The following is a 70918-nucleotide window of genomic DNA, read 5'->3' on the forward strand; positions in this document are numbered from 1 at the left end:
CGGCGGCGGTGGGAAACGCTGGGGAAGCTATACCCTCGGTCAAACCTGGGCCTGTCACCAGCGACCAGTTCCCCCCTCTTGGCTGCCCACCTTCACTTTCCGGTAGTGGGATAATCAGCACCAATCATGAGGTGGCAGCCCGTCATTTCCCTGCTTTTTTTCTTCTCCTGTGGATTTGTTTAGTCAATGGTGGCTTCGTCGGAATGGCCGGGGCAAGAAAAAAGTGTTGTCTTCATTAGGGCACCATAAAGTAGAATGCAGTTTATGTTTATGGCGGGCCGGGGGTTGCCAGTGAAAGATGCCAGTTTAAACGCGCCTCACTCAAGGCAACACCGGCCGATGGTATTCGGGAACGTAATTAGTGAAACGGGAAGTATGCCAGCGCAGATTGCAACAGTGTAGCGCTCACAGCGTCGGGCAGGGATAACTTGAATATGCTGGTAGTAATATGAACGCATGAATGATCACTTCAACGTAATTGCACCACGGAACGAAAAAAGAGAACGACGCAACCGCTGCAATCAAAGTGTACTTTGCACAGCATAATTCGCCTTTGGAGCTTAAATTGCTTTAGAAAATGTAAAAGATCAGAAAACGCTTTACATCCGGGGAGTACAACTAATTATTTATCGTGAGGTTTGTTGGGCGATAATGGCACCAACGATGATTGTAGCGATTAAAAAGTATATTTCATCAAAATAAAACGCAAAAGAGGATCGGCCAGAGTCAACGAAATCAAAAGAGAAAGTATAACTATCATGAAAAAAAACGAAAAAGGAAATATTTCCACTGTTTAACCTTGTAAAATTCTTTCCTGCATACATAGTTTAACCTTTCTTTCAAATTTAACAACGTGTAAAAATAAGTGCAAAATAAAATGGATACAAAACCGCTAAGCTTTAATAATCTGGACAGCAGAGGAGTTTTCAAAACAAAAAGCAAACAAATTTTCAAAACAAGGAATTTAAAAAAAATTCAAGTTGGAAAAATTAAAAAAAAAGTTATTTTAAGAAATAAAATTGTTCAATGTGAAAGATTTTTAATTCTTTAAAACAGAAAGTTAATTAGAAATTAAAACATAATATACTATATTTAAGATGAAGTGAAACATATTAAGAAAGTATTAAAAAAAACGAAAAACTTTAATATTCAAAAGTAAAAACACGATGCTCCCATTAAATCCTATTTTTACTGGTTTTACGAATAAAAGTTTCTTCTAGTTTGTATTAAAAAAACACAAAAAAAGGGTGACAACTTTTTGATTAAAATGTGCTACTTGTACTCAGTTCTTCGAAAGCATAATTATAACAACAGTTAATAAACCACGACATGGCCCGACAAGCGAACAAGACAGGAGGTTCAATTAATCAACCGATCGTTTCCACTGCTTCGGTAAGTCGTTGACTTAAGCGGGTAGTTTTGCGCACTTCATAAAATATGTAAATTTTCTCGACCGTCCAACCGAAGCTACGGGTCGTGTGTTGGTCGAGTGTTTTTATTTACCGATGCGTAAATTAACGCTGATTATTTCCGCCTCGCTCCCTCGCCGCCCTTCAGAGCCGCGGGCCATGATCAAGTCGTGAGGTCACAAGATGCTTGCGAAAAAAAAGCCCGAACCAAAACGTGGCTGACGGCTGAGAAAGCGGCCCTAGGATGGCTAACGGGCGGCGAGGGCCACCAAATGGCAGAAATTACACGGTAGTGCGATTAGTAGATCGGTTTAATTGGGCAGTAAAACGCAAAACAAAGTCAGCACGGCGAGGCGAGTCCCGCTAAATCGTGAGCGCGGCCGCGGACAATGTTGCAAGCGAAAGCCGCTGCTCGAAGGGTCGAACCGTTTTGCAACCGAAATTCACAGCCTGCGAAACCCCGGATGCAAATCGTGAAGCACTTTTACCCGGGCGCAATGCATAATCTATCGGTTGGCCAAGCCAAACAGCCCGGGATGGCCGCGATTTTCCCGCCAAAGCCGGCCCGGGACGCCAAGGTGCTGACGGGTTGAGTGCAATCCTGCGCCTGGCAACCGATCATTTCTCGATCGGTGGAAAATTGCACAAATCGGCTGCCGCCGTTGCACCGGATCGGTTCGGGGCACGTTTCCACGATGCCATGCGATGAAAAATGAGCGCGCCGGGCCAGCGCACCAGAGAGATCAAGCAACAAGCGTGAACGTTTAATAATGTGATAATTGAATGGTCCGATGGTGATCGATGATCGTTTCGATCGTAACCCTCGTGCAAACGGGCGGCATCCTGGCGCTGGCCGGTGGGGAAAAATGGTTCGAATGCGGAAAACTGCGCCACCGACGGACGTGACTGGACCCTGGATGCGGTACGCCGAGGTTCAGGCCAGTGTCCTGATCCGACCAACGGAGCGCTCTTTTGCTAGCCGGGGGGATATCTTTATCATGGCTTCAAATTATGCTTGTAATAGCACGAAAAGCTATTAATCTATTACCTCGAGCCTGCATTAATGTGCATAAATAAATAAAGTAAGCACTATCTCGACTGCAAACGCCGTTCCAATCGTTCCGTGCTATCCGATACAACTGTATCCAGGGTGTGTGTGTATGTGTGTGTACCTCGAAGAAGGTTGGATAGGAAATTCTCCGTACCTCCGCTTTTCCTGCCAAACGGTTTGTTGTTTTTCTCTCTGAGCTAAGAAAAACGGTTGTAATCAGAAAATTAGAAAAAGGGGTTCAAAATGGAATCAATGCACGCTTTAAAAGAAAAAAATGTTAACCAGTATTTAAATTTGAAACCATATAAAATGTTCAAATACAAAGCTAATTTCCTAATGAAAGTGGATTGAATTATAGCTTTATTTGAATAATATAAAAAAAAACTCATAATCGACATTACATTTGGCTTCTTCCAAATGGTTGAGAAGTATAATAACTAGCTGCGTATAATAGGGCTACATTCCGTTTTTAAATATTGTGTTTTTGGAAAATATGAAAGTAACATGAACTAGGGTTATGGTCATGTATCTTTGTTAATATTGAGAACTATGCAGTTTAATGTTATTTTATCATTTGATTCGATTTGAATTTTTTTTTAATTGCATTAATTTTTGCATTGCAAGAATTGTAACATCGTTTATTGTCATTGAACATGTTAATTGCAACTGTTATTGAGGATATATTATTATTATTCTACCCCATATACTGTACTTTTTACCACTTTCCTGCTTTTTTTTAGTTGTAAAAATATTTCTAAGCTCTAATGAAAGAAAATCCAGTACTGCCTTCGGGTGCTAGGGGGATCGGAGTGCTATTGGAAATTAGCACCTAGCGCTGGGCAGGAACTACATCACGATTCACGATAATGCTCCCAAGCGGGAGGACCTCGCGGTGTAACATGTGTACGTGTCCGCGATCGCTTCACCCTGCCGCTATCATTATATCTTTCCTTCGACTTCGTCGCGCCCGACAATGCTCCGCCCCTCACTTGGAAAGGCCTTCTTCCCGCCGACACCAGAACCAGGACCTCCTACGGCAGCACGGAATCGACCGTGGCTCGATCGATGGGCCACCAGAACCCGAACGGTCCGGGCATATTTATCGGCCCATTATCACGCCGTAATCTATAGGGCTCGATCGCGGGAGTCGCCCGGTCGGGTCCGGTGGCATCGCTTCGTCCCGGAACGGAGAGCTCACGCTTTTCTCGCCCCTCCAAACGGAGACGGACGCCTGCGAAGGGGGAAACATCTCTATTTACCTATTCCGTCGCTGAACGCTTTCGTCCTCGTAGCAAACCTTTTTCCTTTCCGAAGTGCCTTGCCTCCCATCGATAGTGCTTCCTTTTGCGAAGCCGAATAATTTACACTGCCTCCAATGAGTTGCTGGGTGTTGGTGTACGAGGTACTAATTTACCCGATCTTTTTTTTTTCGCTTCAAAATCATTCCCTTCCAATCGGGACGAGCATGGACGCACGAAGGAAAAGTGCAACCCCTTTTCACCGGTATCATTTTTCAATCGCATTTGCGAATGGCTAATGGCGTGGAAAGCAGCGCCCGAGTCGTCGAGTGGGGAAACAAAACCGAAACGGAACGGATCGAACCGAGCGACGCCGCCGACAACCCCATAATTTTCAATCGAGCTCCATAATGGACGACAATAATAACAAACATATATCTCAACTCAACGCGTTTGCCCTCCCGCCACACGCCCCAGCAACCCCCACCCTCCGGGTCGGGTTTGCACCGAAAAGGAGACGGACTTTTCGGAGCGTCGGACGCGAAGTGCTCGATTTGCGCGGTTGTAACGCAAACGCGCCCAGTTAGTAATTGTATTGGAATTACTGCATCGTACGTCTTTTTTTTTTTGCATTTTCTTCAGCGCCGAGCTGATTGGCTCAGTTCTTTCGTGTTGAACCCCGCGTGACACAAACCAACACGCACCTCCCCCTTGCCCGGGGAAACGCGCGGGGATGCTGAAGAGCCGGCGGGTTCGGGGGAAGGCGGGCGCTATTGATTAAATTAAATCGTGCATAAAGTTGGAAGTTATTGATTTCTGATTTCCTTTTCGGCACCGCGACTCGACGACTCCAAGTGTTTCTGTTCGGCCCATTTTGCATTCACGTTTGGGCGCTTTGTGCGACGCTTCGCGGCAGGGTGGATGGAGGAAATTATGTTGGTGTTAAAATGTGTACTGACCAGATTGATCTGCTCCAACGTACTCCCCCGACAGACCCCCCCTCTCCAGCTCGACCATGTGGCGATTGGAAGTTTCGAAATTGTCGTTCTCTATGCCCCATTGGCTCGTTATGTGGAGCTGGGCGCACTTAGTTTCGTTAGTGCTCGATTTGGAAGTGGTGCTGCATTAATGGAGATGGCGGATTAAAAGCGAACCACCGGGAGCCCGATTCGGACGCCAGTTTGCGACCAGCGCAAGCGTGAGTTTGCCATTAGCAATTACAATAAATGGAAATTAAATGTTTCGTAATGAACACGGGCTGGATGGATGGTTTGTTTGATTTGCTGGCGGCTGCGAAACGGTATTATTTTTTCTGCACTTAACAAGGTTTCCACATCTCATTACTCCCATGGGAGCTGTCACCGAGAAGGCATTAGGTTTTTGGATAAATCACAACATACATACAATACGATTAAAGCAAGTTTCTTGTGAGTGACTTCTTTGTCAATGTTAAATACATCATTACCATACCTTACTGTTTGGACGTGCAAAATTTTAAATAATGATTATTAAAACTAGACCCGTTCCTGCTCTATAACAATTTTTTCTTTTGTTGACAATAGCCATGGTTTAATTATATTTTACAATTGGTAGAAAACGGAAAAAGCTCATTCTCATCACGAGTTCTTAGTTTTGCATTGATGTAAATGATTTTTATTTCTTTTCTATTTATTTTACCCAAACGAATATGTTCTGTTCAACTTAATGAATTTTCAAAGCATGGCCATTGAGTTTCGAGATTTCTTGTCCATGACGAACATCGTTTTAACATCTTTTTTTTTTCAGAGGGAGCATGAATCTTATATATGCGGTACGAATCATACTTTGAATAGATAACAACTAAATTATGTTCAAAGAAAGCTTGAATTCCGTCAATTTTTAAATTATAACTAGTAAATAAATTATGTCACCACATTCTGATCTTTCCAAAGTGCTCTTCTAAATTTAAGTTCCAAAATCAATAGTATTGTAAAGTTTACTTTTAAATTAATAATGCATAGTTATCTGATTAAGTTGGATGAGATATTTAAGATGGTACATTTTCTAAGCGTGCACTTGCTGAGCCATTACAACTTTGTTATTAAATACGACATTTATATCATGTCGTATTCGCAGCACGATTCTTGCTGCTTAAGAAACAGTCACTTCTTACAAAAAATATTTTTATTGTATGATGATGCTGATAGAAAAGGTTTGAAAACTCTTACACAAAGGCATCCTCGGTCAGCTTTAAGACCATACAACAAAAAACCTTTTTTTTATTCAATTCTCACCAGGTAAATTCCACACCAAATGATATAAAACAATCAAAACAGAAAAGTCCATCGAAAACATCCCTAGATCAGGGAAACAAAAAACCGAACAAAAACGTGTGTTGCGATTTAAACCGAAATGACTGCAGCATTCCAGCGAAACGGTTGACAGTCATTGGCTCGAGGACGAGCCGAAGCCGGGCCATAAACGGAACACGACGGTGAAACAAATAAATTATCTTCCCTTCGCTCAGCATGGTGCAATTTTGATGTCCCGAGGAATGCGTAACTGATTTCGTTCCGCTCCCGAACTGGACCGCCTTCGTCCTTGGACCGCGTCTCGTCCACCCTCGGCGTCCCCAGGAGGGTTCGGGGCCGGCCCCGGGTCGGTTCAATTTATTATTTAGTTTTAATTTGTTTCCATCTTCTTCCTCTCGGACGCCGAAGTCGGGGACGACGACCAGCTGTCTCCCGTGGACGACGTCCAGCTGGAATGTCCTGCGTCCGGGGTAAGCTTAGACCGGAGCGCACTCACCAGTTCGTCCAATTAAGATGTTATTTCAGGGCGGTAGATTTGCCTCGGCCACTCGTAAAACCTAGTCCATTTTCATCGTTCTTTTCGGCCAGTGGTGGTTTTGATTGTCATGCGGAGGTATCTTGCGACGAATTTTTATCTCAAAACGACGGACGAGCTTACGGCAATCAATCTGGACAACCGGGACCGATATGGAACGCATCATAAATCATCTGCAAGTGACGTTCCGAACGAAAAACTTACACTCAAAAAAGTTGCGTACAGTAAAAATGTATGTGCCGAAAACAAGTCACGCACAACCCGTAAGAGAAGCTTTCCTCGGTGGCCCCAAGTTGGTCGTGAAGTATGTGAGCTAATGGGGGAGCCAAAATGAAAATTATTACTCGCCCTCCCTACAAAACTCAAGCTGTACGACAGGATGGAAAGTGGCGAGCAATTAAAGTTTTCTAATTGATCAAATTTACCTCACCACCCAGCGAGCAAGGTAGACACATAAGGAAGCGAGCCATCAGCTCAACCTATAATCGATTTTTGACCGACCCGCCGATGGAAAAACCGAAAGCAATTTGGCCGAGGATTGGAATAATCAAAATTAAATGCAAATATACCATGCTCAAGGTGCTTGTTAATGAACAGTCCGACGGTGGCCGATGGTTACACTCATGATGATGCTGATGATGATGATGAAGATGATGAAGCTGGCGAGATGGAGGTGGCTTGTGGAGGTGGAAAATGTGGTTCGTCCGTGAAAGGGGAATCAACAAACACGACGTGTTTGCTAATGGATAATTGCAAACAATTTTGCACACTCGGCGCTCGGAAAATGAATTACAATTTCGGAAATTACATTTTGTCCATGTTTGGCGCACGCCTAAAAAAACAAGAAGCAGCAAACACCTTGCGCCCACCTCCATCGTGACGACGTGACGGCAACAATGTTGCTCAGGGACGATCAACTAATCGGCGGCAATTGGGACGATTCAATATTGACAAACCCATTTTCGGCAGGCGCAATGATAGGTGGCAAAGTGATGACGAAGATGGGAATGGTGGCGATGGTGATGATGGGCTGATAGTAATCGATGAGAATGGACCAATGGGGATGACAACGAGCTTTTAGTGCCGTTCGGCCGGGAAAGGTGGCGGTGCGCATAACCAACCCAATTAAAATCTTAATCACTGAGAAAATATTTACTCAACCCCCGGGCCCGGTGTGGAATGTGGCCAGTGTGTTTACCGAAAATGGTCCAACCCTTGCCGTGAGCACTTGGGTGCAAATGGATTTAAACTATTTGTCGATGGAACGTGAGCAAATTGGATGGTCCGGGAAAATAATCCATCGCATTCCTGCGTACGATCCGGCCGGAGGGAAAGTTTGAGGAAGCGAACGCGCGTTTCGGAATGTAATCGAAATGTGTTTACTCATCACTGGCGATGCGTTGGAAATGGGAACGCCTGTCCATGGGAAAGTATGGGATTTATTAGAGCCGGTATTGTTCGTTTTCCCAAGGAGCAAGCAATGAACATTGCATCGAGAGTGATTTTAAAATAATTACTAACGAGATTAAATGTTGTTTCTCTAGTCAAGTACTAACGGCATTGGCTCGCTAGTTTCCAATGGAACAAATAATAACATTAAAGACAACACATTCCTTTCCCAATGACTGATGGGAAACAACATCAAAAACAAAACTCACATAAACAATATTGTAACCATACTCCGCATTACGTAAAACACGCTGTCATAACGTCACGGTATGACTTATGAAGCTCCAACAAAGCAGGCAGCTTGAAAAGGCGATCACGATTCCTGCAGCGATAGGAAACAACATTATTACACTTTCTGGAAGCGATAAATCACCGGCAGCGCAACGAGCCCTCACGCTTGCACCTCACGTGCCACCGACTTGGAAAAGCTGGAAAACTTTAGCAAGCCCCAAATCGATTTCGCAGGACACGACGAGACGGACCGTTTTCGCTTCCGGGACGTGTTCAGTTGAACTCTTGCTGGAACTTTTCTCCTCCAGCATTATGTCCTTTTTGATGCTCTGAGGGAAGCTAACGGCGGCTGCTGCTTTATTTTTACGGTTCATTTCTCCGTAAGAAATGGTGCTTCCTTTCGATTGCTCCCAAGTTCAGGGAACGCTCGAATGCACCGAAACCGAACTCGGTGTGGAAGAAAATTTCTTTTCAGTAGTGACCCAACGATGGGAGATAAAAGTTTTCTTCTGCGTTCTCGCCAGCAAGGATGGTCATAAAATTAAACACCTTTTCCTGAACCTGTGCGGTGTTTTCGGGACCCGACATAGCTTCCGTTGAACCTCCGTCGTTTCATCGGTGGGCAATGAAATAATTGTTAGAACTCGGTTTTATGGCACTTTTTATCGAGCCCTTCTTATCGAGCACGTTTTGTGTGTTTTTTGGAATCGAAATTACGGGTGCTTAATTTAATGTGAAGCCACTTCAGCGTCCTTTGCTGCACTGGAGTTGCATATGATTTATGTCCGATTGTGAGGTTTACCATTTTTGAGTGAATTCAACCGTTTTTTCAGATGTCGTAGGGTTTAGTGTAAGAATTAAAATGTTGCCCCGCTTCGTAATGTGGATTCAATTTTAACATATGGAGCTAAAAACCTTAATGTGGTAGATAGCCTACGCTCTAGGTTAATTAGAAGAGCGATAATCTCTAGAAAGACGTTTCAGTTCAAACGTTCTCATAACGAGACCCCTGTTTTACCAGACATTTCCCGTTCGGGAAGAATTAGTCAGCAATCACTGTTCCGTTATCTTGGCTATTTGTTGGTCCCCACCATTGCGAGGGGTTTGAGTGTGCAACAATTTTCCCAATTTCTCGATCTCGATAGTGCCCAGATACGCCTAGATATAACGGAGAACGCCTGGAACGCCGGCGCTTTATCCCTTGAGCTCCTTGCTGCACGAAAACCAAACCACGCTCACAGACATTCACTCCTCGGGTTCTGGCTTCTGGCACCTCCACCCTCCCCACACTCCGTGGCAAACATTTTTCCCGACGGGTAATTGCCAAGTGCCCCTAACAAGATGTTAATTTATTCCGAAAAATGAAAAAGAACATAAATAACCCTAATTATTTCGTGAAACGAAAATTGCTTCCCATAACCCCCGGGTGCAGAACGAAACGGCCGGGGCCAAAAACGTTTGGCCCGTAGACGGTGGGTTTTCGCTTTGCACCAGGAGTTAAGCAATGCGCCGACGTGAGTTTTACGTGTGACGTGAAAAATCCGTGCCATGAAAATGCCGACCCTCTGCCAGGCTTTGCCTCTAGAAAGGGAAGTTTCCGCCGTGCCGCATCTTTGGCAAACGCTTTTCACGACTCCTGACTTGCTCCTGGTCGCCATTCGGTTTATGTGTGTGAGTGTGTGCGAGTGGAAATATGTATGTAAAGCGGATCCCGTGCGAGCGATTGGAGGGGACAAATTATATACCAGCCGGCACCGGGGAAATGGTTCCGCTCGAGGAAAATCCGAGTGATTCCGAGCTACCGTACGATGCCCGAGATCACGAAGTACCACTCATCCTCCCGAACCTGAAGACCATTTCTAACACGTCTCCGGTAGGAGAGAGGCAACAAGGCTTGCAAAATGTGTGCCCTCCGATTGGGGCATTCGAGAAGCTAATGTAAACGAAGCGGTGTTTCGGTTTCAAGGCGGAAGCATCAACTAACCAGCGAACGGGTAGCTCGTGGAAATGGTCCGTTAATCACATTCATCATCACGGCGGTGATTACATAGCCGGTTGGCGTAGTTGATGAATTACAACAACGGGAATTTGAAGAGGTTTCAATGGACCGTCAAGGGAAGATGAAGTGATCGGGACAATGTAAAGCACAAACTGTTGCAAACAAACTTATTTCGAGAAATTTATTGGCCATATTTCACAAAACGGTGAAAAATTCTTCTAAAAGAATTTTCTTTACTGAATGTGGTATAATGTTATGCAGTCTCAGCATTTGCGTAAAAAGTTTCCTCAAAGGAGGCGGAACGATTCATAATTTAATATCATGTTTTAAGTTCAATTAAATAAAAAAGTCACTTGAACAAATTTAAATAAATAAACAAATAAAACATTAAAAATATATTAAAAAAACAACCCCTGTCGGACGTGTCAGTTGGCGCGTTTGCGCTGGTGTTGCAAACACAACTTAACGAAGCAATAAAGGCGTGCATTAAGTAATGACAGATAAACGAACGACGTCACGACTTCGCTCCTTGTTCTCCCGCTGAACCCCAGCTTCCCCCCGGTTTGCTGACCCTTTCTAGCTCCAGATCCAATTCCGCTCTTTGGAGGCTGGTGCTATGTGCATGCTTGTGTGTGTATTGATCCATGCTCATCTATGTTTTCCACCCGACAGGGGTTTGTTGCACTTTCGGGTAAATAGAGCTGCCCGGGGATTTTATGTTTCAATTTTCATCGGGGCTCCATGTGGCAACCCCTCGTTGGTGAATGCGATAATTTTACAACTGGGTTGTGAAAGTGTTGGTAAGGTATATAATATAATCCTCTAGCTGTCGGTTTAAGAACGTGCTCGAACGTCGATCACTTCTTAGTTGCTCAGCCATGCTATGCTTCTTCTTCCATGCTATGCTTCTTTTGATGTTCGAAAAAAAGAGGGCGTGATCAACCACCGACTATGGCAACATTGGCTATGGAAGTGGTAGTTTTGCCAGCATACTTTGAACGCACACACACACATTCACACTCTTTCAACCCCAGTGTTTTTCGAACATCGGACGGCGAAGTTTTCTGCCCCTCGATGAGAGCAATTGCAAGTACATAAGCGCACCGTTTTGAACGTGCGCGATAAAATCGTGAGAATTATGTACTCGTGGTGTAAATTGTATCCCCTTTGTCAATGGCCACGCCTTCCCAGCGCCCGCCAAAGGATGCTGCCTTCGTTCCCCATTTATCCTTTTATTTCTCGATTTTATTTCGCAACCTCTGCAGGTCCGTGTTCCTGTCGCAGGGGGGTTTTGGCGTAATGCCGCATCTCACTAGCCGCTAAATGGGTATCTTGCCACTTTGGCGAACGGGCCATTAATCGGACCGCCTCGGAATTAACTGGAGTTCCGTTTATGGCCGCATTTTCGCAGCTTCTCAATTGATTTGCTTCGCCGGCAGGTTTCTGCGTTCCGTCACATTTTCCGTCCTTCCCGGACGAGAAGCGGTGCATGCGAGCGAGTGCATTCGGATCACGACCAGCTGCGTTGGAACGTTTATAAACTTGTGCCAGTGTATCGATCTGTTGCCTACCTTCTGCGAGGAAATTGAAACAAACAAAAAATAGTAGGATCAAAAAACAACGACCGAGAAGAACCCGACACTGACGGCGACAATAATCATAACGAGCGTCGGTCGGAGGCAAGCAAACATCGAGCTATAAACGGGACACCAACACGATCCCTGGCTTAGGGTTTTCCTTCTTCCCTGCTTCCCTACTCTCACGCGCTTTCTCTCCTTCTCTTCTGCAAGGTATAAAAGTTTAATTGAAAAGGATTCGACGAAGGACCCTCCGACGGTCGGTGCCACCTTCTTCCGTTCCTCCTTCTCCTCCCGGGTGATTGTTTACGATAGGTTTTATGCTCCGGCAGTCGCACTTCTTCCCGCCCCGTGGCATCCAAAGCCGATTAATGCCGCGACCTGCCGAACCCGTCCATTGTGTACGCTTCATTTAATGCGAAAATTGTCGCATTTTATTGATATCATTTATCGTTATTATCGATCCGGGCTGTGGACGCCGACATGTACTCCGCGTTAAGGCTTTGTGTGTGCGTATGTGTTTGTATGTGTGTCGGGAAATATAAACCAAGAAGAGAAAATGTGATGACTTGCGAAGGAAAAAAGGAAACATACTTTAGCGAAACACATAAGCCAAGATCGATGGGAAGCTGTTTACGTTGATGGTGATGTTCTCTGCAGCACACCGATGGCGTCAGAAGATTCAGAAAATGTCGGGCCCCGGATAGGGAGAAGCTTCGTTAAGTGAAAATCAAATTACCGGTTCATCCGCATTATTATTGCGAACGCAGTCGACAGCCTGTTTTTTGTGACTCGGTGGTTTCCAAACCACAAACCCTTGTGAATAGAGATGTGCTTATTTTCCTGCGGTTGAATAAATTTATTTATTTTCATCTGTGGTCCAAAAGCAGATGTTAAAGAAACTTAAAGGAAAGGATTATAGAATAAATTAGAATGTTTTCTTTTCTCATTCGAAACAATTCAGCTGATATATAAACATTTTTAAATAATGTTCTTAAATTGTCTTTCCTTCTGGTAAAACTAGAAACTAAAACCTTTTTTAGATATAAATAAGATGCACCTTCACAATTAGGAATCTCGTTAGATCAAAGACAACTATCTTCCATTCAAAACATGAATTAAGTGAAGAAAAGTAAAGTAACCCGGATTTGCTGGAGAAGTTTTGCTTTCAAGAGGTAAAACTAATAATATAAATTAAAACCAGCACTAAAATCTGGATGTAAAATGTTCGAAAGGAACAAAACAAAATGTTTCAACAAAATATCCAATATCTGCATAAGAAAAAGGTGAAAATGTAATCATAGCAACAATAAACATCAAATGAAAAAGAGAACAACTTTGTCGTAAGAGGGTTGATACAAATATTAGAAATATTATAAATACTAGATTTCATCGGTTACTTTTTCCCAAACAGAACAAGGAAAATATTGTTAATAAGATGCATATAAACAAATATGTTTTTCTTTGATTAGTAAGTTTGTGGAGTAGTTGAATCAAACATTGGTTCGGTTAACTTGTTCATTGAGAATCAAAGCCATAGGCACACAAAGTGGTATGTGTATTTTTAATGAAGTATTTCACATGAATCATCACCCAGCAATGTAATACTAAGGAATGTTTGTCTCAAGGAAAAGACGCAGCAAAAGAAAAAAACGCTAAACCGTTAAATTGTTTGCTGTTCTCACACGACAGAAATCAATTTCGGGAGTCATTCGGACGACACTCAAGAAAAGCCATAATGCAAAAGAGAAAGAAAGAGGCACACGTAAAATGAGTCATTGGACGTGCGGAATGGGTAAAATTTTATGTTGCTCCCTTACCGCTGACCGTAAAACCAACCAATCGATCTGCATCGGGAAGCTTCCGAAACGTGGCGTGCCCCCGTACCCGTCACTTCCATCGTCTCGCCTTTGCGGGAGACTTCATTAGTCCTACTGCGTTCTCGACCGTGCTAAATGCAGAAGTTTGCTTTACGATTTCAGGCGTAGCGATAAAAGTCCGACCGCTGCCATTTTTGCTTCCCCCCCTTTGGCCCACGTACTGGAATCTTCTCCAGCGCTAATCGATCGATGGGATCCCATTTCCTACCCACTTGCCGGACTCGTTTTCCCACATCTTTCATCTCCGTCAAACGACCTTTCGTCATCGGCCCAACATCATCATCATCGTCACCGTCCGCGGGACAGGAAGTGGCCTTCCGATGGAAGACCCCTCGGCAACTGGCCAGAAGAGTGACTTATCTGAAATTGCCTCGGAGCAATCTGTATCGGTTAATTAAGAAGCCTCCCATAAAACCCTCCCCTGCCGGATCGGAGCCTGACGCAAGAGGCAGGAAGAACGGATTTGGAACGTCATAATTGCAAACGGTTGCAAGCAGCTGACCTAAAGAAATTCTGCTTGTATGTGTTTTTCAAACCTCATGCAGACGATGGAAAAAGGATGCACCTTGGCCGGGCCAAGCAGGGGCGGTAGTTAATGATTGAGAGATTAAAGACGCCAGCAGCCCGGGGTTTGTTTTTCGTCTCTTTCCCATCATCCACCAGCATTCGCCACATTGGGGAAGGCTTTTGAAAAAGCGATAAAAGTCGTGTGTAAATTTCATCATAAACGCTGATCTGTTTACCATAAGTCCGACTTACCAACACACATTTTGAAGCGGGGAACGTGTAGGACAAGATCGGGGGGAGAAGCTTGCAACGAATTGGCACACGAATTTCGGAATCCGTATCACCGCCAGACAACGCGCACTAAAGATGTGAACAGAAGATACACTTTGTTCGACCTCCTTAAACTCTCGGCAGTAATTGGGCAAGAGTTATGGGCAAATGGGAAGGTTTGGCCGTGCGAAGCTTTTGAGAGGCTAATTCAGGTGGAATTCGGAGGGTTGAAGCGGGTGATCCAGTTTTAAATTGGATTGGAGGAGAATCAGCCAAGATACTAATGCACATGCATGCACAAACAGCGGAACAAAGAGTTGCAACAAAATGTGCATATATTCTTGAACATTTCTCAAATGCCCCGAGAGCTCTCGGAAGCTTTTGATTGGCTTATGTGTTTGTGCACGGAATACTTACACAAGCCGGCACATGCTGGCGAACGAGGATTCAATTAGAAGCGTTAAGAAATTCTACATTTTCGACCTGCCGCTTATCGAACTCCTAATTGGCTTGCGCTAAATTCACTTAACCGAAAGTGTCTGCGGTCCGTAATCAACGTGTCCGGTGTTCGTCAAGCGGCAACGGCAGCTGAAAAGTGTCACATTATTGTGCACCGATGTTCGACGTAAGCTTTGACGCTTACGCACGACAGGGCGCCTCGAGCTATAAGCTTCCATGGGTTTGCATGTCGGTCTTGGTTGGAGTTTAGCAACGAATTTTTGGCATAATAAATAACATTAAACGAACTTTGTAGAAGGAATGGGCAACCATTGGAAAGATTTATGAGATATAAACATGATTGGTTGCAGATGGATGCACCTGTTGACGAGTGTGTCTTCAAGCGTGGCGTCAGGATTGACGAGGATACCGCGTACCGTTTGAAGGTTGCAACGTAGGACCCCAGGCAGAAAACGTAATAACCCTTGTGTATTAAAATAAAAAATGGTTCATTTAGATGGACAGCAAATGTTTGATGACTTTTAAGTCAAAATAACTTAGGTAAAATAAAATAAAGTTTGGTAAATAAAATAAATATATCCAATAAGCTTAAACTAAAATAAGTCACCAACCAATTCAACACTATCCTAAGTTTATTGTTTCTAAAATCGCTTGGATTAATATTGGATCTTAGATTTTCATCTCGAAATAATGTTTATGAAGTTTAAATCACGCTATCTACGAACTGATGGCGGCTTTGCATTGAAGTACGAACAAAGTTAGAACATATTTTAAAGTAAAACATTCCTCAAAAAAATCTCCACCGAAAAAACTGCTTGCGCCTTAAACGCAAAAGTGACCCCGACACGATCGGAGTAAAAACTGTAACAAGGCGAACCGACGCAGGGTTTTCACCTTCGAGGCAGTTAGGCGTGTCATCGCCGTTGACTTCGCAATAATCACAATTGACAATCGGGTAAAACATGCGTCAGCTCCGAAGGCTGGGGAAAGGCAACCACGGAGGGGAAGGAAAGTCGAAGTGCATGATGATGCTCACCCCGAGTTGCGAACAAACAAACTGACGGAATCCACACGGACACGTCGGAACGAGCGGTGTACATCATGTCGCTGTCACATTCGCATCATTGCGACGCCAAATTGCTGCAACCGGTGCAACCGCAGCTAGGCGGAGAGTCGGTGCATCTCCCTCCCGATGACGGACACGTGTGACAGCGAGACACCGTGGGGACGACGACACACACAGGCGCACACACACGCTTGATTATGCTTGAGTCCGCTCCTTGCAGTTTCTTCGAAAGGGTTCGACGTGCAGGAGGACCCATTCTTTCGGAAACGAGCGCACCTTTCACGCTCCTGCTTTGAGGTTCCTTTCCTGAAGCGACCTCCCTTGCGAACCACCGGACAGTGAGAGAGAAGTGGAAAATTATGAACACTCTTATCACGGTATCAAAACTAATTTGATCATATTACGCGGTGGTGCGGTTTTTGGACCCGGTCCAAGTCACGGTTAGGCTGCAGACGAGAGGTTCTCGACGCTCGACGGTCAACTCGACTGACAAAAGGTACTCCCACCTGAGCATCATGAGGTTCAATCGTCGAGGAACCTTTGTGCTGGTGCGATCGTTGTCACGAGATATGCAAAGAATGGGCGGACCAGGCGATCGTTCATCGTTCCTACCGCTAGTTCGGTTTGTTTCCAGCACCCCGAAGCTCCCTGGAGTTCTCGCGGTTGCTTCCCGATGCATCAGGATCAGTTCCCTCCGCCAGCCATACTCATCATAACTAAATATGTGCCACCTCGGGCTCCTCCCTGGGAGGAGGGAACCCAAGAAGAGACAAACTTTGGAGCGCTCAAGAAAAAAAGGGCATCGCCACGCTTCTCGCCATGCAAAGCCTACGATCACGATTTCCGTACCACCGACACTGGGCTATCGGGACACATTCCCGGGAGATGTTATTAAGAGATTACCGTCCAACATATTAATTTCCACATCATTATTAAACGTCGTGTTAAATTGAGTCTATGTTTGACTTGTTCCTTTTTATCTCCGTTGTATTCCACACCTTTGCCTTCCTACTCTCCAATCTCTGCCTATGTCTAAACTCGCCGGGTCCATCGTCGTACGGTATCTTCCCTCCGACAAGGAAGGAAGAGAGGATGGGCAGAGAACCACATTCTTAAAGATCCTGGGTTGAATCTATCTTCATAAGTCGTCTCCTCGATCGCAATAGAAGAAAGCTTCGAGTTTCCCATTCATCTTTTGTATTGGTCCGGTCCATTTGCGAACATTAGGGGATGGCTGTATGTGTTGTGTATTGTGTTTAACCGGAGACCTTCGTGTCTGGGACGCTCACACAAATAATAACGAAAGAACGAACGAACAACTCGCTCGCCGGTAAAGTGTAAAATATGATGTCATGATATGACTACAATGTCATAAGCATGTTACCGAACCGAAAATCAACATCATGCAATCGGCCGATGTGAAGATGGCCAGAGCCTCCTACTAGCCATCGGCACGCCACTGGCCTTCTATTTTGGTGGTGCCTCAAACTTCTGTCTTTCTCAAAGATTACTCTCCTCTCTTGCTCACTCTCGGTACGGCCGCGTTCCTACGGTTTGTCTCCGCGAGGTGGAAACCGAACTCCAGGGGTCACCCGGGAGGTTCGTATCCTGCGGTGTGAGGTATCATTTCAACAGGGCCCTCGCTCCAGCGTTTGCGCTGTACGATAATCTGTCCGTGGTTGATCTTGCCAAACGCGCCAAAAACAGCGGGAAAGCTGCCTTTCGATGTTGTTCCGTTCGGGGTTCGGGGGCGACGAAAGCTCGCTGGAAAGCTGTGAAGAATAGAAGACCGGAGGATTGGAGTCGTGTGGAATTTCGGGAACATATTCATTTGCTTAGTTAATGTGGGGAGCTGATCTGCGAAAAGATTATCGAATATGTTTACACTAGAACCTGTATAACGTTTCAACGGGTTTTTGCTTTTCAAATTTATTTTAGTTTATTGGGTTTAGTTCGACATTTCTTTTTGTAGTTTCAGCATCAAGTACTGTCTAGGTCTTTTGAATTGTACAAAATATACAACAAGTTTCAAAAATCTTGAACTATTCTTGTAACAAAGATGCATTTTATTTTGGGTTGGAAAAGGGAATATTGTGGATATTTTTATTAACGGCATTGGATATCCAAGATCTTCTTACGACTCCATTGAGGGTGGTAGAACTAGAATTCTTTTCACCCCTCGATTTTAACCTTTAAGAACTGAAGATAAGAAAGTGTCAAAACGTGTATAACTAGCCTTACTAGCTATTAAAACGTTTCTCTAATTTAATCCATCTTTTGCTGGTTCGACTGTATTTAAAATTCTTTACCGATATCTTCTTGCCTTTCCATTGTCCTTGTTGAGTTTCTTGCCCAAGAGAGCTCTTTTAATTGCGTGATTTGATAAATAAACCGAATTTTCGAGCAACACTTCCAGCATGTAACCCCTCAAACAGATGATTCACGGCAGCTCCACGGCATGAGATGTGCATGTTCGACATTTCTTTCGGGGTGTTACTTATTGCCTCCTTGTTTTGGCTGAACCCCCGAAATCTCTGTAGGCCGCAGCCGTCGGAGGAAAAAAGCCATGTTTTACCACGCCGCCGAGCACACGCACGACGGTTGGCGTTCGCTCCGTTCCCGTAAGGCACCCCCTTCCGTGGGGAACGAGGGAGGCAGGGGGGTGGGAGGCATTCGGCCGAAAACGAGCTGGTCGAAACGATTAGAACACATTCCGGAACCTGCGGGAGACCGGGTCGAAGGTTTATACTGGAGTTTGGTTTTCTTCCGCCTTCTTCCTCCCTCACGCCGGCCGTTGGCCACACGCTGGTTTTAAGACGTCTTTATCCTTTTAATATTTCAATAAGATAGATATTAAGATAATGTCCAAATAGGCGTCTTCATAATGGGCCGAGCCTCAGTCTCCGGCGTGCGCACTCCGGGCATCCAAATCCGATCCCCAAGCGGTCCTCGGATTTTGGGCATCTTGGAGTGCGCGGGGTCGATCACCACCCCCACCACCACCATCATCCCAACGCCTCGGATCTCCCTTTTCAGAAGAACCGATTTCACACTTCGTACAAAACTCTGGGCACCAAACTGCGCTTAAGGCAATCGAAGTGGACGTTGGTCAGGCAATCGTATCTTGAACTCACCTTGGGCGGTGGGAGAGAGTGGGGTGAACAGGGGTAAAAACAAATCTCGGACGTTTCGGTAAATGATATTTTCTTTCCGTTTTGTTTGATTTTCGATTCGATTTACCATTTTCGGCGGACGGATTGCGGGCAGCAGGCAATAATTCTGTGGGTATGTGTGTGTATGTTTTTCTTCGATTCTTCCCAACTACACGCTTAACACCTTTCTCTCGATCAGCTTCGGGGCGCGCGAGGGCTCGATCGCGGATGGCTGCGGGTGAAGTGATCAATATTTTTGATTAATGATCGGCGTATCACGATCAGTCGCCGGGAACGTACGCGAACGAACGAACGGAAAGCTACGGCCTCCAACGTTTCGTTTGGGAGGAATTTTGGGGTCGCTTGTAGAAGGAAGCAAGAGCAAACCCGCCGGCGAATGTTCGCCACCCCGTAAGCAGAAACCATAACCTCACCGTCAAAGCAATAAATTGAATTCGAAAACGGTTTTCAAATGATTGCTGTTGCGTTTGATCGCGTGGTTGATCTTCGTCCTGCTTTCTGCAACGCTTGCCTGGCTGACGTTTTGTCTTCTGAGTCGTAATTTGAGCTTCCCGGCTCCACGAGTACCCATTCTGCGGTGCATGCAGTTATGCCTGCAGGCACGTGTGCGACTCCAATCGATGGCCACGTTTTCCGTCTCCTGGCTTCTTTTGCCGGTGGACAATTAAAAGGTGCCACTAGTAAGCCAAGCCTGTACAGAAACGAACAAACAATGCCCAAACCCAACACGGATGCACTTGGCTCGGATCCCGGTTGGTTCCTTTCGGGCTAGGACGCGGCCATAAACAGCCACACAATTGTTGCGTGCCATCGTGCATTTCAAGATGCTCGCTCTGGCTCCCAAAAACAAAGCTTCTCACACGCACACACTCCCCCCTCCTCCCCCTTCGCGACACAATAGGTCGTAAAGAGAGGTGAAATTTCGTTAAACACCCCTTTTGGACCGTACGGGCGTAAAGGACGCATAATTGGTGGCTCGTGCCCGAACCGATCGGTGTTGCCCTCGAGCTGGCACCTACGAGCCGGAGGTTCGATTGTTTACGCGTGCCACACATGCACACAAGCGGTTGTCGATCGCGTTGCGATGTGTCGAACAGCACAGCAACCCGTTACAGCGTTACATCGCGTTCTGGGAGCGAGAGCTATCGGAGGCCGTGAACAATCAAGCCGGATGCTCGATCCACTTGAAGTACCGGAAGAAGATTTTGGATATCCCGAAGTCTTAAGGAAGTGTTTGACATCAATAATGGTGACCGGGAAATTTGAACAAGCTTCTTTAAAACGCTTCGATGTAACGGCTTTCACCTATCGAACATTTTCTTGGAAGGTACATTATAGAATAGTTCTTCACTTACGCGATCTTCACACACTTTTCCATTTTCTCCATTAACTAAAATGGTAAGCAATCTCAAACACAGTTTCTTGAGCGTAAAACATATCTTTATCGTATTCGGCTGGTTTTACCTTCAAATTATTATTCATCATTATGGGCAATCAACCAGCATTGTAAAGCTTAATAACCATAAACTCATAAATGTCCTTCAACTTGCAAACCAAGACGCACTGAGATGGCGGGAATAATCCCTTCCTGCACTCCAATCCACTCCCACTTAGCGTTCATTTGAAGTAAACAGACTTACAATTGTCTATAGCATCATAATTAAGAATGCAAGGATACTCCGTTTATTACTCGCTCACGTGAGCGGAATACTCATGAGCCGCTACACTCGACTTCGATTGGCCATCATTTATGTTGTGCGTGTGTATTGATCGCCCATCATCGCACCGATCCATAATTGCCCGCCCCAAGGTGATGGTAAAAGTCAACACCAATAACCGGCGGGGTGCATCGCCATCAGCAGCTTTTACGGCAGCGGCCATTTCCTGCTCCGAATGGCGGCTCTATCCACCGGCTTTTCCGGTGCCCCCGGGTTTACGACACATTCATGCCGAACGCCGGGCCCCGTGTAAGGTTGTGTGCGGATCGCGCGGCCCACTTCCGTCGCCGTCGCGCGTTTTTGCTCGCGCCCAAATTGGGGAAATCCTATCTTCCTGCCATTTGCGCAAGCATCATATGCGAACAAGGTGTGAGGTGGAGGGGCAGGTGAGGAACGCCGAGCCAATGTTGGCACACTCTGGCGCACTTGGCGCGTTCCGCAAGTCTTCGGCCCAGCTTCGGCCGCGACCGGGGTATAGCTTTTCCAATGCGATTATAATCACACTCATTAATCTTCCTTTGCTGATTGTATCCGTTTCGGTTTTCCGCTCCGCCTGGCGCTCGGTTGCACTAGGATCCCCCCTCACCGTCCCCATTCCGGGGAACGGGCCGGTTATGCTACGGCAGCTCTTACGCCACTCTCACACCGCCCGAAAGGAAACGCCACTCCACTGCCGCAACGTACGATCGCTAATGATCGCTTACGTCCGCTAATACATACAGCTTAATTATTGTGTTTATGAAATATAAATATTAAATTTGAATTAGCAAACGCGGGACGCTTCGGGACGGGCGGGCGAACCGTGAACACCGTAAGCGATGACGACCGCGCTAAGAAACTGCACGATCGTTATGAGCATTTTACATTTAATTATGACGCACCACGCCCGCCGGTAGTGTGCGAATCCACGGTTTCGAGTGCAACAGACGCTTACTACCGGTTTTGTTTGCGCCGGGCAGCAATATGTTGCACCATTGCGTTGGCTCCGTACGCGTTTATGTTCGGTACTAATCAGGGTGAAAAGATGCGGCAAAGGAGCGGAATCGTTCTGGTCGTAAAGTAAATTGCTCCGAGTCGCTAGGCGAAAACAAAACGAACCACATTAGCGAAGAATTTGCTTAAGAGAGCCTGAAAGAGTTTAAATCTGACTTTCCATCAGTTGCGGCGGACACGATGAGCCAGTATGACTCGGTCAGATTGCGGCTTGCACGCTAACGAGCACGGGCTGTGGCCGGGAAATGGGTAACGAAGCGCCAGAGGTTTAGTGACTTATGCCAATTGCTACTGGGTAAAGGGAGGATCGCCAATTGCCCAGCTCGAGATGATGGAAATGTCGATAAAGAGAATGTGATTGCTCGGGGTGATAAGAACCTCTTATGGGTAACTAGTTGGTGGTCGTGTTGTACGACAATCAGCGATCGTTGCAGCAAGCAATTAGCAAAATCTCTATTACATCTGTAAACAACACTTTGTCGTAACTTATTTTCGAAAGAGTAAGAAAATCTCTGTAGATCATGTTGATACTTATGCCAAGGTACCACATATAACTATTGAGGTTTAAAAAGATTATCTTATACTATTTTACCAGATACTTTGAAAGAAACTACAGAAGATGAGTATTAGATAAATTAGTAATAGGGTTTCATTGATGTGCTTTTTGTGTCAAATAATAAATCGCAATTGGTTGGTTGCTATCTCATTAGGACATTTGATTTTTTTTCCATTTTATATATTTTCCTAAAGCTTAATATTAAAATAGAATAACAGACGAACGCTTTTGACAGTTATGCTAGGAGGAAGATAAACGTATCCACCCAAATTGATCCGTAGATCAGAACACTAAGATCAGATACAGCGGGATCGTGCGGCGGTAGCAGAACGGAATTCGCAGTAGTGGTAGAAAAGAGTAGTAGCAACGAGTAGCGGCAAAAGAGAATTCGAGCACAGCGTAGCAAAACGTAGTAGCGAAAAAAGTAGTCAAAGAGAGTGGATCGAATGCGCAAAAAAGACTAAACAATAAAAAGGCTTTAAGATAGTCCAACGATAAAAAAATGCATGTGTTTTTTGGGTGCAGAAACCATTTCGGAAAATTTTTCCAAACACTGAATATTACAACTAATTTAACAAAATAAAATAATATAATAACTAGGTTTTGCTTCATGCAATTGATTAATTAATTTAGTTGACAGATAGGCGTGTTTAAATGTTAGTAAGAAGTTTTCTGGTTGGGGCAAATTGACTTGTTAGCTATAAATGTTTTCACCCTAACAGCCGCGTTGGTTAGGATCATCATTTGAGAAACTTATAAGTATCTAAAATCAAAGAACAACCTAGAAGATTTCCTAGCAAGATCTGCTCCCATAATTTAGATGCTGTGTAGGATAATAATGGTTCAAGTCACCACAGTGAGAGCCACATTTGAATAATCTTATAGATGCAACAACTATTATCGAATTGCACACAAAGTGAAACTTTAAACATATATTATAAATTTATGCATTTTTGTTATACTCATATAACTGATGTCTGATATAAAGTCAACAACACACTAAATTCAAATTGTCAAAATTGTATGTTGAGTATTTATAAATATATTTATATAACAAACTAAATCAAAAGAACATCGATGCACGACAAACTTACATTCACGGTGGTACCCAAAATATAAATAAAATATAGGATCTTTGGCGGCTACAGTTCTCTTTCATCTGTTCGGCAGGATAGCGCCAACTACTTGTGACACTTTGTGCCAGGCACAAACGACGGCAGATACAATGCCGAACACGCCCGAATGACACACTCGCACTACGGTCTTCAAGTACCCCGGCGTCTCTCGGCCACCGAGTTCCAAAGGGCTCAGGCTGAAGAGATAAAGCCAAGGAAAACACAGACCCACCGGTCGATCCCGCCCGACGCCCCATTTGTTCTGACTGTTAACTTGTTAAAAGACACGAAATTACACACATTTGGAAGGTTATTTATGGGGCCAGCCACGATCGCGAATGCGCCAGCGCCTTCCGGTGGCGGGCCCAAATTGGCGATGTCGCCCGCCGTCCTCTGTTTGGTCGCCCGAAGGTCATAAATCGAGCGCAAACGTCGAACCGTCGCCTGCCGTCGACGGGGTTCGGCATGGGAGCGAGGGCAAGCCAAACGAAGGCTGCGCCAATCAATGGGTTCAGTAGCGCGATTCCAATTTAAGTCATAATACAATGCATAATTTGTTGCACAAATGTAATCGCTGCACTTTAATCTCTCCGCCGGCGGTGTCCTTGTCAGTGCATTTTGGGGTGTGCTCCATTTTGCGAAAAGTGGAGGAGAAAATATTAGAATAAGGCGCATGTGAAGTAGTCCTGGTTTTTGTAACCAGTTCAGTTTTTATTGTTGAACTTCAGAGCATTGGGGTGGACATAACAAGGACATTGATTTTTTTCGTTTTAATTTTTGTTTTCGTGCTTCTCAGAGATAAGTTTTGTAGAACTTGAATTTAACTTTTTGTTTTTATGTCTAAAAGATGTGTTTCACTATCTTTGTTATTTTTTTAAAATTATTATTGTTTAAAAATATAATTTATACTCCAAAACTTGTCAATTTGATGGAATGTTTCTACCCTCACTAATTTTTTTCTTCAAGCCATCGAATCGCAATCAAAATCCCAATGGCTAGGATATTTTCTTTCCGCTCTTGTTTCGTTGCAAACCTTTCTGCCGGAACTCGAACCCCCTATTCCGAACCCTTCGATCACTGGCTCCTTTCGGGCCCTCTGCTTCGATTGGAGCCGAATTTATGATTCCATTTCGTCTCTTCGCGACTTTTGCGCCACCGACTTTAACTTCCTTTGTTCCATTCAATGCGGCAACCCTCATTTATTGATATTTGTTGTTTCCTTTCTTCCCACCTTCTTCTCCCTTTCCCCCTTTTCCACCATCCCTACGGAGTTTTTGTTAACTTTTTGCCTGCCAATGCGTCCGCGATATCCAATTTGAAATGAATGGGAGTACAAATTTGATTGTGAAAATTCTAAATTGCCTCCGGGATTTAAGCCGATCGTTCCGGTCGCAGCGTTCGGAAGGGCCAGGTACCATAAGAAGGAAAAAAACGATAAGTCAAACGAAAAGCTGCCTCCAGCGCGTATTCAATGTAAACACTTGAATGCACCCGGAGGCTGAAGGGTGCAGAGAAACAAAAAGCTCCCTACATCCACACACACACACAGCATCCAATGCTACTGGCATGGTTTTCGTGAAGCGACTGTCTCCAACGCAGAAGGTTTTTCAGTTCTTGGTTTTCGACTTTTGTATTTCGAGTTTTTGCACATTCCTGGTCGCACAAATGACGTCATAAATCATGGCATAATTTATTTGATCATGGATTCATTTCGAAATGTGCCTGTTAAGCGATCACACATTAGAAACGCGATCGCACAAAACCCCTGGAACGTGGAAAGCCGACCGTGGTGAATTATTTTATGACGGGCGGCTAAGGGTTTCGGCAGGTATTGTTTTGTGTTTTGGCCCGTTGTCGATAAATATAACTCTATGGCAAATTTTGGCCGCAAAAAAGAAGGGTTGTTTAGTTAAACAGAAAACAAATCGTTCAACGCGCACAGAAACAACTCAGCAAAATCGTGTGTGGAGAAATATGGTAGAAGTTTTCTTTTTATTTCTATAAATTAGAAATTTTTAAGAAGTTAGTGCGTTCATATTTAAAAGTAAGGAGGCATCACTGAATCTTGATATATAAATAAAAACTTAACAAACAAATATTGTTTTTCTATTTGATAAAAAATATTAAACCATAAATACGCTGACTCCGACTTATAAAATGCTCAAACTTACAGTAAAACTGGCTAAAAAAAAAAGCTTCTCATCCAGTTTCCGAAAAAAATATTCCAGCCCAACTACTCCTCCCCGGTTCACTTCAATCGCGTTTGAGGCAATTTATCTTTTTATCGGTAATCTTTGCAGCTCGATGGCCACATGATGCACCGGAACTTCCCGCGAGAGCTTAGTCCGTACACTGTTTCCCTACAAAATCCGGATGGATGAGCTTAGCGCACCCCAGATCGGTCCCGCGATCATCTCGATCGTTCCACACTCGTTTATAATGAAGCATTCGTCGTTTTTCTCCATTTCTTCTGCGTGAGGAAATTCATGCAAACAAACACTCACACACATACACATGCACACACGGCCTCTTTATCACATTTCCTGCGGAAAGGAGGCGTGTACGGGTCGAAAACTAAACTTCGATAATTTCAAGCTGTTGTTAGGGTAATAAATTATTTTTCGCCACTTTTCCACCACACTCGCCTGCCATGAATATTATCGGTTTGCATGGAAGTAACGTTACCCCCGTTCCTTCGGCGCTACACGAACGAGTGTAGTTTGGCAGCCGTTTACTCTTGCCTTTTAAAAACCCACTTTGGCATAAATGGACTCACCAAGTGTGCCGAGGGCCCGGTGCCCGGAATCGGACAGTTTGAAATGAGGTTTTTCTCTTCGTTCATTATTTAGGAGGAAGGTCCGCGCGTCGCCCCGTCCTGGGATGCATCTTCAAACTTGTGCACCCTAAGGGCACCACGAAAACCCGTGAAATCGACCGCAGTTTTCAGCTCCTTATACAAGGTGCAGGAGGGCATGCGATCGAGGGAGGCCGACCGGTGGCGCAGGGATCAATTTGGGAGGTTATTTATTTTTCGCTTATTGCACAATATATATTTTGTACGTAATAAATTACGCTGGTAAATTTGTTTGAAGTTATAAATATTAAATAATTGATACGTGGCAAAAGGAGTCATATTATAATAAGTTCCTCTCGCCTCGCCATTTGCCATTTGCAATGCAGCGGTGTTTCATTTCGTTCGCAAAAGGGGGTCCCAATTGCTGGCTGCCCGAATCGAAAAGTGGTGAATTTTGCACAAAATTGCCAGCCCATCGGCGACACCGTCGTTTGCAGGGTAATTTGAGCGGATTTTTCATCCAATCTACCAGCGCCCGGAGCGTAATCGAAAATACTTTCCATCAAATGTGTGTGTGTGTCTCCTCCTACGCATCTGCGATGGGAACCGTAATCACGCCTTACCAACCCGGCAGCGATGATGCAGTAAACGAAAATCAATATATTTACTTAATTATAATTGTTAACCTCGCTAATAAATTGAAAGCGCCGTGTTGTGTAGCGTGAAGAAATGGTACTTAACATTTTGGCAAAGGCAAAATAATCTGCTTCGAAACATGAAATGCATCATCGTTTGGACGAAGATGAAGTACGATGAATAGCACATGAAAAATTAACAAGAAAAGAAGAAAACTAGGGGAAAGCAACAGAGTTGCTTTTTTCGCGGTTTCAAAATGTTCAATTAGTGTTCGAAATGAATTACCATACTTTAATTGTAACAGGTGTTTAAATGTACACATGACAATAGTGAAGCGTAGATCAAAGAGAAGAAGAAAGTCGACTGTACAAAAAGACTTGGTTAGAAATGTTTTTTTGAATTTTCAAGTCTTAAACAAATCAATTTATTTCTTTAAAATTCATTACTTTTTGATCCAAATTCACTTAAATACAAATAACATAACTTTTGATAGTCTTTAAACTAACGATGATTCAACCATGTAACACTCAAAACAGATCGATTATACTGCTGTTTTTTAAAACCAAATGTTAATGTATTTGCATCATATATTCAATACAACATACAGTGATCATTTTTCCTTGACAATAAACTTTTGATTATGATTTGAGTGTAAAGTAATCACTTCGGTTTCGCCTTCAGCTCAGAACGACTACCAGACACGCAATTTCAACGCCACCGAACGGACACGGCCAGCAATCGAACGTAGCCGATACCCGGTCTCTTTACGAGAAGGCAGCCAAAGCTTGAGGGTGAATCTTCGACCGACTACAAAATACCCAAACAAATTAATTAACGTGTAACAGGACCTCAGGTCAGCTTCAGTCCGTGGTTTCGACCGGTGCAAACCTTCGCCCAAACCCGTTGGTTAACATTCGACACCGTCACTGAAACACAATCCGCTGAATCGTGGGGGATCATCCTTGTGGGTTATAAGTAGTGATGGGTAGTGAGCAGGTGAGCCACCTGGCACTGCCTCTCACTGAACCACCAACTTGAAACAATAACTATAGTGACAGCATACTGGTTGCTCACTTACTTAGGTGGCTCACCTACTCAGGTGACTCTCAAACTCAGCTGCAATGTCAGTTCTGGTAGTGGGTCAGTAAACCAACTTTTGCTGGTGGCTCAGTAAACTCTGTAGCTTTATTCCGACCAGCATAACAAAGTTAACTGAGCCACAGAGTACAACTGAGTTAACTAAGCTGTTGTGCTGGAGACAACAAAGTTTGGTGAGCCACCTAAGAAGTAGAGCTACCTGAGTAGATGAGCTATCTGAACCGTAGGTGAGCAAAGTAGCTGGTTGTAGCTGAGTCACCTGAGTTAGTAAGCCCCCTCAGTATGTTACAGAGATACGTCGATGCAACACTTAGCTGAGCTAAGTGTCTCACTCTGCTCACCACAAATTGAGCGAAGTAGCTCAGCTCTGCGCACTTAAAAGAGCTACTTGACACAACACTGGCTAAAAGGCTCCATAGCCACGTCCAAACCAGTGTATCGCCAATCTTCCCCGCCTTAACCGATACATTGTCACATTGGTTTTGCAAGACGAATCAATTAGCATCATATTCACGCACCACCCTTCTCTTGGCGAGCCCCGAGTAGGCGGCGGGTTGTTTAATAAATTGTATGCGTTCGCGGGACCAATCGCCGCTATCAGATTTCACTCGTGAGCATCTCGTAATTGTCGCTTTATCGGATGAAGCATGCTTATTTTACGACCCTGTCATTTCACAAACACCAGCCGGACGCAGATGAAACGTAAAATACTTAACCGTTAATGAGGATTATTGAATGGACACAGTGCGGTATCAGATGTAGTTTTCAGCCGGTAACTGACTGTAGACGTTTATTTCTAAAGAAGCTGAACTACTCAGTTTGTGCACCTTATATACGGCATATAAATAATACTTATATGACGCTTGTAATCGTCACAATTCTTCTCAACAAACAAACGCCACAACAAACGCCGCCTCAAGAAAAGAAGGTATCATAAAATCAATCACATTTTCAAGACGGGCAGCACTGCAACGCTCTTCGGCCTACATTGTTTTAATGCTTTGTAAATATTTATCTATGCAAATACATCTTCACCCTCACTCTTTCTTCTCGTTCGAAATCGTCGAAACGCGTTGCTTGAGTTCGCTCGTCCATGCGGGGCCATAAATCATTGCGCCAAGCCCGGTGTGCATTTTGGAGACAATAAAATTAAACCACACTGGGTGATGAAACGTTTTGGAATAAATCATTCGCGAGCCGTAGCGCCAGAACGGAAAGCAATAGAAATTAACATTCGTCGTGCAAATGGTGCCCGAGCAGGGAATGCAAGTGGTGAGTCAAAAATGAGGGCGCCATGGAGCAAACACACTGCGACGTGAGGTTTCGCCCAAGGGAACACCATGTCACGAAAACGTCCGACACCGGGACAAGGATAATAAAGGTTTCTCCATCAGGGCGAAAGCAATGAGGCTGGGCGAAAGGGAAAATTGAGAAGCAAACAGCCTGGAAATGATCCTCCGCGTCGGGAGGGAGGGCCTCCGTGGACACTCTTGAACAGTCAATCATATTTTTCTGCACCAAAGGAAACCGAATGGCGGGCGTGACGAGTGCAACCGGTGGAGGTTGCGTGGAAAGCGCTCCAGAAAGTGCACTCGAAGTGCCTGGAATTAGGCTTAAGAGCGTCGTTTTGTTGACTTTAAATAGTTCCAGACCATCGCTCTGCCGCTGCAGCGACTTCCAGCGAGCAAACGGTAAGTGCCCGCCGGCACATTCTCGGTCCTTGTCAGCGCACTTCTGCACCTCGTTAACTGACACCGGGGTTTTCTCCTGGCCGGGAGCAATTTTCCCGCACCCAACCCCAGTTTGGCGCAAACAATCCGGCTGGGCGAAAAATAGGGGGGAAAAAACGTTCAAACCCGGGCTTGTGCACGTAAGGGACGCCAAGGAACCAATCTTGGCGACTCGGTTCGGCCGCCCCACACCTCCGGAGGCCGTGCCCGCGCGTTTATCGCGTTCGGCGAAAGATTTCGCCTTAAATCGGCCGTTAAAAATAATGGTCAAACCGATTTTCGCACCGCCTCATGGCTTCGACAAGCAATTTATATTTTAATTTATGCTAATTTAGCTCACCACTTGGCTTAGTGCCGTTTGCCCGGCCGGCCCGTTCTCTTTCGCCTCGTTCGCAGGACGACGGTGGGGCGACCAAAGGGCTCGAGCTGCCGAACCCAGCAGCAAGCGATGGTCCGAAGATTTGCTGCTTCTGTATTGCTGTGCGGACCGATCACCGGAGGCTGTTGTTTTTAGCCGTTCGCACTTGCACTTTGGGCCGCCATTGGACTTTCCTTTCGAAACTAGGATCGGACGATCGCACAGTCGCGAGGTTGGCGAGGGGTTTTTTAAATGGGCTTTATTCAGCCGCCCGTACTGTGGAACCTATTTTATCTGCTGTTTTAGGGCAGCACAAAAATCGATTGGCTTACGAAAACTCAATTTCACACTCAATTAGAACTGAGCCGGGTTTTGAAGGTGAGGTCACTCATTCCCGCCGCTACACGGGAACACTTTGCAAAAATTAAACAATTAAATAAATCCCTCTTGACTCTCTCACCCTTGAGTGGGATCGGGTGACAACCATTGCTAAAAGAAAAAGGTGTTAAACCAAACAAGCGCTTAAGAGCGGTATCGATTACGCCCGAACCCAATGATCGAGTGCGTCTGTTTGTCATGGAAATGTGGGCAAAGGATGCTGGGAAACTTTCCTGCTGCCTAATCCCCGGTCACCTCCTCTTGCGGGGCTACCTGCGGCGCTGAGGCAAGGTGTGAAAACACTTCAGCATCGATCAGCTCAGTTGGCCGTTTTGTGGCGACTCGCTAACGTTGATGAAACAGATGACTTTTCGAAAAATGGCAAACGTTCGTCAGGCGATGGGATGAGAAAAGTGTTTTTGCCAAAATCTTGGTTGATTGAAATGAGTGTCGTTGGTCGTTTTTTGGTTTTCCTCTAAAATCTGTTCATTAAAACGATGATGATCGAAATATTTCTCTCTGATTAATGACTACCACCTTTTTTAACTTTGCTGAGGAGAGTTATATTTTTCCTACAACACAGGGATAAAATTTACACTTTTTTTCTTAGTACAACTGAATGCTGCTTTCCTTTTGAAATACTAAATTTTCTAATCGTAAATAATAATGTCTATTATTTGTATTAGACATACACTCTGTACAAAGTTTAGGACCTAATAAAAATGCCTTTAAAAAGGAAGACAAGACTTTAAGACTGTGTGCTAAATACACAACATAAAAGCTTGATTAAATCGACCAACAAAGCATATCTGTGCGTCAATTGTATGCCATGGGTTGCCCTACCTGACACACCGTAATTCGAGCTCCGGGAGTTCCGTGGTCATAGCTAAAGTTCGTGCTTCGTCCCGTTCCTCCCAGACCTGACCACTAGTCAAATCGGTGGAACGAATCGACTCCAAAAATCAAAATTAATTTTCAAAAACTGATTGGAGCGTAATTTGTTATCTTTACGATTGGATCGTCCAGGACGGTCTCGGTCCTCCAGGGCGTCACGAGCGCTGACTGATTTGTGGCAGATGACTGCGATCGTCGCCCCCTTTCGAGCCCGACGTGGATTAATGGGCCAACCGGGTCTTCAGCGTTGTCCGGACCTCGGGTGTTGATTGGTGACGAAGCAGAAATCGGAATACTCTACGCTTCATTTGCCCATCAGAGGCAAACTCACCGACCCCGCGCACTACCATCACCACCGGCGTGTGAAGGGTATTTAACATTCATTCATTTAACGTGCTGCACGCTAACGATTGTCTTAGCAGATGAAGATATCTTAATGGTGTAGTCATTTAACACGATGTCCTGTTATCGGTGTCGTGGTCCGTTTGGGTTTTGGGGTTCATCAGGTCTTCGCCATCTTATGATCGGTATTCGTAGGCGTATTCCTCATTGGCCAACGAGTTGTGTTCTTCGGAGCGAGATGACGGACAAGTTATTTGATCGGTAAGGTGGTAACACTTTGGTATGCGTGTTGGGGGCGTCTTTAACACATTCTGTACCGCGTCACCCAAATATGGGTTACAGCAGTTTTAGTTCTAAAAAGTTTTTGACCCATAAATAAATGAAAATGCAACATAAAAATTATTGTAATATTTTATATAAATTTTTTGGGAAGCTAAATTTTTGCTAGGCCTTCGAAAACAACCGGTTTAACAAATATTATAAACAAATTGTAATTTAAAAAATTGTACAAAAAATTGTGCTAAAACGCTTGGTATGCAACGTGTTAACACAAGATGTTAACAAGACGTGTTAACAAGATGACTATTTACATCAAAAGACTGCAAAACGCAACATCTACCTGCAAAAATGCATTCCAATATGTCAGTTTGTATTTGCGCCTGAAGCTGTGTTGATTCTTGTTTGCCAAAAAATGTTAAATTAGAAGGTAAATGTTTTTTGAGATTTTCAAGTAATCCATGAAACAGTTCTTAAAATAAGTGTTTTCAATATCTTAAGTTGCTGAGCGTACTACTAATCAAAGTATTATTGTCAAACTCATGAGGGTGTTTCGACTCGTCTAGGTGAAACTTGAACCAGTTTATAATGTAGCACACCACAAATCTCTTCCAATGCATCAAAACAGTTCTTCCCGTCCTTATAAAACATCAGCTTGTGGGAGCTTATAAATGTGTACATTGATAACCTTGACACTTGATAACTGGACATATGGCTGTCACAGTCGGTCCTACAGCACGAGCCCCTGTATAGGAGCTCGTGTCAGAGTCGGTATGCCTCTGAGTACGAGTAAGGGAACAAACGTTCGACTTAACGTAGGAGGATATACCCCGACTCGCATAGTGAAAGAAAGAAGAAGACACTTGATAACTTTGATAACCGTACATGATCTTGATTTCTCGGTAGAGCACACAACAATTACGAAAAAATATGGGAATCCCTATAGCGCGTTAGATTGTGACTGCTTCATAGAAAACAAGAATGATTATATAAAATATCAGTATAAACACAAAAATGTCAGTATACGCATAGCCATTGAAGTGTAAGGATCGCGTGAAACAGAAGCACTGCCGAGGGCTTTTACCAGTGGTTTCTAGTAAGAAAATCGAGATTTTGATTTTCGTTTGATGTAAAAGAAAAAATACAAAAATGTGGAAGGGATTAATTCTGCTCTTAGGCTGTAGCAGTATTACAAGTTTCATTCAAGGTAAGATCTCTTTAAGTCCAAGCTAACTCTAATTTAAGAAAAAGTCGGTTAAAGCTAATGATTTAACATGAAATACTGAAAAAGTAATGCTTTGTCTTTTTATTTTCTTTATTGAAGGCCAAAAGCTTGCCGTGAAAAGTAAGTATGCATAGTTTGTTATGAAAACATTTTATGCCTACCTTGTTTTCCATTTCTTCAGAGTGCGAAGAGTACTGGGACATGACATCTACTCCAGTAGTACATATTTCGAGAAATTTAACAGTGCTTCGTAAAACGTATCAAAACTGCACAAAATACGAATTACCAAACGTTTACGATAACGTTGCACGGTTTGGTGAGTTTCCGCATCATGCATTGCTGGGTTACCTCAAAACTAATAGGAAAGCCAAATACCAGTTTAAATGTGGTGGAACACTGATCAGCGATCAGTATGTGCTAACTGCAGCCCATTGCATACACCCTACGATCCCAAAAGTGGTTCGACTTGGGGAATACGACACAAAAAAAGAAACCGGTACGGAGGTTCAGGTGGCCATCGAAGGAGTCTTGACGCATCCAGAATATTCGCACGGCAAGGTGTACCATGACATTGCAATACTGAAGCTGGCACAAAAGGTGAAATATTCGCCGTTCATCCTACCGGCATGCCTATGGGACACGGTATATCGAAACTTCTCCGGCTACATTTCCACCGGATTTGAAAGAGATGAACCGTTCGGAAAAGTTGGAACTGCTCTGAGGAAGCTACAACTAGTAGAATTATCGGTTGAAGAATGTCCCATGGCGGTTGTAGGTTCTAGATATTTCCCGGATGGTCTACACGATGGTCAACTGTGTGTCAGAACTGACTCGTGTGGTGAATTCTCCGGACAAGCTCTGATGCCGAAACCTGTACCTTATGCGTTGAAACCTTGCATCTCGTATGTAGTTGGCATAGCATCGCTAGGTACCACATGTTGTAAAGGAGGGTCAATTTACACTAAGGTATCGTACTACATCGATTGGATTGAGGCGAACGTTTGGGGCCAAAATGCGACTAACCCTGACACATACAAAGCGGTTAGCAACAGATGAATAAAAATACCTTCGTTGTGTCGTTTATGTTTCACGTGAATAAATAGGCAACCAGACCAAACAGTTGTGTTAATGAGTGTTTATTACTAAATCCACTTGTACAATTAGACTGACGATGGTAGAACACGATCAGATTAGATCTTCTATGGACTGAGAGAAATGTTACTGCAGACCAATCTTCCAACTTTGGTGCTCGTTAGTGCATTTAGTAGATTTGTTGCAAATTTATGAAGTAAGACCACTTGCACTAAATGTTAGACTCAGAGATATTGAACATAAAAATTGAAGCTGATCCTGAACTTTGGGAACTTTAAATCTGTTTATAATGAAATGTTTGAGGAACTGATGTAAGGAACAGGATTGTATAAATAAATTTGATAGTGAAGCAATTTACTTTGGCAGTTATGCACGCCATGGTGGTTCAAACCATTTACTGTTACAAAGTCATGTTAATTTTTTTAAATGATATAAGAACGGATAAGACTTTCGTATATTCATAGCTATGGCTTATTGGACATTGCGAACTTGCTAGAGCTTGATAGAGATGATATGAAAAAAATATTCTTCCGAAAACCATAGCCAAATCGATGAAGGACATGGTAACATCACAGTACAAAAGTGATAGTATTCAAAAGTAAACGGGGTGCTTTCTAATATCCGAAACATGGTCTTATTTCATGGTAAAATAATCTAAATGTTGTTGTGTTGCAATTCAAAGCTGATTGTTAGGGATAATAAATTTCTCGTTGAAACGTTGATCATTTGTACGGATTTGTGCGTGGACCAGGGCCAGCATAGCTAGAAGATACAAAGGTGGATCTTAGGGCAACCCAAGTTACGAAAATGGGCATGTTGAGCTATCATCAGAGCGCTGATCAAGGTATCTTCAGCGCCTTGATGGAACCTGCGAATAAACCGTTTTGCGTGTCCAAAACGCATTGTGTGATGTTTTGTACGCAAAACGGCATCGTGCTTCGTTTTGGGGTTCAGCAGGTCTTTGCCATCTTACGATCGGTATTCTTAGACGCATTTCTTTTACGTAAGTAATTTGATCGTCCAGTAAGGTGGGAACACGTGTTGGAATTTGCGTTGGGGGTGTCTTCCATAGATTGAGATGATTTGGATTGAGGAGATTGTGACCCAGAGAATGTTCAGCCTAATTAGAAGCTAAGACTTACGAAACGCTTGGTTCGGAATGGAATAATATCAAAGAGCTTGAGCGGTTAATGTCACCAAAAGACTCCAAAACGAAAAATCGTCCTAGAGTATGTACGTCATACATTTCCACCTGAAACTACGTTGTTTCTTGTTTGCCAAAGAATACTAAATAAGATTTTCAAGTCATCTGCTGTATAATTTCCGTGAATGAATTAACATGTTAACATTTTAATTTGCTAAGCGAATAGCTAATCATAGTACAATTATTAAAGTCAAGGTGCAACTACTCGCCTTGTTGAACCATGAACCCATTTATAATGTAGCATACTCCAAACCTCCTCCAATGCATCAACAGTTCTTCCTGGCGTTACAAAACACCTGCTTGTGGGAGCTTATAAATGTATACATTTGATTGATAACGTTTACTCTTGATAACTTTGATAACCCTACATAACCTTGATGTCTAAGCAGACCACGCACCAAATACGAAATAAGACGGGAATCCCCATAGCACGGTAGATTGTGAACGCTTCACACAATCCTAGATCGACTATATAAAATATCAGTATAAAAACAATATTGTCAGTGAACGCATAGCCATTGAAGTGTGAGGATCGCGTGAAACAGAAGCTCTGCCGAGGTCATTTACCAGTGGTTTCTAGGAAGGAAATCGACGTTTCTTGCCTTTGATGTGAAAGAAAACCATTGAAAATGTGGAAGGGTTTGATTCTGCTTTTGAGCTGCAGCAGTATTACAAGTTTTATTGAAGGTAAGTTCTATCTAAGCTAAGTTCTATTGAAGCTAATTATTCGACATCAATAAGTGAGAAAGTAATGCTTTGTTTTTTCTTTATCAAAGGTCAAAGGCTTGCCGTGCAAAGTAAGTATGCGTAGTTGGTTATGAAATCGTTTTATGCCTACCTTGTTTTCCATTCTTTCAGAGTGCGAAGAGTACCGAAAAATTACATCTTCTCCGGTTCAAAACTGCACAAAAGTCGAACGACCGGTCGATGAAGATAACGTTGTACGGAATGGCGAGATTCCGCACCATGCATTGCTGGGCTACCTCAAAGAAGATAAGGAAGACGAATACGAGTTTAAATGTGGTGGAACATTAATCAGTGATCAGCATGTTCTAACTGCAGCCCATTGCATCCAGCGCACCATCCCAGAAGTGGTTCGACTTGGGATACACGACAGCGAAAATGAATCCAATGACGAGGTTCAGGTGGCCATTGAAAGCGTATTGATGCATCCAGAATATTCGGCCCGTAAAGCATATCACGACATTGCAATACTGAAGCTAGTACAAAAGGTGCCATTATCGAGGGTCATTCGACCGGCATGTCTATGGGACACGGAATATCGAAGCTTCTCCCTCTACATTTCCACCGGATTTGAAACAGATTATTTGTCCAGAAAAGTTGGGAGTGTTCTGATGAAGCTACAACTAGAAGAATTATCGGTTGAAGAATGCACCATAGTGGATTTAAGCTCTAGATATTTCCCGGATGGTCTACACGATGGTCAACTGTGTGTCAGAACTTACTCGTGTGATGAATTCTCAGGAGAAGCTTTGATGCCGGAAAACGCAACTAAACCTTGCATCTCGTATGTAGTTGGCATAGCATCTCGAGGTACGAGTTGTTACAATGTAGTAACGTCAATCTACACTAAGGTGTCGTACTATATCGATTGGATTGAGTCGAACGTTTGGGGTCAAAATGCGACACAAACGGTACAGAACGATTAGCAATAGAAGGATTAAAATACCTTCGTTTTGTCACTTATAAGGATGTTTCACGTGAATAAATAGACAACCAGGCCATGCAACAATATATATAGAGATATTCTGTACTCTGAGAGAAACATTACTGCAGACCAATCTTCCAACTGAGCTCTTGGTTAGTGCAATCGAAATTTCCGTTTTGTTGTAAACTTACAAAGCAAGACCACTGCATAGTAATCAGCCGCTTGTCTTATGCATAGTTCACATGAAGCGCAGAAGGCTCAAAATTCACGCGTAAATATCCGTAAATAGCATGAGAGCTTAGGTTGTCGAATTTTTAAAGCACACATTTTGTAGCATAAGAAGTAATTAAAAAAATCATTAACTAAAAGTGCACTAAACTGGTAAACTTTGAACAAATGCGCATACGTTGTTTCTAACATCTCTTCATTGCTTAAAGAAAGCGAGATCGATTGTGAGACAAGTCCGAAACATCCGAAGCACACGTAAATGCAGCTTTAATACACCATGTTCGGTAAGTGCGTTGTTAACCGGATGAACCGATCGTCAGATCAAAGATTCTACAATTACACTATTGAAAATCGAACCTAACATTAGGGTAACGTGTTGTTGTAGTCGATTGAACGAAATGCACATTCGGAGAAACAACATCAATCGATCGATGCGTGAATCCGATGACGGTAACCGGAGGGGTCTGGTGCCGCCGATCATGCGATCATGTGAGTGGCGGCTGTTTTCGCGCAAAACGATCGTTAATTAACAACCTGACGCCGTAATGAACACCGGTTTGAAGGGAGATTGTTTCCCCTGCTCACCCCGCGTCTTCTCACCAATGGTGGGTGCGTCGCCATGGTTCGCAGTGGCTCCACAGGTTCTTTGTCGACCCTGTGTGGCTTTCCATTGTAGCAGCATTGTGGCCGATAATGATAGTGGTTTGCCGAACCAAAGCTTGGCAAGTGATAAGTGGCCGGACGAGTTTTGGATGGTGGACGTTCAAAAGGAAGGCAGACGTACAGAAGGCAAAGAGATCTGAGAACAATGTGAGCATACTGCTGCCCGTGCATAATTCGAGCAGGCATGGGACGAAACGAGGGCACCATAGAAGAGCACTAACATAAGAAAAAAAGGTGCATCCGTGCAACTGCAATAATAAACTCCATTATGCAAATGAAGCACCTGGGTAAAGGCGGTGGTAATTTGTTGGCGCTTGGTTCGTAAAGTAGCATAACGGCGAAGGAGGGAGACCTTCCCAGTGCCGCATCACATGTTGGCGATTCGGCGCTTAATGAACGGCGCAATGCGGCCGATTTGGAGCATGATGGATCATCGGCGTACAAAAGGTTCGGGAAATCGAAAGGGTTCCCTCAGCTGCCCGAGTCCCGTGACCCCTCGAAAGGTTCGACTGATCGCGATCACGACGCGTTTTTATTCGATTTTCAACAGCAAACTCAACAAGCCAGCGTGCGAAGGGTCAATCTTAGGTTTCGCCTCACACCCGGGTCCCGGCAGGGAGAGATAATTAAGATAAATATTAGTGTATCATAAAACTCACCCATTGCAACACGTCCCACTCCTTCCCGTCCCTCCGCTGCTTTCGAACCGCGACCTGGCACCGGCGAGTAAGTTGTCCGGATCGATGTCGGTCGGTCCATGCAGAAACATGCCGGTTTAATGCCCTATCAACCGTGTCATTAATCATACTGGTGTGTGGTTTTTCGGGGCTGCTTGCTGCCTTTCGCAGGCTTTCCGTTGTGCCATTTTGTGCCAGCTTTTCGGCAAATTAGGCACGACCGAGCAAAATTGTTGATAACGAATTAATTGCATACATCGAGCCATACGCGGTTCGTACGAAGCCCTGGAATGCTGAATGGTACGAAAACTACAGTGGATTTTCGTATCCTGATGCCCATTCGGGCGTTAGGTTAGACAGTCATGGTCTTATCGGGGTTTTCAGTGTTTTATGTTACTAGAACATGCATAAAATTTGTTTTATTAGCCAAAAAGTAACGACTAACTTTAGATTGTTTAAGTTTGTTTTATTATTTTTTTTTTGAATAATTGATATAAAATCGTACAAAACAACGAGTGCCAGCATTCTGAAGGAATAAACGAAGGAACGAATCTTTTTCAATATTTTCTTTTTATTTGATTCTAATCTAATTTACAAAACAATAATTATACACCAGGAGAGACATGAAAATCATGCGAAAAGCTTCCACCTCCAGCAGTTTTCACATCAGCACAAATTGTAGCGACATCATTGCACAATGTGTCCGATGCGCACCTGCTTCCCTGGCGAGACCGCTGGCGAAGCCGGGAGTGCCAACCGGAAAGACATCTTAACGGCAGGGTGTAATTGTTATGCAAACGCCACCCCTCACGTAGCGTTCCCCTCGGTTATCAACGGGACGATAATGACGGAAGGCGAGGAAATAACCACAAAACAGAGCAAATACACACATACACAGTCGATGTACCACTTTTTTCTGCCCCTCCTCTCTGCCCCACGAGTGGTCAGAACAATAAAATATGAATTAATTATGTGGTCATTAAAAACAGAACATGCACAAAAATGCGTATAATTAAATTTGAGGGTAAAACCAACATAACACACTTCTTCGGGAAGGGACGCTCGCTCGCACTCCCTGCAAGGGTGGTACAGTTCGTGCTAAATTAGCCGTGACCGAAGTACTTCCAACAACACGTACCTCGGGTAATGGATGATGTAAGTACAAACATGCACCGGACCCCACCGAAACCTCCCGTGGCTGGCGTCCATCCCGGGCTGAATTACGGTCGATGCGAACCGATGCGCAACATGTACCGCTCATTACGGGCTACAACAAACCGATCGGCGATCTGGTAAACAGGTTGTAAAACGGCAGAGCCCCACGCAGCCGCCCACATTCGATGAGATGCAGGGAGTTAGGGGCAAATAGGAGCGATAAAGGCACAGGGAGCAAATCATTTACTCATAAATCGGATCGAATGAGGTTTGTCAACGATTCATCCAGCTTCGACTCTAACCAGCTAGGTGTGCATTTTAGATTATTCTTAATTTAGTTCACATTCTTAAATGTTTTCAACATCAATCAGCAGTGTCCGTATTGAAACATATTCCCTTCTTGTTAAAAATCAATCAATCAAGGTAAATTCAACTGCATTCAGATCATTGTGTGGTACCATTTGAACATGTACACTGTTGTGCGCCATTGGATGCACTGAGTAACATGTTGCTCAACCATTCAACAGCCTTACGATCCCCCCGCGCTAACCACACCATCCTGCCAACCGAAATGGCCAAGTAAATGCACCCCACGGGGTGTCACCAATTGAGACATTACCCCTTGCCATCCTAGAATACGTCTCTTACATCTTTCGAGCAGTAACATGAGTCTTCATCTAAGCTCCCCGAGCGAGAGTCATCTGCCAAACCTACGCAACAACGTGGTTCCGGAGCGCGCGCGCGTTCGGTCGCGAACGGCGTGTATATAAATATCTAATCAAATTAAGTTTTTATTGCATCTAATCGACTGCGCCTTATACCTTCGTCTGCGGAATAGGAAACTGGCGAGCCACGGACGAAGACAAAACCTGGAACGGGATCCCGGACTGTAAAAGCAACGCGCCAACGGGTCGGAGGCGTAGGTTTCCTAGTCCTAGCCATTCGGAAGGAGATGAACGCGCCGTTTGTGGGTATGCATGAGACTCCGTACCGAACCCCTGCGATCGTCAGCGTTGTCCGGTTTTGGGAGCGTCATTTATAGGCCGTATACTGTTGGTTTTCGGCAAAAGACCCACACTTAAGCCGAAGGAAATGATCACCATCATCATCATCAACCCGTTTGCTTCCTCCGGTGTCCGAACCGTCGCGGATCGAAAGAGAGGATTGAGTGAAAATGGGGTGTTTCCTTTGGCCCTCCCGCCCCCGATACCATCCCACCCCACCTCGAGCAATCATGGTGGAGCGCTGGGATTTTATTGCTTTATTGATATGCTCATGACATTTTTCATCCGGTGCGACAAGATCGATTCAGTGAATAACAAATGAGTGTGGCTTTTGGTGAGTAATTTGATCCTCGTTATGCCGGTTAATTGGTGTAGGCTCTTTTGGGGCGTTGCGCGCCCGCGGAGTTCGTTTGGTGGGCCAAGTGTGGGGGATTTTTGGATTTGCTGGACTTTTTTTTCTCTTCTTTCCGTTTGTTTCGTCTTTCCGTTTCGGGCCCGTCAAGATCGTTTCCTCCGCAGAAATGATAGTTTCGGCCACTACTGGCATGAACTGGGGATGATCGAGTCAGGGAATCGGTCCGAAACACCGTCCCATCACGCGATTCGGACGAAGAAAGTGAAGCGAAACAACTACTAATGGGTTCGCACATTTAACCGGTGCCATTTAAGTACTCCCGGATTTTGTGGCGAGTGGTTACGTTTGACAATCTCCCGGTTATTACACGGCGCAATGTAGTATACGGCCGGTTTGTAACTCGATCTGATGACATTTAAGCATCCGTTGTGCCTCATTATTTTTCGTTGAATGATGTTTCCGTTTCTGTTTGTTTTCGGGTATAAACATTTACGGTGTGTAAGGATTGCCAAATTTCGTTTGTGTGTGACCTATTTCAAAACTACCACAAGTAGATCGAGACGAATATGAAAAGCATAATTTTATTATATGATAACATATTTTCGGCTTATATTGCTGTTGCCGGATCAAATTAATAACAAGTACTGCATTGCCGGTAGTTTTAATTTGAGCATATTTGTTGCATCGGCGAAACACGTTTCCTCAGAGACAATAACATCAGCCAGATCAGTTTTGGTCAATCTTTTTTAACAATTATCACCCGGCACTATCATCGGTAATTTACAGCTCGGATATGGGATTCCGAAGGAGTAGCTTGGTGCTGTCGTATCGAGCCGTAGATTCATCAAGTTGTAATTTGCAGGCCCTGGATGGGGTGTTCGTTGAAGAAAATCCTTGTGTGCCCCTCGTATCGAATAATTCGGAGGTCGATGATGTGTGACATTGCACGCTGGCATGGCGTACTTCGCTGGTCCTGGTCCAACAACATCACTTAGCTCCTTCGTTCGAGGCCTCCTGTCGACGGAAAATACGATCGTCGATAGTAGAATGCTTTTGAATATCATAAATTACAAGCATTATCCTACTTACATTGAATAACTCGGTACTTTTGGGCGAATCATATGGACAACTCCGTTGTACTGGTCTGGCCCGGGAATTTTGTCCTTGTTCGGAAGATCAATCCGCAATCCAAAGCTATACTGTGGTGCGCGTCTGCTTTTCATCGTAGGAACAAGATGGTTGTTGTGCGCTCCCGGTCCGGGTGTTTGATCTTGCTTCACTAAATCCAGTCTTTTACCCATGGTATACATCTGCTGGTGGGGTTTTCCGATTCGTGTTTGTTTTCCCAATGAATATCCGGCTGGACCAGGTCCAAAGGAGTCATCCTTTGGCTTAGAAATACCTCTCATCGTATACATTGGCTTTCGTTCTTTTCGCGGATCATGATTTTGGAATCCGATGGTCGTCGGTAATTTGTAATCAGCTGGCCCAGGAGATGGCATTTTCACTTGATTTATTAACTTTTTTAAGAACTTAAAATTTGGCTTCCGTTCTTTCCAAACACTATCTTTAAAGTGTGGTAGCTTCAGAACACAAAGCGTACTACGATAAGGTTTAAAATTTCTCTAAACTACAACCGAAAATATGTTTGAATCAGGAAGCTTGCGACTAGCACGCCCTCTGTTGTAATTTACCGGAAAGAACTGAAAATGACTAACGTCAAATGGGGTGTCAAATTAAAACGTCAAAGCGTTGAAAACAATAACAACATTTGTTTACATTTCCATTTCGTAAGAGGTATTAAATAGACCAGAATATTCCGTGATATCTCCTGCAACATTGTTGCATTCTTCTTTGTTTTAAAGGCTCTGCAAGTGAAACAAAATTCCTCCGAGCAGTTTGTTCAATGATACGCAGGGTAATGGGTGAAGTAGACGTGAAACTCGGAATACGGCAGACGCTGCAGAAAATTGAGGAAGCGTACGGCAAACGATCGGCGGTAAATACACTAGTAACAATCATTGCTACCATATCACCAACATAACAAGAGCATAGGCATTATGTGTATCAAAGTAAATTACATTTAATCCATACATTATCACGTTTAGTCCCATGGCTTCAATAGTGCAATCCCCTATTTGTTGTACAGCTCAACTCAATTTTTCGATGAAAATCGTACACTATTTGTATCATGCATGATTTGTACCATCGCCACTATTTTTACCATGGCCCATGTACTACATAGTTATACAATGTCGTAATCTTTGAACAACTTAGAGGAAAATATTTGTAAATCAGCTTCCTATACTAAGCCTGCCACAATGATCACTCATTCGGTTCATCTGTCTTCCTTATCAGATAAGCAATGTTCCGAAACCTGTGCTAGTAGCCGTCAGCAAAACCAAACCGGTGGAGCTGATATTGGATGCGTATTCCATTGGACAGCGCCATTTCGGTGAAAACTACGTTCAGGAGCTCGTAGAAAAGGCAAACGATGCGAGAATATTGGAGCATTGCCAGGACATCCGATGGCATTTCATTGGACATTTGCAAAGCAATAAAATCAACAAGGTAAATAGAATGATTGAAGATTCCTTACGGCTATAGTACAGCAATAAGTGTATTGCTCTTTTATATTTTTTCTCTTGGTAGATATTGAATCTCCCTAACTTGCACATGATCCAAACGGTCCATAGCATAAAACTGGCGGAAGGATTAAATAAAGCATGGGGAAAAATTAAGGAAGAGCATGCGGACAAATCGGCGAAGCTGAACGTCCTGGTGCAGATAAATACGAGTGGCGAAGATGGTGGGTTTCGCACGATCCAGTACCAAGGTTACACATTGAAATGATCTTATGTCTTTAAAGAAAAAAATGGAGTCCAACCAGAGGAAGCGGTTGGGCTTTACCGATATGTGCTGGAAAAATGTCCTCATCTTAAGTGCGAGGGTGTGATGACCATTGGTCGATTCGGGCACGATTACAGTACCGGGCCGAACCCGGACTTTAATACGTTGATGAAATGCCACCAGGAGATCTGCACCACTTTCGAGCGAGACCCGGCCGACGTGCAGGTGTCGATGGGAATGTCGGACGATTTTATGCAAGCGGTAGGCACACCACTGACCAACTACCAATGCTGTGCGTCGACGTGATTTATTTTTTTTTATTTTCTTCTCGTTGCCCATTCTTTGCAGATCGAAGAGGGCAGCACCATTGTGCGCGTGGGCAGTTCTATTTTCGGGGCCAGGGCGAAGAAAGTCGCCGATGCGTGAGCGCACCAAACGCAAACGAAATTCAACCCGAAAAGTTGTTTTTCGGTTCGGTTACGGTGCGGAAAACTCCGTTGGGGCACGTAAACGTAAACGACATCATCGTTGCAGGCGTATGAGTGTGGGAGGAGAGGGTGTGATTCAACGGTTTGCCGTTTTTCGTATCGAAGACGTACCAAATACCAAGATGTTTGCCGGATATACTTATAAATGCAACACAATCAATAATATAAACGCGGGATACGATATTAAGTAATATCAGAATGAGCAATAGCCTTGTCCTCAGTTATTTTGGTTTTTATAATAAGCTTGTCAAACATTGGTTATTCTGTCCACCTGGTGAATAAAAAGGAAAATCTCGATTTGAAAACAAAATGTATCAGGATGACTCATCAGCAAAACCAAGCAAACAACCCACTACACTCGCCCCATGGAACCAGTAAAATTCAACCCAACTGTTTGCATTTGCCATAGCACCCTCGCAATCGCGAACAGCCGACGGTTGGTGGCAACCGAAGGGAGTGTATGGCTGTCATGTGTAAAAATATTATTGGCAGTATTTTTAGCGCAGGAATTTCTGCCCTGGCTTGTGTGGTGTGTACCGGCTAATCCGTGGGGCATCTGTACCCTGGTAGAGAGTTCAGTCGCCGTCTACGTAATGACTTCGCGGTTGAACCGAGATGCAGTCTTAGCTAGGCCCCGTCTGTGGCTGATGGCGCGATGTCGCGGTAGCAATCTGGGCTCGTTTGCTGTCGAATTTTCGCCAATTAATTCCATTCGGCGAACGTCGATCGTTGGAAACTGTCCAGCTGACGATCAGATTTCGGAGATCGGCGATAGTTTCGTACCATTACACTCTCGTTAAACAAACGGTACGATATCGCCAAATGAGTCTCAACGGTGTCGTTTATTGTTACTGACAAGTCCACAGCTCGTGGGATGTTTTGCTCGTTGCGGTTCGAGTGAAAATAAGCAGAAACAAATTCACTTCGAAGGCCTTTTATAAATTGGGGTTTCAACCTGCTTGTAGATTTCTTTTTTTTCTAACTTTCCCCCGTCGTCAATATATCTGCTCTGCTCGGTCATATTTACAACACAACGGGAGTATCTAAAATTATCCTAAACCATTCAGAGATCGTCTTGGCTAATGGTGTTTCTTCTCGCTTCTGCTTTCACGTGCAACAGAGCCTCGCTTCTTCTAGCAAAAGACGTATGTTTATTCAGAGCCAAAGCAAGATAACCACCGAATCAGTTTAGTGTGACGATGTTGTTTATGAAGTTTGTTGAAATAAAATTCTCACCTTGGCTAATCCGTTTGATAAGTTTTTATTTTTTACCAATAATGCCAATAAATTCGTTCAAATTTACCCATATCCTATGGTTATGCCATGAACCATTTGTTATATGACCTGGTTCGATTTTACTCTTTGCGCTCTTTGGAGGCTATTTGCGTTTTAAGTTTGAAAATATATTTTTGAACGTCTTTAGCGTTGATGTACGTCATGTCAAGGACGAATTAGGTAAATGTAACAAAAAACTCGACCGAAAACAATATTCTTCTACTGGACAATGTGAAGGTGATGGCAAATCTTCTAAAATACCTGTAACCTATTTTAAATTATGCTAACGTTAAACTTTGCAACGTTCCAATTAGACGTTCCTTAAGTGATCGGTTCATCGTTTCACTGCAGTATAATATGAAACTACAGAATTGCCATGTTTTATGGTAAACAGTTCTAACATTACAACTATCGGTGCATAAAACATGACCGGTTTTTAGCGCCCACAGAGTTAAAATTTCACAAATGAAAATGCCCACAGTGCCAACTTATATTTATGGTTGCTTATGTATAAGCCAACTTATATTTATGGTTTGTTAACCCATTTAGATTGTTAATTGCATCCATGGGATTCAAATTCAGACTGTTGTAAAATTTTAAAATGGTACATTTTGGTGCTTAATTTCAAGTTCCATAGTAAACATACTGGTCCTTTTATTTCAAGACCAACTTCTTGTACAAACTCGTCGTTGTAAATTTTAAAACTAATTACTTTATCAGATTATTGGTTTGCAGGGGAAAGTGCAGAGTGTAGATGAAACATTACAATTGTTTTAAGCTACATTAAATATGCTATGCGTAGAATTCAATTATTCCCGTTGAATCTAAATTGTTGAGTTTCGAAACTACTTTTGGAAACTTCATACATCATGAATACCGTAGCAGGTTGAGTAGTAGCTATAAAATTAGGGAAATTTATCCATTTAGCTTGGTTTTTAATTTATTTATTTATCAGGACGCCGTATTGTTAGAGCTAATAGAAGCATGCTCGAATTGACTTTTTTGTTCTTAGGACATTTCTTCCCTATTATTAGGCCTTATCCTGGGCTTTCTCGGTTAAATTTTTAATTTAATTTAATTAAATGTCAGGATGTTCGGATCATATGCTTGACCAGGGGATGATGGTTTTGTTCAAATATTATTCTTCTGTCGTATACATTGTGCTACTGGTTGTCGTAGATTCGACAACATAATTTCAAAAAAGATAATTAAAACATACAAGTGAAAGTTTTAAATATCTATTGTTGTTTTCAAAAATGATAAAATTTCAAAGTGTAAAACCCAAGATGCTGAATGCAAACACTTTTGTTTGAAAGTTGTTTCCTCCCGGATAAAATCGGATAAATCAGTTAGTTAAAATATAAAAGTGAAAGTTTTAAATATGTATTATAAAACAGTAGTAAAAGGAACAAATTACTAAAACTTATTACGAATATTTAAACCAATGTTTAATATCATCGCATTCGTGAATCTGAATCTGAAATTGCATTGTCTGTGTTTTCAATTTTATTAAGTTTAAATAAAAATAGTATATTTTTACATTTAACATTTTTCTGATATATTTTGATACAGTTTTCATTCACATTTTAATTTGCCCTATCATTTTTTTCAAAAAAGATCAATATTTAAATTCTAAGCAAGTCTGAGAAGAAACATATGCAGGTGTTTGCCGAGGTATGCAAAGAAACCGCGAATTCCATCTCTCTCGATGGTTTCATCTGGATTTTTTTGCCATCAATGAACTTCCAAGGAAAACTTGCTTGTATGCTTGCTTTCCTTTGTTTTTTCATTTCTCAAGTCTTTTTCTTACTTTCTCTTTCTTCATTTTCAGCAGGGAGTTGACGGATACGGTGAAACTAGTTCATACACCACCAGGCCAGTACGTTACCAAATGGGAGTCCCAATTCTCGCCCCTACCCCATCTTTCATCGTCCGCTTCCTCACTGTTCAAAACCGTGAAAACTCTGTCCGACGAAATTGCCGAGTTGCCACGTCTTGCCCAGCGCAAAGCGGTTCGCGTTCGCTTACGCACCGACTCGTACGTAACCGTGTGGTCCGCGGAAGAAGCCGGGAAGAGCCCGTAGAAGGCCACGGGTGAAGCATCCGCCATCCGACGGGTCCGTCCACGCAACACCGGTGGTAGAAAAAAATGGTTTAAAAATAAATCTTCCGAGCCGGGCAAATGTGTGCCGGGGTAGGCTAGATCCAGCTTTCAGCCAAGCCAACACTGCTAGAGCGGTAGGAAGGGTCACACACCCATATGTCTATATCGCCACCGACAACCCGTGCATCGGGATCATACGAATAAGCAGACACATACACACAGCCCCGTCAGAGGATCCGTTTCTTTGCCGCAGGAAAATGGGTGGTTTTTCACAAACCCGTCACGTATGGGACCGCGAAAAAAGGCTGGCTTCTGTATTGTGCAACCACCAGCTCAGAATCCGTACGCACACCGGCGCACGGAGCACCACGGGCCTACCGGCCCGAGGACGGCGGCTCGGTTCTGCGCCGGCGCACCGGAATCCTGCCGGGGGAGTTTTCGCCGCACTGCGGCCTAATAATAGGGCTGCGCACTGGCCGCGCGCAGTACGAAAATATAAAAGACATTCCTACGCTCGCCGAATAAGGCGAATAAGACCCGCCGGACGCGAGGAAGCAACCGTACTTATCATCGACGGTGCTTCTTTAAAATCAGTCGCTCAGGAGCTGCAATCGAGTAGAGTCGCTCTAACCAAACCAGCTAAGCACCATGGTAAGGAACCAACCAGCACCACCTGAGACTTGCTAGCACCGTACGCCGTTTTCGTTCCGTTCTTAACTGTTCATCCACTGCTCGAGTGTTCGGAGCTGCTGCTGTAGTCCATCGAGGAACTGTGCAATAGTTTTATTTTCCCCTGATAGTTCTGTTAGTTAACGGAAAGTTTCAACTTAGTGCTAGTGAATCCTGTCCGGATTTCAGTTGAAAGTTCAATGATCGCATTCGGATACACACATGAGCGGAAACCACCACCGGAAGGCACTTTTGCGGACGTTACACGTGTGAATTTCTACGGATAGTTTGGTCCCAACCAAGCCTGAACCTGCCCTGTTTTTTGTTTGTGCTGACGGGAGGCCGAAGATAGTGCGATGAAAATCCCTAATCCGCTCGTTACGCAATCGTATGGCGCAATCGGAGCGTGCCGATCGTCGACGGTGGAGCGAATCGTCCAAGATCTTCAAGATCTATAAATAAATCCACCGACCTTCGAAGGGCCGAGTTGTGGTGGTGGAAAATTTAACGCAACCAAAACCGGTGGCAAAACTGTGTGAGCGAGCTAATAGAGGCGTTTGCATTATGGTTGATCGAGCATATCTTTATTTTGCACGAATGTTTTCCACTACGGAATTGCTTGAGACTTATGTCACCGAGTGTGGATAAACTGTGGAATAGGAATGGACGCGATCGTACAATGGTGATAGGCAAGCGGTGATAAGGATCCCGAAACAAGGCGTTTAAACTCTGATCTGATCAAACTCCATCTATTATCCATTTCCCACCTCCCATATAACAGTCTGAGAAGGAGAAGAAGGTCAAGAAGAAGAAGGCGTCGTCCAAGGACGATACCCCTGCTGACACTCCCGGAGCAGACACCCCGGCGGCACCGACTCCATCGGATTCGGCGGCCGGATCCCAGCGTGGATCGACCCGCGGCTCGTCGTCCCGCAAGGCAAAGAAGGCCCCATCCTCGGTCTTCGTGCTGTTCTCCCAGAAGCAGATCGCCGAATTCAAGGAGGTACGTTGCTGCTGCGGCCAGAGAAAAAGTTGAACCACATGCTCACTGTGTACCATTCCTTTCCTATCCTCTGCACTCCCGTTGACAGGCTTTCGCGCTAATGGACAACGACAAGGACGGTGTTATCGGCAAGAACGACCTCCGCTCCACCTTCGACGCCCTGGGCAAGCTGGTGTCCGACAAGGAGTTGGACGAGATGCTTGGTGAGGCTGCTGGACCACTCAACTTCACCCAGCTGCTGACGCTGTTCGCCAACCGCATGTCCGGCGGTGGCACCGATGACGACGATGTCGTCATCAACGCCTTCAAGGCCTTCGACTCCAACGGCAAGATCGATGGCGAGAAGTTCCGCTACGCCCTGACCCACTGGGGCCAGGACAAGTTCACCGAGGACGAGGTTGATGATGCATTCGATCAGATGGTCGTTGACGATAAGGGCTTCATCGACACTGCTGCTCTGATCTCGATGCTGACCGGTTCCGAGGAGGAGGCGGAAGAATAAATTTTATAATTAAAGCCAAAAACAAACCAAAAAACTAACAAAAAAAATCTAAAACAATGGATTCTGTTTATTTTGTATAACTATCTTTCGTTTCCAATTCGTCTTTTTTATATCCTTGTCATTCGATTGCTCTTTTGCTTGTGCCTGTTTTTTTTTTTGTAATGTTTGTTATGTATATTTATCAATTGAATACTGCGCAAACCTCTGGCACTTTCGTGAACCGAACACCAACACCGACGCCAATACCATCCTCCGCCTTGTGGTCGAGCCACGTCATGCTCACACGCGGCTCGCCCAAGTTCCAAAGTGCCAAAGGACGAACAATAATATCATCGCCATCAACAACAACAACAACAACTACAACTACAACAACATGAGTGAAAAACAAGATTATCCTTAAGATCGTGGTGTAAACTGCAAGAACAAGCAATGTTATAGTGGTTAATTATGGGAAGCAGAAAGAAGAATTATTAAAAAACAGAGGAAAAGAAGAGAAACAAGATAAAAAACCCAAATCAGAGACTCGTTTGTTTTAGTATCAAATATCTGCAAGTTGGTGATTCTATTTTTAACTTTTCGGGATCGGGCTGCCTTATGCTTGCTAGCATGCGCGATCTATTCCACTACTTTTGCTTTTGTTCCAAGTAATGATCGCACACATTCTCACTAGTTTCGTATTTTAAAAGAAGAATTTTGTTCAAAATATTAGTAGATTAATGTTTCTAAGTAGAAAGGGAAAAATTTATTTAGGCAAACCAATCGATTAATCATTTTACATCGAACGATGCAATCAAGCGATACGATTGGGTGTTCATTTAATTTTGTTTTTAAAGTAAAGTGGGTGGAAAAGTTAAAAGAAAATGGGTTATTTATGTGCGCGTGAAAATTATGCGTGAAAATGTGGCCAGACACAACAGCTTTTAATTCCGTCCAACATAGCTGAAGTCATAGGCAGTTACTAAGACGAAGCTTTTTATGGGAAAGCATACATTTAGGCTGAATTATTTTAAAGGACACGAATCGTTTCCGTTTAAACATGTTTAAAGAAAACGGTTTATTTGATTGCGAAGCTACCTTTTGAGACTCTTCTTTGTCGTTCAGAACATATAGAACGTAACGTTATTTAGTAATGATAGCAATTATTCAAAGAAACTCTTCAGGAACCACAGATGGATGGATGTCACGTTAAACGTGCATCGAACAACCGCTTAAATCATAAATGGTTTCATAAATATCAAAAATGGTAACACGATCGTCAACACTGAGCTAATCGTTTGCGACGGCTTAGCGGAACCGCTGCCAAAGAACACCTTTGCCGTCTTCTTATCATTCGGATCGCGCACACCGCAGGTCCGATAGGACAGCGTCTTACGGCGCTTACTGTTGTCGTACCCGGGAATGTAGATGCTCGGCGAGTCGAGCCGCCCGACGGCCAGCAGACGCGAAAAGTCCTGCTCGATACGGTGCGCACTGGGGCCCTTGAAGTGCACGATCATCTGAATGCAGGCATCATTGTGCAGCGATTTCGTGCTTCGCGAGTCGATCGCCAACATCCACTCGGGCAGTCCCATCACATGCCGGACGTCCTCGAGGAACTGGGCCACCACGAACCGAGGGGGTTTCTTCAAGTTGATGTACTTCACGATGTCGTGGTCCGGTTCGATGGGTGCGCAGGCGAACCGGGTGCCGGCAAAGTCTGCCCCAAAGATGACAATCGATCGGCCAAGCGCACTCACCGTGCCTTCCAGCGGAAAATTGCTGTCGGTAAACACTTGCCGCCGGCTGCCGATCGATATAGGTCCCAGCCGGGCAGAAACATCTCCCACATAGCAGCGGAGCGGATTGTCCGGGCCGCACTCTTGCCTGTACAGGTCTTGCTGAAATATATAACAGTGCTTTCGTCATACAACCAACGACTAAAGCCCTCCGAAGGTATCACTCACGTTCAAAGGGTCCGCCAGCTGGGTATAGTAGGGATTCCACACGTAACCGGCCGCGACGCAGCGTGTCTCCACCTGCTTCACGGTTGCATCCACCCCGACAGGGTTCACCCACACGTTCCAGCTATGGTTGTGGGTTACGTTCCGGTCGTGCTGTCCCGGGTAGCGCAGCTTCACCTCGATGATGGTATCGCTCTGGCTGTTATCATTCCCAATGAGCTGCGTCATCCGGATGTACCCGTACGCATACCCGGCAGGATGATGGAAGGACGCGATCGCACGAATCTCCCTCGCCTCGCTAGGGCTATAACCACGCTCCAGTGTGCTGCAAGCCCACCGCCGATTGCGCTCCTTCTTGTGCACCACTATCGATCTTCCGATGACACTCTCATAGCCAAACAGCGGTAGCCTGGTGTCGTTGTATGACTCCTCGTACATCGAGAGCTCATCGAGCGTTCCAAACTTGCCACTCAAGTCCCCCAACTCGTACTCATCCGTACTGCCCTGGGCCGGTGGAGGCGACTGCTTCGGATTGATGTTCCGTGGATTCCAGTGACCGTACACCGTCGAGTCCTCGCAGGGAAATTCCAAGTCCCCCTCAACCGGAGCCTTATTGAGGGAAGGAAAAGGTACAAGTTACGAGGAGAACGAAGGCGTTGACGAGATTAACATCACTTACTATATGCACATGGTAGCCACTGTTTTTGTCGAGTCCTTTGAAATCTACCTCGACGTTGGTCAGATCGTACTCCGACTGTTGAACCATTTCGAGCTTTCCCTTGATCGTCAGTGGATCCCCGTTCGAGTACCAATCCCTTGCGACCACCTTCCGCCTATGATAGCCTCCGATTCTGTAACATGTAAAGTGTATTGTTAAAATTTGTTTCAATTTCATGTAACATAAAACTTACAGCGAACATGCCAAACGTTCTCCACGCGCCAGTGGCCCACTGTCACCGTAAATCACCACCGATCGGCCAACAATACTGGCGTAGCCACTCAGCGGCAAGTTCTGATCGACGAACATTTTCCTACTTATCCGCGCCGACTCTTTTTTGTTGCCAGCGATCTCGAGCGTACCGAGACGGTTCGAAAGATCCCCTAGCCGGCACAGCTCCGGCGTCCCGGTGGTGCATACCTCTTCCCATCCATTCCCCGCCAGCGGGGCCGCCTTGAACGGGTTGTACACACCTCCGGTACTAACGCATCGGTTCTGCCAGTCATAAAAATCCTTCCCGGGTGGATCATCCGTTATGGCCCACCGGTGCATGTCCGTGTTGTTGACCGTCGAACCGTCCGCGTGGATAAGGTACTCGAATATGACGGCCGTATCGGTCCAGTGTTCGTCCTTCACTTGGCGGAATAGGATGCGGCCCACGATCGGGTAGCGGAAAAGTACCTGCGCCGTGACAATCGGAATCTGGTACGGACGGACTGACTCGTATAAGGCGATCGTACTGCATGCCCACGGCATTTCGGTAATGTTGGTCGGCAGTGTGCGGTTGTATCGCTGCACGGTGAAACTACGGAACACGATCGAATGGGGTCCTTGTAGGGGAAGGAACGTATCCCAGTACGCACCGGACAGCTCGGCACTCGTTCCAGGTAGGTAGAAGCTGTGCGGTTCCTTTTTGTTCCGGTTCAACAGCTTCCCGCTAAGATCACCAACCGGGTACTGATCCTGTGTACCATATCCGGGCGGAGGTTTGTCCTTTTCAGCCACTCCCGTCGGATTGTGTGTGTCTCCCGCGGTCAAACAGTAGCTTGGGTCCGGGGCCGAGTACGCTGCCAGTGGCAGTTGGGTTATCCTAAAGCTAGACACATCTTTGGCATAGGCAACGTTTGCCGCTGAATCGTTCGAGGCCGAAGCGAAGTTGGCACTGATCCAGGTGGGTTCGAATCGTGATCGCTGCGTGAATCGGATATCCCCGCGCATCCCACCACCATCGACAAGGGCGCGTGCCACCCGTGGCTTCTGGTGGCGAATCTTGGCGCACGCTAGAAACGTATCCGGATGGTTCGGATCGAACACTACGACGTACAGCTTGCGGGAAGGCCCGTACAGATCGCTGGGCAGCAGCACAAGCTGATGATCGTTGAACAGCTGCGGATACTTGTGCCGCCGCGCGTCCGTACTGATGCGCAGCGGACCAACACGACCGTCGATGTCACCGATAGCGCTTCCGGTACCGAGATTCTGCGGGTCGAACACCAGCTGTAGCTTGTTACAATTTTCCTCCGCGTTCTGCGCGTCACTCTCGAAGATGTCCGTCACGTAGATCTTCCACACGTGCTCGGTGTACGCCGGGTTGGCCATCTTGCGCGATTGGTCCCGTGTGTGGAACAGGTTGGCATGGATCAGCGTGTCCGAGTGGTTCGTCTCCTTGGCCGCCAGCCACCGGAAGTAGATGGACCCACTGATGGGGCTCGTGAAGCGGGCCTCGGCCAGATGGTCCTGTGAACCGTCGCGTGTGCCGATCGTGGCACAGATGCGCACGCCGGCGGCCGGATCGAACAGTACCAACGATTTTCCCCACAGCCCCTTCTCACCCGTAAGCGAAATGTCGTTCAACCAGGTGGTGGATTCGTTCCCGGGCAGCATCAGGTAGCCTAGGTCGTCGTCGAACGACCAAAGCTGTTCGCCCAGCCGAGCCACCTGGCACCGTTCGACCGGATCGACGATCGTATAGTCCACCGGGAGCTGGTAAACACCCCAGCTCCAGGCCTGCTCGGGGTACTGTAGGGTTGTCTCGAGCTCGGAAGCAATCTGCACCTGCCGGTCGCTGTGTTGCGAGAAGGAAATTTCCCCATGCAGACCTCGTTGCGAAATGTACGCCACCAGATTCACACCCAGCGCTAAAACAGAACACAGATAAGGATCATTTTAGATCGATGGTGTGATTTCCAAGTCCATCGCAGCGGAAGCGTCGTGGGACGTGGCAATTCAGGCGTCACGCAAGACCATTCACTTACCTTCACCAGTCAGCAGAAGAACCAGCAGCGAATACCAGCATAAGAGAACGTTTCCTGTTTGACTCATTTTCGGTCGATTTCATCACTTTGTACAAATGTACCTTTGCAGTGGACGAAATTGCGATGTGTCCTTTACGTAACCGTTACTGCGACTGCAGCGGAAACCGTAATCGCGAATGCAGTGGCGAATATTTGTTATGATTTTGGCCTTCGATCACGGGGAACTCCCACAGTCAAGTGGCGCTTTGCGCGGGCCACAACTTCTACGATCTAAGACGGACAAGCACAAACTGACTCACGCCGTAACCTAACTGTAATTCTCGCAACACAATACTGTAGGTCTTCTCGCGCGATCGCGGACCCGGCATTCCGCGATCAGACCGCTCTCTCTTGCGTGGTCATGTAACACGCACACACACACGCGCTTACTTGCCGTCTGTTTTGGGTTTTCTTTCGCGCCGATCAACGTGGTTTTCGATGCGTGCCTTTCTAAAACCGGTTTCCGCTGGTCGGCCGACGGGTTTACAGCATGGAGCCGGAAAGGAGGAGGTGTTTTTGTTTTGGTTCCACTACTTTCTCCACGATTACGCTTTGGATGACGTTTTTCCAATGTGCTGCAGCAGGAGACAACATTTCGAGCCGGTGCAAGCAACACGTGGTCGTAACGGTCAATTTGAAATGATGGCGCAAATTTAGTTCAAACACCGCACAAACTGATTTTAAATTAATATATAGGCACAATTGTTAACACCAACTACAAAAATGAGGAAATTGAGAAAACTATTATCCAAATTTTCCAAATTATGTAATGTATGACATGTAAGTTCAATGGATTCAACTTTTATTTTGAGGATGCATGTAACACATGTAATAGAAAAGTAGCAATAATTTAGGTGCTATATTTTGTATATTTTAAGTAAATTTGAATGAGCATTTTATCAACATTATGTATCAAATATCAACAACCATAATTTTAGTTCTGTAAGATACATGAAACACATAAAATATGAAAAAATATCACAGCTATCAACGTGCCATCCCACAAAAAATAATTTTAATTATTATGAAACTTTAATTTTCCCTATAAGTTTTCTAAAGTTTAAATTTTGCGATTTAAATCAGCCACCGACGGTGTTTTACAAACCCATTGCAACTTTGTTTGTAAACAGGAGCACGTGGTGCACCCGTCCCACCGTCGGCTCCCTTCGACCGACGACTATTTAACGCATGCGTTTAAAGCCCTTTTCGAAAAACCCTCTCTCCCTCTCGGGGAAGCATAAAGATATATGGAGAGTAAATTATCGACCGTTTTCTGTCGTCCCGTGTCGAGTTTTCTGTCACCAGCAGTTTCAGGCCCAAAGTGAAGCAAAGTGTCGCACAATTCGGTGCCGTTGGTTCCGATTCTATATTGGCATCAATTATTGGTTGGCCAACCGAACGGGCGAGTCGTTTGTAGTTGATTGGTGCGGTTCAAGGCTTGCTACCCTCCCTGTTCCGGTGTACGGGCGATGTTCGGCCGATTGCAACTACTGACGCTGGTGGTGGCCAGCGCTCTCGTGCAGCACTCCGGTGCGTACTACAGTGGTCCGTTTCTATTCTGGGGCTTGGATGACCTAAAGGACGTGCAAACGTCCGCCCTGGCCGGGCTGGACGATAAGGCGCTGCGGGATCTGTACGCGAATGCGGCCGCCGTCGTGGTGTTCCTGCGGAACGGCACCACGAAGCTGTCGGAGGACAATTTCCCGACGTTCAAGCGGATCGTCGAGCAGTACGCATTCGTCTACAGCCCGCAGCAAATGCTCAGCTCCAATCCACTCGACTATAATGTAAATGCTGAGGTAAGTAGGAAAAAAAGAAAACCGAAACGATTCGCGAATTTGCGACCTCCCCCCTCCCAAGGGGGTGGATGTGTGCGAGGGAGTAGGAGAGAGAAAAACGAAAGAGCAGGAAACTGACGTGCGCGACGCGTTTCCAACCACCCGCAATAGATGGCGCTGACGGTTACCTTCAATTCAAATCTCAACCGTTGATTTAACAACGATTTATTGTTCAATTCCAGATAATCAACCTCGTCGGATCGCCAACGCAGCAGGATGTGGAACTGTCCGCGCTGTTCCGCGACTCGACCGAAAACTATGGCGAACGGAAGGTGCTGGGCATTCTGGCCAACCAATGGGAGGAACCACGCGTGATGCACAAGCGTGAAGCGAAGGGTGGCGACGACTATTCGTCGACCAGCACCACACCGGGAAGCCCCACGGATGAGCCGGAAATTGCCGACTCCATCTATAACGTGCCGGGCAAGGCGATTCTGTACATTACCGCACCGCCGGTACTGAAGATGCTGAACGATTCCGACGAGGGCGAAACGATACACGTCCTCGACAAGCATACCCTTTCGACGTACGATGCCCGCGAGCGAGAAAGCAAGCTTATCGTCACCTTTAAGGGGGACGATTTCAACAAGGTGAGTGTTATAATTTTCCTAATGGGAATTGTTCGGCCTAAAGGGATCCTCGTGTTTGTGTTTTAGCTCACGCTCAAGTTCCGCTTCGACATGGATGCCGGCTACTGGTCGATGTCGAAGGTGGACGTATTCGTGATGGACACCAAGAGCAAGGACGGCTCGAAGACCCTCGATACGACCCTCGAGCTGGAGGGAAAGTACGCTCCGTACGCTCCGCTCGGTGCATCGTACTCGTGCGCCCGCCAGCTCGTTTTCCGCAACGGCTCTACCATCCTGACGCTGGAGAACATTCAGGTAAGACGGCTGGGACTGGAATCACGCAACGCGCCATGCGAATTGGGTGACGCAAAGGTGCCCGATTTCTTATCAGACAATGACGCCCGGTGGCCTATGGATAGGTTTCGGGGGGTTTCTCTCCAGGTGAATATTAACCATAGGCCACGTGTTCGGTTGCTACTTTGCTGGGAGTTTATTGAATTCACATTCATAATTGAATTATTCAAACGTACCTTTTTCGTTCCCTCCTCTTTCGGCACCTTTTTTTTCTGTTTCGATATGAATCTACGCATTTTTAAGGCCCGCGAAAGACTCACGCACGCCCCACAAAGATGCCCGAAGACCGGCTCCAAGAGGGAGGCTGTAGCTTACATAGATTATGGCGCGCATATGGTCTCGTGGGGTGGCCGCAACCACGAAAGCAAAAAGTTGTGAGAAAATAGCGGGTTGGAAAAATTGAGGATGATCACACAAACAAAAAAAAAAACGGGTGGAGAAAACTGGATCAATTGTGGCCGCAGCGGCTGGTGAAATAATCATGCACGTGCTGCAGCGGCATGCAGAAGTACACACCGTAATCACACCGATCGGCGGTGACGCGGTGCGACCGTTGTCTGTGCACAATGTAAACATTATTATTTATTAGATTTTGTGCCGTTGTTGAACACGCTTCGCTGGCATATGAATGCACACGATGGGGCAGCAGTGGGGGGTACAGGTTTTTCACGAAATCAAGTACTAACAGGAGCATTTGTTTGATGTCACGGAAGACGGGTGAATGCTGGGGGGGTGAAAAGCATGGGAAATGTGCGGTGCCACCCATTGACCTGGTCTCAGATGGATGATTTGTTGTCTGACGTAGGCCGAGAGAAAAGAGGTTCCATCCATCATTGAATTGTGATCCATTTTGCGATTAAGCAATGGACGGTTGCTGCAAGAAGATCACCAGTAAGTACGTCGATCTGTTGTTTCGGGATGCAATTGATTGTTTGTGTAAAGTGTCTAACAACTTACAACCTACGTAACCTTATGGCAATACCAATTTCTAGGTATTTCAACATTCGCATACCAACCACTTACTTACATCTTCTATCTTTAAACTTCGTGTAGAGTTTTAATTTGTCATTCAAACATTTAACAAAACCCAGTTAAAATGCTACACCCCATTTAATCTGGGTACGTCCCGTTGGTCACTTTCTCTCCCCAACGTTTAAAATCAATAAAATTGCTTTCCGTTCGCACAGCACCGTTCGCAAAACTGCTTACGGCTTTGCGTAACAAGCGCGTAAAAGACACCGCAAATAAAGCCTGCACCGACTGACGGTAAAAAGAAAACCTCCTCCAAAACGACAACAACGACGGCTTCATTAGCCCTGCCCAAAATGGCTCAAAATTTAATCTCATAGTAAAAGCGCGGAAGACGCGCGGGAAAAATCGCCAAACATGTATTACGTAAGCTTCCTTGTTTTCCGGTGGGGTAAATGCATCTGGTTGATATTTCGGTGGTTTTTTCCCCGTTTTCGCTCGTTTTCCTTTAACCTTTGCCAAGTGGATCCACTTGCGGTGTTTGTGTAGTTTGTTTAAATGCCATCTAATTCCGCTCTCCTCCCCGAAACGTTCGCAGGTCCAACCGGCACTGGAGGGCAAGACCAAGTTCGATAGCGCCTGGGACTGCGTCGGGTTCACCACGGCCCCGATTCTGTCCGGCATCTTCGTCACCAGCTTCATGCTGATCGGGCTGACGGTTGCAATCCTGGCGATACTGGACATCAAGCCGCCGAACCGGTTCGAGTCCCGCACCGGAAAGCAGCTGACATTCACGGTCCAGGAGTAGATGGCGGCTCGCATCAGTTCCAGCTTTCTTCTTGGTGGTTCAATGTGCGTGGTTAACCTCTAACATAAAGGCGCAGATGAAGTTGTTTCTCGTGCCGGTTTGAAGCAGCGTGAGGTGAGGCAACCGTTGTCGGAAAGTAGGAAAATCGGTAAGGTACACTAACGGCCGATCGATCGAGGAGAGATGGGCAGTTAGGGATTCGTAACCTCAATGGAAGAACAAGTATGTTTGTAGCCGGTGTATGTCACGCAAAAAATAGCCCGCCGGAAAAGTGGTCCTAGTTATGTTTCAACTCAACATTGCCGGACGATATTTTACCCGTTTGTTGGTTTCACAGATTTCCCCTTCCCCTTAGGAAGCAATTTACAATGCACAGATTTCTCTATATCAGTGGCGATTAACATAGATATTAGAAGCCGCTAGTATAAGGTGTATAGGGCAAAAAATACTCATATGTTCACCCGGTCGTCTCCCGAATCGAATGACATTCGCACGAAAGAAAAAAGCGGTTCGAAACGCTTTACAAGACAAAACCGAAAACCAAAAAAGGAACTGGAAATGCAACGCGGAAGACGTGCAGTGCTAAATGTTAAGCGCCCGGATAGCTTAGGCGAGCAATAAATATCTTCTCTCAAAACCCCCGAACCAAAAACGGCCCCCAAAATCGATGTCACTCTTCTGCGGCGTGTTATGCCAGGGAAAGAAAACGCTTTCTCTTTCTACGCCTGCATGGAGGCGACCGATCGAGGATGGGCATTTTCTTTCGATGGAACAGTTTTATTTCTTCTTGCCCTCGACGACCCTCGATTAATGGGCATCCCACACCACCGAGGTGATATCGAATCGCACCGATTCGATCGGTCGCCGAAGTGTGCAAATGAAAGTGAAAACTAGTCCCAGCGAACTCGCACCCTGAAGGGAAAAACCGTAACCGACTGGTGCAGTTGCAGTCCCGATGTTTGTGTGTGTACGGGATGATAAAGATCGTCTACCCACCACCTTGGCGATCCGGTCGACATCGATGGTGGTCATCAAATGGAGATTAAAACGAGTCCCTTTGCGTCTTCCAGCGGCCGACGACAGGCCGCGTCGTCGTTCAGGTTGGCAGGTTGTTGTCGCAGTGAGTATCGGTTCCCTTTGCGGCACGGCGTTTAGCGACCGATAAGGGCACTTGAACGGGAAAGGGAATCGGAAACACACGACGCCTGGGTTATGAATATGGATACTTCAGCATGTCCGGGCATCTTCTGCTTCCGACGAACCGTTTGAAAAGTGGACACCCAACCATTATCACACCGCTGCAACCCGTGGAAAAGGTTCAACGACACGAGGTAAGGTGATCTTCCGTGGTAAGTACCACTTTTGTTTTGCCGGCTTACCAAATGTGTTAGTCCTGCCTTTCGATGATTTATGGTAAGGTGGAATAAATTTAATGCATGATGACGAAACATCTTCCCCGAAAAGAGATTCCAACCGATACCCGGAGAGGCGTGGGAAAAGCGAAGGAAAAATATTTTATAATACACATAACACAAACGGTAAGATATGAACACCGGTTAATATATAAATTTAACATTTATTAACTCTGGAGGTATGACGAACTCTCCGGTTTTACGAATGGCTGTAACCAATCTATAAAATGCACTGTTGTCACAGAAACTTTCATAGGAGATAGGCCTAGTCTTAAAGATTTAACAAAACAACGCTCATTTTTCTTCATTAAAAGTAGTTGTATTTAAAAACTATCTCAAGTACAAACCGCCAGCGATCACCAAATTGATGGAAAGAAACAAATTTGCAATAAAGCTGATGGTTTTCTTCCATGTTTCTTTAAAAAACTTGTTTGGGAGACATTATGATCCTCTTTCGTGATACTAAACATTCATTTGGAAAAATACGTTTTTATTTCATGCAATTTTAATGAATTCCGCAACAAATGATGTGCAACGAATGATGTAAGCTTTAGCATACTTTAATCGATGGTTGAAGAAGAAATTATGTTACTTGTGTCTAACATATTTATTTTTAATCTTTTTTACTGTTGTTGTTTACTGTACTTTTCGATGCTTCGAAATTGAGCACGATATTCTTAACTAACAGAGCATTGAGAAATCACATACATGATCCAAATTAAATACAAAATCTGTAGATTTAAATTCTTTAAAACAAATAAAAATTAAGTCTATATTCAATTTTCTAATGGGTTTGAGGCACATCACTGGACATGGTAAAATCATGGGACATATTGTTAGTAAAATAATAAGTTTTTTAAGATAAGAAATGTATGGAAAACAGACCAATTATCCAAATTAAACATTTTTTTAAAAGAGTAGACCAAACCGAAACATTTCGTAGTATCTAAATAAATTAATGTTTTCTTGTGGTTGATTGTGTTTAAACTTCTTAGACACAAGTTAAAAAAAAATGGATCATAAAACTTCACGCTTTACAGATACATAATCAATCTTTCAAGCTGTGAAAAGGAAGGGCATGGGTTCACAGCATTTTCCCAAATGAACTGCAGAGGTGACAATAAACGTTAACATTCGCCATTAGCTAGATTATGCAAAGTGCAGCTCATTATCGCGCTCGGCGCTAGAGTTGGTTAACTCTGCGTGCCACGCTGAGTTCAACAGCCCAGACACGGTTCCTTCCGAGTTATTAACTACATTCCAGTCCACCTAGCATCAGCAATGCTGGATGCACCGATGATGACCGTCACGTGCATGATGCTCCTTTCGCTTTCTACCAGGCCGATTCTGCAATCGGTCAGCCGACGAAAAGGAAAACGGTAGCGAAAGGATACTTCTACCGGAAAAATAAAACCACCATCGAAGAGGCGAAACGGAGCAGGTCGGCTGGTGGCGTTGGTCGAACCCTCGAAAAGGTCGCTCCGAGAGACGAGCCACGGTTGCGTTTTAGCATTGGCATCGTGTGTCGTCATGTGAAAGTGATTTAATTAACGTCCACCACCCCGTTTCCCGGCTTTCCTGCGGGGATTTTCTTGCGCGTGCAGATGCACTCTGCGTGTGCTGTGCGTGTGCTGCGCGTCTTAGGCCGCATGTCGGCATGCGTCGATCGTTTGCCGCGGCTCGGACCGTTTTGTACTGCGGGTGATAAAATGCAGCCTCCGCTATCGATAAATTAAATTTACCCTCGGCGCACTTGCAAACGGAACAAGCTGTGACCGCCGGTGACCGCCGTCGTGCCTGCTTCCCTCGGTCGGCGGACGATGCAAATGACGCTCGACGGGGGCCACTGCCGTTTGGACAGTGTCTTCATTAGAAGCGTCATGTTTACAAGCGGCGCACTCGCACTCGCCGGCGGCTGGGCCTCCAGGAGTGGACCGGTTTTCCTCGTCCGCAAGCCACGGTGGCGCAAACAAGCCCATTTGCACATGCACATGCACCCCCCTGGGTTAAGTGTCGGTTCGCATGTGCGCGGATACGGACGCATGGTGCCCGACTATTAGGCCGATGGGAAGCCGATTCCTCCCCATGTGAGCTGGAGCTGAAGATGCAATTAAATTCAATCATTTCTCTTTTTAGTAGCGCTGCCCAGTTGAACCTTCCCCTTTTATGACACCAGCCCGAAGGGAAGCGGCGGAAAAGCCGGTGGAAACTGGCGGATCACCTTTGCGCCGGTGTCACCGGATGCGACCCGTACGATGGAACTCCGGATCGCGGTCTGTCCCGCCCCGATATTCCCAGCCAGATTAAGACAAGTTGCTTCCTGTGGCATTCGTCCCCACTTCGCAGGGCTAGGAAAGGGGGAAGGGGAGGCATTGAGTGGCGCGAGTTTGTGCAGACGCGACCGAATTAGGGTTAGTGGAGTTGTGAATCCGCCCCGAGGGTGCGGTCCCTGGGGAAGGTCGTAAAATTAATTTGAATCGGTGATCGGAGGTATTTTGGGTTGATTGATGTTTTGCTGATAGCAGGCGGTTGGGAGGGAAAAGGTGAGGTGTCCGGGGGTTTCGACGTCGTCATTGAAAATAGAACACCCCACCACCGGTGTTCGGGGTTAATGAGGAGCGAAAAACGAACCCAAACACGACCGACTGAGCCCCTGAGCACGGCAGGAAGGGAAAGGAAAAGCTAGCGTTAGCCCTTAATGCACTCCAGATATCGGGATAATTAAAGCACTCTTCGGCAGGAAAAGCTTTAGCTAATCGTTCCCTAATGCACACACCGATTCACCTTATTCGAACGATAGTGTAAATACATTGACCTGATTTTGGGACCGCAGACTCGGTATTCCCGGTTATCGAGGGCAATAAAGATTCACCTGTTGGGTTTATTGAAAATTTTAAACATTCAGCGTGTAGTTCATGGATAATTTAATTATATTAATTAGGAAAACGGAATACCAATGTGGAAACCCACAAGTGCCTAATACAGCTTAGAGTTGTTTTAGTTATGAGAATGCAACCGTCTTTCTTATGCTTTAAACATTCACTAGGAACCTTACAAAAATTAAACTGTAATACAAATAACCAAGTCTCACTAGAACGAAACTGTTTAATACAAAACTGAGTTATTTGGCATCCAATTAAACGTGGAGAGAAAAGTTAGAATAACTATCACGTGCTTGGGGAGTACCAAATTGAAATACAAATCTATATCTATAAAATTCTTGTGTCACGGTGTTAGTGTTCAAACTCCTCCTAAACGACTGAACTATTTAAACTCAAACTTTGCACACACGTTCCTTAGGTATGAGAATAGGTTTTTAACTATGTCTCATATCTGAAAATTTTATACTTTTTTAATTAATTACAATTTTCTATCGTCATACATTGGTTTGTTTGTTTTGTTTACATTCAGCAATGACACATAAAGTGAACTACAACAAGTATAAACGGACACAGCAACATGCCTTTTGACATACTGTGGTGGTGAGTTTAATACAAAAGTGGTGAATTTAATTCAAACAAGTCGTTTCATATAAGTGACGATAGTAAAATCTTTGTTAATTTTTGGTAATAATAACTAATGTTGTTAATTGGTGGTAGTAGAATATGTGTTCAAATTATTGTTGCTTAGAGCAGTGAGAAAACCTTCTCATTTACCAGTGTTGTGAAAACGAATTTCAGTATAGTTACTACAGCGAGGCTATGAACTCGCGAATAGGGACGAGCATGCTTATTCGTCACGTTTACATGCAATCCAACGTGGCGTAAGTTTTACTGTTACCAGGACAAAATGCGGCGCATAGTCATGATACAACAAAACGTGTGTTCAAACATTAATGTCGCTGAATTTAGTCCGACAAGCTATGATTAGTATCGAGGATCTTTGCATGGTAATTAAAAATTTACCGCTAAGTTATTGTTATGTTTTAGGTTCGCCGAATCGAAGTGCATCTAATTTGATGGACACTGAAATAAGTCGTGAACTGCAGCATAATATTGCAGTCATATTGGATATCGTTTCTCACAACGTATCAATGTTGACTGATGAACAAGCATATGTTTACGAACGCATTATCATGGCAGTATCAACGGGACAAAGTGGTATCTTTTTTTGGATGCCCCAGTCCGAACTGACAAAACATTTCTCATATCGCTCTTGCTTTCCAAAATACGAGCAAACAATGACATTGCAATTCCAGTTGCTTCATCTGGAATTGTAGTTGAAAATGGAGGTAGAACGACCCATTCATCATTTAGGCTACTTCTAAACATCAATAGGAACCTAAAAGCCGTATGAAACATCAAAAATCAATCACTCATGGCCTAGGTCATGGAACAGTGAAAAATAATTTTCTGGGAAGAATGCACCATGGCAAAGAAGCATTCTCTTGAGGCGCTGTACAGAACACTCAAAGACGTGAAGTGTAATAAAGATTGTTCCAGTAATACAGTAGGTCCCTGCAGTACGCTATACTCGATATACGCGAATTAGCAATACGCGATTTTTTACAACTGACAGCTCATAGGGTTGCTCGACTTCTGATTAGTCAATTTTACTTTGTTTTGGTAGAATGAAGTTTTTAATATGCACTGGAATAGAAAAAATGGAACATTTATTAGTGATTTGGAAGATAAGTTAAATAAGCGGTTCCCTCTCAGTGTCAACTCTTCAATATGAAGTATAAACGATATGGAAGAGGAATCCGCAATACGCGAAAATTCGATATACGCTATTGCGTTTGGTCCCAAACATTCGCGTACTGCGGGGACCAACTGTACTGTGTTTCTCCTCTCAGGTGATTTCAGGCAAACTCTTCCCGTAGTGCCACGATTCACCTATGCGGATAAGATCACCTGAACTTGCCTTACTCATCGGTGTTATGGAGCAATTTTGAAAAACTTTAGCTAAGCATAAACAGGCACGTCCAAATGCTACAGGATCCATCAGCTTCTACTTTTTCCAAACAGTTATTAGACATCGGCAATACACCTTAGCAGATTCTTAAAAAGCTCTAATAGAAACCCAATTTAGAAAACTAATATGTACGTCATACATGGCTTACCAGGCGTGCACAAAACATCGTTCATTCAATTGGTCTGCTTGATTAATAACAAAATAAGGATGATAATCATTAGCAGCCTCACTATAAGCTTATTACGACGTAAAAAGGGTAAATACAATGAAATTGTAAAATGTACTTAAGAAATATAATGTGACCGTTAAACCAATTTTTAACAACATCAAACGGGTCTGCTAGTAGAACTATAAATATCTATTATTTACTATAAAAATAAAAGACATAAAAATAAATCTTGTCTCTGAAACAATTTGAGGATCAAAGAACGAATTCTAGTATCGAGCACAAAAGGAACTCGAAAAACATACGAGAAAAGACCGTATTATACTCTACTTAATTGTTTATATAACATTTGTAGGGCAACACAATTGTAAACAACAAGATAGAAAGACCTAAGTCTATTGACATCCGTTGACGTATGTATGCCAAATGATTTTGAACTGATAGAAAAGGATTTCAGGTTCAAAAATAAAATTTTTAGTTAACCACAGTTGTTGATGCGAGATGGACCAATTTGCATTTATACAATAGAAAATTCGTTAAATCCATGGGACTACGAGCCGCGGCGTAAAACCTAACGATTTCCTCCTTGATAATCCCCCCCGGTGACCAATGTTGCCAATTGTAAACCTGTGTGATTTCTAATTAATACCGAATCACCATCAACAACCGAATCTCGCCAAAGCATTGATTATTTTTGCATTCCTCCAGTCGCCCCGATGCGAGGCGGAGAGAAAAGCGATCGACAATCTCCTCCTGACCCCCATTCGGGCGACCGCAACATTGACACTAATTTCTCCATTTCGTGTCAGTCAGCGTCCGTCGCAGGAGGATCCGCTCGGTTCGGCGTGCCATCGGAACACCCTTGGCCCGCACGGGAGAAACGCAAACATGTCCGAAGGAGACATACCACGCGCACCGTGGGTGACCTCAACCCAGACCTCCCTGCCTGCCGAGCGGGAGGGCAGTGGCCGCCCGCGAACAAAACATAAACAGACACCAACTCGCCTCTCCGGTTTCGGCCAACAACGAAAGCGACAAGAAAGGAAAAGTTTTGCGCCGGGCATGGCGAAGGTATCGATCCTGCTGGCGTGTGCGGAGGTGGAGGGGTGAGCCCGAACCAAACCCAACTTGATATGATATGCCTACGGTGTGGAGATTAAAAGGGAAGCCTAGTGGTTGGTGCGATCTCGGCGGCGGGGAAGAATAACATCATCAGCTCGGAGCGGACGGAGACGCCGAAAGGATGGACTCCGGCTCGCGGGGGGGGGGGGGGGGGGGGGGGAGAGGGGAGCGGAGGGTTGGAAAATGATGATGAAAGTGGTCGGGATGAAAGTGTGCGGAAGGTTGTGCCTTTTTTTTTGCGCAACACTCCTTCAGCCTGTCGTGGAGACCGCGTCGCTGCCGGGATCGGAGTGCGTTCGAAATTAACCCCGCAGGCATCGGCTGACCTACTTCCGGCCACCGCTCGGCATCCAGCAGGAGTTTGGGAAGGTTGTGTGTTGTTGGTTTCCCCTCTCAACATTCGATTCGCGCACCGATGGCGTCCATCACGCCAAAAACAGATTGTTAACTTATGCTGGCCGGTTTTCGTGGTGTGCTTTCCGCACGTTATTACTTTCCAGCGATCCTTAGCACCGGTTCTACTGGAAATGGGCGACCACCGATGGAAGGGGGGGGGGGGGGGAGTTTTTTTTCCGCGTTACCTGCATTGTTTTGCCGTTGCGCGGTTTGCGGTGATAACTGAAAGTTTTCGAGCCGAGTTCAACGACCCGCTGCCCGATGACGAAGTCGCGATATCGCAAACACCACTAATCGGCGAGCGCGGTGTTAAAACGGTATTGGAACCATAAAAGCTCCTAGCTCTCGTTTAGACGCGCGATGTTTTACGGCCGGGATTTCGCACCTTTTCGAACGAAAATGGAAGGAAATCGATCGCGGATCGTTTTCATGGGTTTAATCAACGTTTATAACGGCCCGTTAGTTTTTGTTTGAATGTGCCTACGAATATTTCGAAAAATATGCGCTTTAGCATTTTTAGAATGTGCCACATAAAATTATTTGTCATTTAGAAAACATCCTTTACGCGCTTTATTGTATTTATAAAATGTCCTAAATTTGCTTTCCTTATGATCTTTCCATCTTTATTCCTCACCTCCCGAATTATAAATTAATTAATTTGATTTTTGTTATTTATTCTAACAGAACATGCCTGCTTGAAGTAATATAAAACTAAAATTTAATGTAATAAAATATTGCACAGACGGGTATCGTAAGGTAATGATCATAATCGAAATGGTGCAAAATCCCCTCTGGGAACGAAGTCGGCTTGATCGTACGGTAGCGAAAACACGAGTTCACGGGATGTTATCGCTAACATCCGTGCGAGCAATCTGGTCTAACGTCTCCATCGAGATATGCCGCACTTTCCACCGCCACTGCCAACACTGTTTGTGCAGCATATGTTAATCTTAATCGGTACCCGTTCCGTCGGGTGGCCGGGTTAGCGGCGACAAAATGCTGCTCACATCAGCATGCAAACCCTGCAGGATAAGTACAGCTTACGCACATCGCGAGCAACCGCCCAAGGGCAACGATCCCGTCAGCTCCGAGATGAAAGCCCATCATTTACGACCGGCGTAAGATTATGCGTCGCTTATGGGTCGCAGATGTTGGGCGGCCGAAGAAGAGTGATTTTGAAGGATGGTTTTTCAAGGGATGTAAGGCATTTTGCATCGTATCGAGAGCGAATGCCAACCCATTGGAAGACATTCATTGATCTACTGAACGATGTACGGGGATCTTTAGAATGTCTACCGCCAGGTTTTAAAACCACGGAAGGTTACTATCTCAAAACGGACACGCAGCACATCCCGTGCCAGGAGGAAAGGGGTGAAGGAGTTTAAGGAGTCCGGAACGACAACTTTCACCCGAACGATCGAACGATCAAGTTCCTACGTTTTTTTTTCCTTTTCTGTTTCGGAACAGCGCAGAGCATAAAACCGATAAAATTATCGACCGGCCGATGGTCAGGGCAGAGTAACCTACGCATCGATGAAAATTTCACAAACATTTATGGTTTATTTCGTAAATAAAACACACTCAAAATCGTTACATTTCGAATTTCGAAATTCCAAAAGTAGGTTGATAAACATAATTATAAGCTTCTTTTTTTAATAAACACTGTGTTTACTCGCTGAGTTGTGCTTCCCTGGCTCCAATGGCGCTGACTTGTGAACTTCGAAGGTTCAGCAGAGGTTCAAGAGATGAAGAATGTGAGATTCATCCAACCGACTTCTCTTTTTCCCCCCGCGCCGTTGTCGACTTATGGGAAGCAAGATTAAATCTGTTTTTGACGATTCGATGAACGCTGCCTGTCACCGTCCGATGCTCTATAATGGACCGAGGATAGGTTTCTCCCCTGGTTAGTTTTGGGCGAAATTCCTTCCGCCCTAATTTGATTTCTTTAAGCAAGAAACCCACGATGTTTCACTGAGCCGTTGAGGCTCAATCATCTCGTGAGCAAACATAAATACCATGAAATTGATCGGCAAACCTCCACCTCCCAGGTGGAGCAAGATGGAAACATTCCAGTGCTCGAAAGGGCGTGCATACTTTCCCGCCACCGTCCTCTTTCCCCCTCCCATCCACCCCAACGGGGGTGCATAATCATCTTCGGGCCGGCGGGATCGTGTATGCAAAAGGGCATGTCTTTCCGACGGACCCGTCATCTTTCCGCTCTGGCCCGAAAAAAAAACCCGCTTGCCTCTTATCGCGGTGTCGGTGTCGATTACTCAATGCATCAATGCGCACGCTGCATTATGCACGTCCGTCGATACGATGGCACGAGTTTGATCGGAGGGATCGGTGGCGGGAATGACGAAACGTTCGCTCCACGCCAACGGGAGGTTTCTGCGGTTTCCTCTTCCGAGCCGGGCCCGGTTCGTCGTTCGGTGGCCATATATTTGGATACCTCCCGTCTTGCTTTCGTAATCAGTTTCCCATTATTAGCGGGTCCCCCGCGCATATGGCGGGCGCATGTTTGGAAGGGACGCTGCCACAGATCACCGCTGTTTGTCATCATAACAGTTTTCCCACTGTGGCCCACCAATGTGTGTGTGTGTTTTTATCCCAGGAAGCAGGAAGGGCTCTTCGACTCGGTTGGATGGTATCGGAGTCAGGTGCTGGATGCTATTTACATAGGCGTCGTGTTGGGAGATGACACGCTGCCATCTTGCATCGACCATTGCCAGGAAATAACAACACGCCGCTCGGATGAAACCAATTTTAAATCACCGTTTTCTATCGGAAACCGGGCATAAATTAGCTACAATTATTGCTGCCGTCTTAATGCCCGGCCCAGCCACGGAATGGAGCCTTTTTAATGCGCTAAAGCGGGAACCCAAACAGGGCCACCCGAAGATGACCCGTCACGTGCCCATCCTTTCCCCCTATATACGTGTGTGTGCGCATTGCCATAAGACAACGGGAGACGACATACAAAACACACAAGAAAGAAAAAAACACAAAATGCACAACGTCAGCGCGACGTTAAACGCCGGAGGTGTGATGCTTTTTCCGCTTGAATTGGAATGCGATTTTGAGGCAGAAGAAAGCGCCCATTTAAAAATCCGATGGACAAATCGGTGAAGGTGTGCCGCGGAATGCTACACCTCGCTGGGTTCGCGGGGCCGAGGGTGAAAGATGTAAAAATTGAAAGTGTTGCGTCGCGCCGAAACGCAAAGACAAATAT

General features: G+C 44.9%; 6 protein-coding genes across 6 annotated transcripts; 4 read left to right on the forward strand and 2 right to left on the reverse strand.

The window, feature by feature from the left end:
• The first annotated feature begins 36205 nt into the window (after positions 1-36205).
• LOC131259270 (serine protease snake-like) lies at positions 36206-37263 on the forward strand. The gene is made up of 2 exons (XM_058260722.1): positions 36206-36341; positions 36403-37263. The coding sequence occupies exons 1-2, from the start codon at positions 36296-36298 to the stop codon at positions 37212-37214; spliced, it is 858 nt and encodes a 285-aa protein (XP_058116705.1). The 5' UTR covers positions 36206-36295; the 3' UTR covers positions 37215-37263.
• A 4778-nt stretch (positions 37264-42041) lies between these two features.
• Positions 42042-42797, reverse strand: LOC131261043 (outer dense fiber protein 3-like protein 2). The gene is made up of 2 exons (XM_058262933.1): positions 42385-42797; positions 42042-42309 (listed from the first exon to the last, which is right to left on the reverse strand). The coding sequence occupies exons 1-2, from the start codon at positions 42795-42797 to the stop codon at positions 42042-42044; spliced, it is 681 nt and encodes a 226-aa protein (XP_058118916.1).
• Positions 42798-43081: 284 nt separating this feature from the next.
• On the forward strand, positions 43082-44932 carry LOC131272857 (pyridoxal phosphate homeostasis protein). Its single transcript, XM_058274727.1, has 5 exons — positions 43082-43294; positions 43654-43866; positions 43948-44104; positions 44165-44406; positions 44494-44932. The coding sequence occupies exons 1-5, from the start codon at positions 43202-43204 to the stop codon at positions 44569-44571; spliced, it is 783 nt and encodes a 260-aa protein (XP_058130710.1). The 5' UTR covers positions 43082-43201; the 3' UTR covers positions 44572-44932.
• A 3613-nt stretch (positions 44933-48545) lies between these two features.
• Positions 48546-50266, forward strand: LOC131271429 (myosin regulatory light chain 2). The gene is made up of 3 exons (XM_058272852.1): positions 48546-48663; positions 49463-49684; positions 49773-50266. Exons 1-3 carry the CDS (start codon positions 48661-48663, stop codon positions 50184-50186), a joined length of 639 nt encoding a protein of 212 aa, XP_058128835.1. The 5' UTR covers positions 48546-48660; the 3' UTR covers positions 50187-50266.
• A 997-nt stretch (positions 50267-51263) lies between these two features.
• On the reverse strand, positions 51264-55166 carry LOC131271333 (uncharacterized). The gene is made up of 5 exons (XM_058272731.1): positions 55100-55166; positions 53038-54982; positions 52806-52977; positions 52130-52735; positions 51264-52063 (listed from the first exon to the last, which is right to left on the reverse strand). The coding sequence occupies exons 1-5, from the start codon at positions 55164-55166 to the stop codon at positions 51395-51397; spliced, it is 3459 nt and encodes a 1152-aa protein (XP_058128714.1). The 3' UTR covers positions 51264-51394.
• Positions 55167-56607: 1441 nt separating this feature from the next.
• LOC131272850 (uncharacterized) lies at positions 56608-60202 on the forward strand. The gene is made up of 4 exons (XM_058274719.1): positions 56608-56937; positions 57159-57566; positions 57633-57860; positions 59467-60202. The coding sequence occupies exons 1-4, from the start codon at positions 56608-56610 to the stop codon at positions 59674-59676; spliced, it is 1176 nt and encodes a 391-aa protein (XP_058130702.1). The 3' UTR covers positions 59677-60202.
• Positions 60203-70918: the final 10716 nt, after the last annotated feature.

Source organism: Anopheles coustani, chromosome 3 (assembly GCF_943734705.1).
Source record: "Anopheles coustani chromosome 3, idAnoCousDA_361_x.2, whole genome shotgun sequence".
Lineage (NCBI taxonomy): Eukaryota > Metazoa > Arthropoda > Insecta > Diptera > Culicidae > Anopheles > Anopheles coustani.

Bases quoted from the DNA above. Each gene is read 5' to 3' on its own strand.
- LOC131259270 (XM_058260722.1), top strand. From the start codon at position 36,296: ATGCTTTGTTTTTTCTTTATCAAAGGTCAAAGGCTTGCCGTGCAAA. The intron at 36,342-36,402 runs GTAAGTATGCGT...CCATTCTTTCAG, and splicing joins TCAAAGGCTTGCCGTGCAAA to AGTGCGAAGAGTACCGAAAA.
- LOC131261043 (XM_058262933.1), bottom strand. From the start codon at position 42,797: ATGCCATCTCCTGGGCCAGCTGATTACAAATTACCGACGACCATCGGA. The intron at 42,310-42,384 runs GTAAGTAGGATA...TTCCGTCGACAG, and splicing joins AAAGTACCGAGTTATTCAAT to GAGGCCTCGAACGAAGGAGC.
- LOC131272857 (XM_058274727.1), top strand. From the start codon at position 43,202: ATGATACGCAGGGTAATGGGTGAAGTAGACGTGAAACTCGGAATACGG. The intron at 43,295-43,653 runs GTAAATACACTA...CTTCCTTATCAG, and splicing joins CGTACGGCAAACGATCGGCG to ATAAGCAATGTTCCGAAACC. The intron at 44,105-44,164 runs GTGGGTTTCGCA...ATGTCTTTAAAG, and splicing joins AAATACGAGTGGCGAAGATG to AAAAAAATGGAGTCCAACCA.
- LOC131271429 (XM_058272852.1), top strand. The intron at 49,685-49,772 runs GTACGTTGCTGC...TCCCGTTGACAG, and splicing joins AGATCGCCGAATTCAAGGAG to GCTTTCGCGCTAATGGACAA.
- LOC131271333 (XM_058272731.1), bottom strand. From the start codon at position 55,166: ATGAGTCAAACAGGAAACGTTCTCTTATGCTGGTATTCGCTGCTGGTT. The intron at 52,978-53,037 runs GTAAGTTTTATG...TACATGTTACAG, and splicing joins GAACGTTTGGCATGTTCGCT to AATCGGAGGCTATCATAGGC. The intron at 52,736-52,805 runs GTAAGTGATGTT...TCCCTCAATAAG, and splicing joins GTGGCTACCATGTGCATATA to GCTCCGGTTGAGGGGGACTT.
- LOC131272850 (XM_058274719.1), top strand. From the start codon at position 56,608: ATGTTCGGCCGATTGCAACTACTGACGCTGGTGGTGGCCAGCGCTCTC. The intron at 56,938-57,158 runs GTAAGTAGGAAA...GTTCAATTCCAG, and splicing joins ACTATAATGTAAATGCTGAG to ATAATCAACCTCGTCGGATC. The intron at 57,861-59,466 runs GTAAGACGGCTG...AAACGTTCGCAG, and splicing joins TGACGCTGGAGAACATTCAG to GTCCAACCGGCACTGGAGGG.